Source organism: Leucoraja erinacea, unplaced genomic scaffold, assembly GCF_028641065.1.
Source record: "Leucoraja erinacea ecotype New England unplaced genomic scaffold, Leri_hhj_1 Leri_531S, whole genome shotgun sequence".
NCBI classification, from domain to species: Eukaryota; Metazoa; Chordata; class Chondrichthyes; order Rajiformes; family Rajidae; genus Leucoraja; species Leucoraja erinaceus.
Window position 1 is genome coordinate 32,361 of NW_026576434.1, and position 69,148 is coordinate 101,508.

At 51.1% G+C, this 69,148-nt stretch overlaps 3 protein-coding genes across 3 annotated transcripts; all 3 read right to left on the bottom strand.

Annotated features, from left to right (window-relative positions):
- Positions 1–11,405: 11,405 nt before the first annotated feature.
- Positions 11,406–52,713, bottom strand: LOC129694067 (proline-rich protein 36-like). Its single transcript, XM_055630797.1, has 11 exons — positions 52,499–52,713; positions 51,917–52,367; positions 50,985–51,422; positions 49,954–50,861; positions 46,750–49,867; positions 46,443–46,658; positions 46,287–46,349; positions 44,906–44,989; positions 42,499–42,743; positions 11,861–12,028; positions 11,406–11,511 (listed from the first exon to the last, which is right to left on the bottom strand). The coding sequence occupies exons 1-11, from the start codon at positions 52,711–52,713 to the stop codon at positions 11,406–11,408; spliced, it is 6,012 nt and encodes a 2,003-aa protein (XP_055486772.1).
- A 46-nt stretch (positions 52,714–52,759) lies between these two features.
- Positions 52,760–56,276, bottom strand: LOC129694068 (basic proline-rich protein-like). The gene is made up of 3 exons (XM_055630798.1): positions 55,759–56,276; positions 54,213–55,576; positions 52,760–54,096 (listed from the first exon to the last, which is right to left on the bottom strand). Exons 1-3 carry the CDS (start codon positions 56,274–56,276, stop codon positions 52,760–52,762), a joined length of 3,219 nt encoding a protein of 1,072 aa, XP_055486773.1.
- A 201-nt stretch (positions 56,277–56,477) lies between these two features.
- Positions 56,478–57,761, bottom strand: LOC129694069 (uncharacterized). The gene has a single exon (XM_055630799.1). It carries the CDS (start codon positions 57,759–57,761, stop codon positions 56,478–56,480), a length of 1,284 nt encoding a protein of 427 aa, XP_055486774.1.
- Positions 57,762–69,148: the final 11,387 nt, after the last annotated feature.

Sequence of the window (69,148 nt, forward strand, 5' to 3'; positions counted from 1 at the left end):
CCAAGCTTGAGAATTGCAACACAACACTGGAAAATATTTCATTGCCTTGACCAAGAAATGAAAGGATGAACATTGATGGTGAAAATGTTGATTTACTTAATGAATTGAATTACAATAGATCAGAACAATAGCGATTTGTTGATGAGAATGAGCCTCTTCAATGATTTTCTATGATTTTCATTGACTCACCAGGAGGAACAGGAAAGACATTTATCATAAATTTGATACTCTCCACGGTTAGAGCTGAAGGTCAAATTGCCATTGCTGTAGCATCGTTTGGTATCACAGCTACATTAATGCCTGGTGGAAGAACTGCGCATTCTCGATTCAAGTGATGTATCCATGTGATGGAGGATTCAGCGTGCAACATCAACAGCAACTCTAAAACGGAAAATGTCTTCAGGAGAGTGAAGCTCATTGTTTGGGATGAGTGTCCAATGATTAGGAGGGAGTGCTTTGAAGCGGTGGATAGAACTCTTCAAGATGTATGCCGCAAAAAGGATCATTTTGGCGGAATTCTTACCAGTTGTTGTGGTGATTTTAGACAACTCCTTCCTGTAGTGAAGATGGGAAGTGATATTGATGTTCAAAACGCCTGCATCAAGACATCGTACTTGTGGCGGACTTTCACAAAGTTTGAATTGAAGAGAAATATGCGATTTACCGAAGGAGAGGGTGAATATTCTAAATTTTTGTTGGATGTGTGAGAGGACAAGATTGCAAAGAATGAAGACAATGAAATTAATATTTCAGAAGACATAGATGACTGTGTGGCGGCTCCTAAGGGTCGTCCCATTATACTGCCGAACCCCCCGGCACAGGAGTGGTGCAGTCCGGAGGCGGTCCTTAGCCGGAGGGTATAAAGGGCAGGGTTTGGGTGCCATCTTGACCTGGTTTCGTCTTCCCCTGAACCGGGAGGAAATAAAGTATAGTGCTTCTCAAACTGCGGACTACTTGTCTCATTTGAGACCCACGCACTACATTGGTGACCCCCGACGCTCCATTGGCATCATGATGGAGACCGAACAAAGCCCTACCTCCTCACACGCCAGCCCGACCCTGTCTCTGGACGCGGTCTCCGTGAAACTGCCCAGCTTCTGGACCACACGGCCGCTCATCTGGTTCCAGCAGGCGGAGGCCCAGTTCAACCTGCGGGGCATCACGGTCGATGCCACCCGCTTCTATTACCTGGTGGGGGCCCTCGACCAGGATGCGGTGGAAGAAGTATCGGACTTCCTCGCAGCCCCCCCGGACAATGATAAATATCTCGGCCTGAAACAGCTCCTGCTCCAAATTTACGGACTAAGTAGGATGGAGCGGGCAGGTAGGATCCTGCATATGGGGGGCCTGGGCGACCGGCGGCCATCTACCCTCCTAAAGGAGATGGTGGCGTTATTAGACGGGCACACGCCGTGCCTGTTGTTTGAGTACACTTACCTGCATCTGCTGCCGGCCTACATTCGATTGCAACTCACCGACGCCTCGTTTGCTGATCTTCGGGCCCTCGGGAGGCGCGCCGACGCCATGTGGTTGGCGCGCCCTGATGACGTCAGCGCGCTGGGCGTCAGCAGAGTCGAGGTCGCGCTCAGGTCGACGCGCCCGGATGACGTCAACGCGCTGGACGTCGGCAGGCACGCCGGTGACGTCAACGCGCTGGCCGTCGGCAGGCACCCCGATGACGTCAACCCAGCAGCTCCCGATTTCCTCCGGTGGGGCGGGGGAGCTGTGGAAGGAGTGACAGCTCCAGCCCGACGGCCCGTTCGACTACCCCCAGCGGCAGTGAGGGGTACTGCACCTACAGTCCAGCGCCAGCAAGCTGCAGGCACCACCAGCAGGGGCAGGCAAGCTCCAAATAACACAAACAGAAGGAGCTGGTGCTATTTCCATCAGCGCTGGGGTGCTGCAGCACGACGATGCCGCCAGCCATGCACGTTCCCGGGAAACGCCTGGGCCGGCTGCCAATAGTCCCCGCGGTGGCCGGCCAAATTCACCGCCTTTTCGCTTGGGATCGGCGCTCCGGGACTCGCTTCCTCGTGGATACAGGTGCGGAGCTCAGCGTCCTGCCCCCTTCGCTGGCCGACATTCGTTCCGGTAAACGGGGGCCCGTCCTCACCGCGGCGAACGGCAGCCCCATCCGCACATATGGACTGCGCATGGTTCCCATCGTGCTCGGCTCCTGCCATTTTTCATGGAACTTTACCGTTGCCGACGTCTCCCAACCATTGCTCGGGGCCGATTTTCTCCGGACGCATTCCCTCATGGTGGACGTCGGGCGTCAGCGTTTGGTCAACGCCACTACAATGGAGCCGATCACGTTGCGCTTGGGTCAACCGGTGGGACGGCCACTGGCGTCCGTGGACTCCCGATACGCACAAATCTTGGCCGCGTTCCCGGACATTCTCACTCCGCAGTTTCATTCGGCAACCCCCAGCCACGGAGTTGTACATTATATCCCGACTACCGGCCCACCCCTCCATGCACGAGCACGACGACTGCCACCAGATAAACTGCGTCTGGCACGGCGGGAATTCCGCACGATGGAGGCCTTGGGGATCGTCCGCCCTTCGAGCAGCCCTTGGGCGTCCCCTCTCCACATGGTCCCTAAGTCAAGTGGGGGCTGGCGACCTTGTGGGGATTAGCGACGGCTGAACGCTGCAACAACAGCAGATCGATACCCCGTACCCCACATCCAGGACTTCACGGCCCATTTGGCTGCGGCCACATTTTTTTCGAAAGTGGATCTGGTGCGGGGTTATAACCAGATCCCGGTTCACCCGGATGACGTACCCAAGACGGCTATCATCACGCCATTCGGGCTTTACAAGTTTACTCGGATGCCGTTCGGCCTCAAGAACGCTGCACAGGCCTTTCAGCGCCTCATGGACGGGGTTTGTCGTGACCTCGAATTCGTGTTCGTGTACCTGGACGACATCCTGGTGGCCAGCCGCTCGCAGCAGGAACACTGCGCTCACCTTCGACAGCTCTGTCAGCGGCTCAGCGAGCATGGTTTGGCCATCAACCTGGACAAGTGCCGTTTTGGGGTCAACGAAATTGACTTTCTCGGCCACCGCGTGACTGCGCAGGGCGCGGTTCCCCTACCTGACAGGGTTGACACCGTCCGTCGGTTTCCCCGCCCACGCACGGTGCGTGGCCTGCAGGAATTTGTCGGCATGGTGGCATTCTACCATCGTTTCGTGCCATCCGCGGCCCACATCATGCGGCCCCTGTATCAACTTCTGGCGGGTGGGCAGCAGAAGAGCGTTGAGTGGACCCACGAGGCGGAGGCAGCTTTCGACGGCGCGAAGGAGGCCCTTGCTCGGGCCGTGCTGCTGGTGCACCCGCGGGAAGATGCCCCGACTGCTCTCACTGTGGATGCCTCGGAGTCGGCAGTTGGTGCTGTACTGGAGCAGCTGACGGGCGGAGTTTGGCGGCCTCTGGCCTTCTTCAGTCGGCACCTCAACCGCGCGCAGACCAAGTACAGTGCGTTCGATCGTGAGCTCCTGGCTCTGTACCTGGCTGTGCGCCATTTTCGTTACTTCCTGGAGGGCCGCCCGTTCACCGCCTACACCGACCATAAGCCGCTCACTTTCGCCCTGCAGAAGGTTTCCGACCCCTGGTCCGCACGTCAGCAGCAGCAGTTGGCTTACATCTCCGAGTACACCACAGCCATCCGCTACGTCAAGGGGAAAGAGAACCGGGTGGCCGACGCATTGTCCCGCCCTGTTATAAATGCCGTGTTCGAGGTGGCGCCCGGATTGGACTATTCTGCTCTGGCGGCGGCACAGCTCACGGACGACGAGGTGCCCACCTACCGGACTGCCATCTCCGGACTCCGTCTTGAGGATGTCCCTCTCGGTCCTGGGGGTATGACAATCCTGTGCGATGTGTCGTCCGGTCAGCCGCGCCCCATCGTCCCTGCCACCTGGCGCCGGAGAGTGTTCGAGGTCATCCACGGACTGGCTCACCCATCAATCCGGGCGACAACGGCACTGGTGGCAGCTCGCTTCATGTGGCACGGTCTGCGCAAGCAAGTTGCCCATTGGGCTCGCACCTGCATCCCGTGCCAGACAGCAAAGATCCAGCGCCATGTCCGCGCACCTCTCCAGGAGTTCGGTCTACCTCACCGGCGGTTCGACCATCTCCACGTGGACATTGTGGGGCCCCTTCCACCGTCCCGGGGCATCACCCACCTTTTGACCATGGTGGACCGCTTCACGCGGTGGCCGGAGGCCATTCCGTTGGCTGACACCTCATCGGCTACGTGTGCTCGTGCGTTGTCCGCGCACTGGATTGCTCGCTTCGGGGTGCCGGCGCACATCTCCTCCGACCGGGGGCCACAGTTCACCTCCGAGCTGTGGTCAGCCATGGCTCGCTTGCTGGGGGTGCAGTTGCACCACACCACGGCTTACCACCCGCAGGCTAACGGTCTGGTGGAGAGGTTCCACCGGCAGCTGAAGGCGGCATTGAAGGCACGGCTCACCGGCCCGGACTGGATGGACGAGTTGCCGTGGGTCATGCTGGGCATCCGGACCGCTCCCAAAGAGGACTTGGCCTCATCATCGGCGGAGCTGGTTTACGGGTCGACACTCACAGTGCCCGGGGAGTTCGTGCCGTCGGCGCCGGAGCAGCAGGAAACGCCCTCCTCCACCCTTCAACGCCTTCGCGAGCGAGTTGGCAGGCTCGCACCCGTCCCGACATCCCGCCATGGGTCATTTCGCCCACACGTGCCAATGGCCCTCACGGACTGCCCATACGTCTTCCTGCGCCGTGATGCCCACCGGACGCCACTTCAGAGGCCGTACGAGGGCCCGTTCCGGGTGCTGGAACACGGGCAGTCGACTTTTGTCCTGGACATGGGGGGCCGGCCGGAGGCCGTGTCGATTGCCCGTTTAAAGCCGGCGCACCTGGACATTGACCAGCCGGTGCTGGTTGCTCAACCTCGGCCCCGAGGGCGTCCCCCCTCACGACTCCCTCCACCTGTCACTCCACCTGTCCTCCCGCCGGCCCCCTCGACCTGTCCCTCCACCTACGCCCCCGCAAGCCCCTGGATCTGCTGTCTTCCGCACGCGGGCCGGCCGGGTCGTGCGCCCGCCGGTGCGTTTTGTGCCTCTGGTTCTGGGGGGGGGGTCCTGTGGCGGCTCCTAAGGGTCGTCCCATTATACTGCCGAACCCCTCGGCACAGGAGTGGTGCAGTCCGGAGGCGGTCCTTAGCCGGAGGGTATAAAGGGCAGGGTTTGGGTGCCATCTTGACCTGGTTTCGTCTTCCCCTGAACCGGGAGGAAATAAAGTATAGTGCTTCTCAAACTGCGGACTACTTGTCTCATTTGAGACCCACGCACTACAACTGCATTGATTATATCTATCCAGCATTTGACCATCCTGCAACATTATTATCTAACAATTGTATCTTGGTTCCTCACAATGATACGATGAAAAGAATCAATTCTACATGTGTCAGACGCTTCCCTGGAACAATGAGGGAGTACTATTCTTTCAATTCTATCACTGACGGAACGAATTCAACTCACTTACCAACGGAATTCCTCGATTCAGTCGAGATCTGTGGATTACCACCAGACAAATTGGAGTTGAAGAAAGGATCTCCAATGGGTTTAATCAGAAACTTGCAACCCTCAAAGTGATGCAATGGAACGAGGTTAATTGTAGAATAGCTACACAATCATCTCATCATTGCTAGAATCAACATGGTGGCCTACAAAGAAGAGATTGTTCTCATTCCTAGGATGAAGATAAATTTGTCAGAAGATGAAAACATTCCCATTAGGCGGAGCCAATTCCCTATTCTGTCGAGTTTTGCGATGACAATTCATAAGACACAAGCCATGGAGAAGGTCTTGATATACCTTGAGAAACCAGTATTTCAACATGGCCAACTGTATGTAGCTCTTAGCAGAGGAAAGGTGAAGGAACAAGTAAAAGTGTTCCTGAAGGATGGGACATGAACCAGGAATGTTGTCATTAAACAAATGCTTTGTTGAGCAATGGCTGCTGCAATGTGCTCATTTCTTCGTAAAGTCAATAAAAGAACGCAAAACTGAACGCAATAAGCGATGCAAGAAGGAACCGAATGTCCAGAGTTTCGACACTTTTGATTATTGCTCCTCAGTTCAACAAGGGATGTTTAACACAGGAAACACATTTCTGCACACAAAAGTTTTAAACGCTGCCTCAGAAAAAGCTTCAAGGACACATTAAGTGACGTAAAATCTTGCCAGTTGCATTTGATTTTTGGATAGAAAGTTGCTGGAGCTGTTCTCATGCTTCATGATAAAGCTTGCAGATGGATTATTTGCTGCAAGATATAAAACCACAGGCTTGCACATCTAGGGTATATGTATCATGTACAGTTCAATTGTTGAGTCAATTATTGAGTAAATGATGATTGCCGAGATATTGATGTTTGAGGATTTGGTGTTGGTAATGGCATTGAGTATCAAGGTTATGTGGTTAATTTCTGCCTTGTGGGAAATTATCGTTACTTTTTCTGTTGTTTGACATGAGTGTTACTTTCGACTTTGGTCTATTGTCGAGTTATTTTGTTTGTAAGCATTGACTGCATTTTCTCAGGAGTTGCAGTGGAATTGAAAATTCTGTAACCTTCAGTGAATATCAACTTCGGATCTTAAGATGGATGTAAGGTTATTATTTGAAATTATTTGGGACCCGTGCATTGTTTTTTTTTATCCTTGATACAACTTTACTTTAGTTTTATCAGAATGCCCTAATACCATTCAAATGCTGCCTTTTTGTCTAGAACTGTCATTGTCGCCTCATTTCTGGATCTGAGATATTTAGACTGAACGTCTTTGGGATCTGCAAGAAATAAAAGAAGGACAGTAGGGAACAAACAACACAACAAGAAATTGATGGAAAACAGTTAAATTTGTATATGATAGCAAATCTCTTTTTTATTTGTACGTTGATGGATTGACATAGAAGTTTATAAATATCTACATTGTAATAAATATCTCCTTTTTTTTAAATTCATGCCCTGAAGCAGGAGCGAACAAGTTGCAGGATGGTCAATGGACACTGTAAAGAGATGTTGAGAAGCAGTATGGAGCAGAAGTGAACAAGAGACAGAACAAGAAAGAACTGAACCTCTTGAGGATCTTCAAAAATTAATGGAGGTTTGCATGGAACAAGAGACACAACAATAAGCTTCCAAATTACATACAAAATGGTACATAATTGTGTAATGTTTTTTTTTAATGATAGGTAAATGCATTTATATAGATACTTGTCTTTAGAAGTTTATAAATGTCTACAATAGATGAAATGACCTTTACAAGTTTATTAATGTCTACGTGATAAATATATTTCTCTTTTTTTTGCATCATGCAAAGAAATGGGAGCAATCGAGTTGCTGGATGTTCAAGGAACAACACGAAGCAACGTTGAGAAGCAGTAATGAGCAGAACGGCACAAGAGACGAGAGGAAGTTGCTAAAATACAGCCAGATCGGTACACGATAGCACAATGTCTTTAGAAGTTTATACCTATCTACAAAAGATAAAATTGTCCTTTTTGTTCATATGTTATTGGCTTCATAGAAGGAATGAAGGCGCAACAAGAAATAACGTTAGAAATTTCTCCAAAGAAAGGAATTCAAGACAAAAGTAATGAACAGCCGTGACAAGAGAAACAATGTCTCGAGGATCAACGAGAAAGAACACAAAACCTGGAGCAAGGCACAGCGAAAATGAACATAACTGAACAAATGGTATCTTTACCATTTAAATTGTTGTATTTTAAGTTATATACATTTTAAGATTTAATATATCACTTTTCCACTTGCAGCGCCTGTCAGCCGCTCTCTCTCTCTGCTCTCACTCTCTTTGGTCTTTATCTTTTTCTCTGCACTCTCTCTCTCTCTCTCTCGCTCTCTCTCTCTCTCTCTCTCTCTCTCCCACTCTCTCTCTCTCTCTCTCTCTCTCTCTCTCTCTCTCTCTCTCTCTCTCTCTCTCTCTCTCTCTCTCTCTCTCTCTCTCTCTCTCTCACTCACTCACTCTCTTTTTTCTTTTTCAAAGACTTTATTCAACACATCAAATAATACAACAGATCAAGTCATACACAAAACGAACTTACATTATATCGTGTCATTATAGTACAACATTACAATCATTATTCACAATACTCTCAACCCCACGTGGTGACCAGCGCCCACGGAATACCTCCAAAGTCCCTGTGAACACCGCATGTTCCCTCTCCAGGGACACTCTCTCCCACTCTCTCTCTCTCTCTCTCTCTCTCTCTCTCCCTCCCTCCCCCTCCCTCCCTCCCTCTCTCTCTCTCTCTCTCTCTCTCTCTCTCTCTCTCTCCACTCTGTCTGTGCACCCACTCTCTGCCCCCCCCCCCCCCCCCCCCCCCCCCCCTCTAGACGCACCTGCGAGGTGAGGGCTATTCGTCACTAGATAGGGTAGAGATGGGATAAAATAAGCCAATTCATAAAATCAAGTAATTTCAAGGGGTGTGATGAGTGTGTGTGTTTGTGGGTGCCAGATTCCCACCCCGCGACCGTGCTTTGGAGGAACAAACCCAACAGGGGGTGGTTAGCATGAGTGTGACACAGCAGCCCCCCCCCCCCCCCCCCCCCCCCCCCCTCCGCAAACGCGCTTTGGGGAAACAGACCCAACGGGTCTGCACTTGGTCTAGTGGTTCGATAAATTAATATCACGTCTCTCTACGTCCTTCGTCATTCCAGAGAAGGGGATCCAAGTTTGCCCATGTTCTTGTAAATAATACAGTCTAATCGAGGCAGCACTATAGTAAACCCCATCTGCATCCACTCCAGAGCTAACACGTCAACTGCTGTAAGGAGGCTGCCAGAACGGCACACAACACTCCAAGTGAGCCCAAACCGAAGTATGAGAGAACTGCATCGTGACCTCGCGACCTTTGTAATGAAAGCCCGCAAATGAAGGCAAGCATTCCATACGCTTCCATTCCCAATATTTCGGCTTGTGGTGCCACTTTCAGTGAGCTATGGATCTGGACACTAACAGCGTTCTGCACATTAGTGTTGTTAAGAGTCCTGGTGTACACCTTATGGTTTCGCCTTACATTAGCCTCCTAAAATGGGCAGGTGTCATGACGGGACGGGACACTTCTTCGGCCACAGGAACGTTATGTGCCCAGTTCTGTTCGCCGGAAATCTCGCTTGTCTGTCAAATGGCGTCAGCGAAGTTGCACGAAAACTACAGATAGGAATGTTGGCTGCTTGTACCCGGAAATCTGGATATTGCTCCGCTTTCTTTGCACCTCAGATCGCTACACATTGTGCTGACATTGTCGTCTATTAAAGTGAGGGATTACAAAGTATTGTCGTTAGAACGTAGATAGAGTGGATATGCCATCAGCGGGAAAGTCCACTAGCAGGAGAGCTCTGGAACTCAGAATATCAGGGCGTTCCATTAGGAAGGAGATGAGGAGGAATTTCTTTAATCAGAGGGTGGTGAATTTGTGTAATTCATTGCCAAGAAAGGCTGTGGAGGCTAAGTCAATGGATATTTTTTAGGCAGAGATAGTTAGATTTTTGATTAGTACGGGTGTCAGGGTTTATGGAGAGAAGGCAGGAGAACGCCGTTAGGTGGAAGAGATAGATCAGCCACGATTAAATGGCGGAGTACACTTGATCCTAAATCTGCTCATATTACTTATGAACATAAAGTTATAATGCACGACTATATTCCACTGCCAGTGTCCTGTATTGCATGCGTAAGGATTTTCCATCATCCCAACAGTCTCAGCTGAATGTCGAAATTCGAGAGTAGCATTTTAGAAACTGCTTAATGTTTGGGTTTTTTCCGGGTGTTTCCTTCCCTTCATGACGTTGCAAGTTTTAGTAGTGGTTATAGCTTTTTGTCCATTAATCCTAAAATCGCTCCCTACCGACAGAATGTATGAGCGCACATCAACGATTAACACGTGGAAACTCGACGATTTCTGCAATCTACCATTTACTTTCAAGAGACACTTTCTTCAGATTGTAAAGCACAATATTGCCCTCTGCATTGCACGGTTACATATAATGTTTCCAACTTCGGTATGTCTGTCTACCGTCTGTGGTAATTTGGGCACAGGCACAGCTACTGGAGACTTTGCCTCATATTATCAGACCACAGGTGCAATTCTGATCTCGGATGTTACTTATGTGGAATTTGTCTATTTCTCACTGTGGCATCGTGGAACAGGGGTGGAAATGGAGGGAGATAGGAGAGTCGCGTTCAAGAGGCTTTTAAATATGTACCTAGTTATGCATGGGTACTTCAAAATTACTTGCTGCAGGAAGCGGAAAATACAAATCGATAATGAAATGTATGTACTTAGAATTCTATTTATTTGATAGACAATTACAATATAATATATCTTTATATAGAAATTGACTTTTCTAGTAGTTATTATGCAGTAGCCGTCGATAGCTTTAATTCCAAACATTTTGTTGTTTATCAACCTTGCACGGGTATACCACAACCAGTCTCTCAAAGCATTTAATGATGGTGGATCTCAAGGCCGCCAGACAGCAGTATTTGAAGCATGAGATCTTGCTTTTGTAGCAACGAAATACAGCTGCTCTTCTTGAAGCAGGGGGGTACATCAAAGTGGAGTAGGGAGAGATTAACGATGGCCAAGAACACTCCCGCCAGTTGGTCCACGCAGTTCCCAAGGAGGCGACCATGGATTCCATATGGAACCGTAGCTCTCCATGGGTTCACCCTCAGGAAGGCCGCTTTAACGTTTGCAAGTCACGTTTGGATAGGGGGCCAGATGACATCGTCTCGTTCAAAGCGAGCATTAAATGCACTCGTTTCGTCAGCGAGGGCCGCACTATCACCCACGGTGTTGCCTGACTTCGTCTTGCGTCCAGCTATAATATTCAGGGCTTGCCACAACTCTGCGGGTGTTCGCCTGATAACACTGGGACTCAAGGTTGGCTTGGTGTTATCTCGTGATATTCTTGGTGGCTTTGTCAAGACCACAGCGAGCTTTTTTGTAACCCCTCGGGGTCGTTTATATAGCAGCCTCGGCCTCTACCTGGGACAGTGTCCACTGACCAGCATTCAGAAAAGTTCTGTACCGGCTCTCCCTGCTTCAGTTTTTGATTGCACTGGGAGTAGAAGCACAGCTAGGTGATCAGATTTTCACGAAATGTGGTCGAGGAATGCAAGGGTGAGCTTATTTTGTGGATGCGCAACGGTGGTCGAGGGCTTTCTCGCTCCTAGTGGGACAGGAGACATGCTGGCCACCTCATTGAGTTTGCCTTGATTGAAGTCTCCGGCTACAACGTCCAAATGCTAGGGGGTGATTTCTCTCGTGGATGTTGATGGCGGACCACAGTTCATTCAGAACAATCTTGACATATTCATTGGGAAGGGTGTAACCTGCTACAACAAGATAGTTGAGATTAATTCCCTCGGCAAGTAGTACTCTGGCACTTCGCATTCAGATATTCCAGGTACCGGAAGCACCTGCTCGCCAGAAATGCCATGTCTGACCACAAGATATATCGATTAGGAAGCAGACCTCAACGCTCTGAACCTTGACCGAAATCGTCATCTGGTGACGTGAGTAAACCTCGGGCAGAATGGTATCGTTCGGTATATCAGGGGTGAACCTTAACTGTGTGAAACGGAGCACACGTCACTCTGAGTTCTCTGAGGTAAGTCAGTTTCGATTTAGGTTCATCAAACAAGTTTTCCACAGACTGCATATAATCTAGCAGGATGCCGGGGTGCGGAGGTGTTAAAACCACTTTGTTTCTGCCTCACGGCGCACAGCGATCTTCGCTAATTTCCTCACTAGGTCGCCGCATTTCGGCCCCATGAATCAGTTCGCTAACCTGATGTCTAAGCGGGAGTCCCCGATAGATGAATAGCCGTCCACGATGGGGACTTTGGGCGCTTTTGTGGGCCGGGCATCCGTCCAGACTGGCTCCAAGTCATGATACATCTCTATACCACTTTGGGTAGGCCGTATTTTGAGGATTGTGTGCAATCCTGCTCGCCGCCTTGAGCAATGTCACGGAGGTGGATTCAGAAAATGTTTATCAGAATGGTGCCTGAATTGGAGTATATCAGTTTCAAGGAAAAGCTGGACAAACTTGAGTTGTTTTCACTGGAATGCCGAATGATGAAGGGAGATCTGACATCTACAGTGGCTTGCAGAAGTATTCAATCCCCTTGAACTTTTCCACATTTTGTCACGTTACAACCACAAACGTAAATGTATTTTATTGGGATTTTATGGGATAGACCAACACAAAGTGGTCCATAATTGTGAAGTGGAAGGAAAATAATACATCGTTTTCAATTTTGTTTTACAAATAAAAAACGGAAAAGTGTGGCGTGCAAAAGTATTCAGCCCCCCTGAGTCAATCATTTGTAGAACCACCTTTCGCTGCAATTACAGCTGCAAGTCTTTTGGGGAATGTCTCTACCAGCTTTGCACATCTAGAGACTGACATTTTTCTGCCCATTCTTCTTTGCAAAATAGCTCAAGCTCAGTCAGATTGGATGGAGAGCGTCTGTGAACAGCAATTTTCAAGTCTTGCCAGAGATTCTCAATTGGATTTAGGTCTGGACTTTGACTGGGCCATTCTAACACATGAATATGCTTTGATCTAAACCATTCCATTGTAGCTCTGGCTGTATGTTGAGGGTCGTTGCCCTGCTGGAAGGTGAACCTCCGCCCCAGTCTCAAGTCTTTTGCAGACTCTAACAGGTTTTCTTCCAAGATTACCCTGTATTTGGCTCCATCCATCTTCCCATCAAATTTGACCAACTCCCCTGTCCCTGCTGAAGAAAAGCATCCCCACAGCATGATGCTGCCACCACCATGTTTCACAGTGGGGGTGGTGTGTTCAGGGTGATGCGCAGTGTTAGTTTTCCGCCACACATACCGTTTTGCATTTAGGCCAAAAACTTCAATTTTGGTCTCATCTGACCAGAGCACCTTCCTCCACATGTTTTCTGTGTCCCCCACATGGCTTGTGGCAAACTGCAAACGGGACTTCTTAGGGCTTTTTTTCAAAAATGGCTTTCTTCTTGCCACTCTTCCATAAATGCCCGATTTGTGGAGTGCACGACTAACAGTTTTCCTGTGGACAGATTCTCCCACCTGAGCTGTGGATCTCTGTAGCTCTTCCAGAGTTACCATGGGCCTCTTGGCTGCTTCTCTGATCAATGCTCTCCTTGCCCGGCCTGTCAGTTTAGGTGGACGGCCATGTCTTGTTAGGTTTGCAGTTGTGCCATACTCTTTCCATTTTCGGATGATGGATTGAACAGTGCTCCGTAGATGTTCAAAGCTTGGTTTTTTTTTATAACCTAACCCTGCTTTAAACTTCTCCACAACTGTATCCCTGACCTGTCTGGTGTGTTCCTTGGGCTTCGTGATGCTGTTTGTTTACTAATGTTCTCTAACAAACCTCTGAGGCCTTCACAGTACAGATGTATTTATACTGAGATTAGATTACACACAAGTGGACTCTATTTACTAATTAGGTGACTTCTGAAGGCAATTGGTTGCACTGAGTTTTAGTTAGGGGTATCAGAGTAAAGGGGGCTGAATATGTTTGCACGCCACACTTTTCAGTTTTTTACTTGTAAAAAAAATTTGAAAACCATGTATCATTTTCCTTCCACTTCACAATTATGCGCCACTTTGTGTTGGTCTATCACATAAAATCTCAATAAAATACATTTACGGTTGTGGTTGTAATGTGACAAAATGTAGAAAACTTCAAGGGGTATGAATACATTTGCAAGCCACTGTATATAATTAAAAGCTCCATCTTGACCACTTCCTGTCTGTGCTTTATAATCATATATAACCATATAACAATTACAGCACGGAAACAGGCCATCTCGGCCCTACAAGTCCATGCCGAACAAATTTTTTTCCCCTTAGTCCCACCTGCCTGCACTCGTACCATAACCCTCCATTCCCTTCTCATCCATATGCCTATCCAATTTATTTTTAAATGATACCAATGAACCTGCCTCCACCACTTCCACTGGGAGCTCATTCCACACCACCACCACTCTCTGCGTAAAGAAGTTCCTCCTCATATTACCCCTAAACTTCTGTCCCTTAATTCTGAAGTCATGTCCTCTTGTTTGAATCTTCCCTATTCTCAAAGGGAAAAGCTTGTCCACATCAACTCTGTCTATCCCTCTCATCATTTTAAAGACCTCTATCAGGTCCCCCCTTAACCTTCTGCGCTCCAGAGAATAAAGACCTAACTTATTCAACCTATCTCTGTAACTTAGTTGTTGAAACCCAGGCAACATTCTAGTAAATCTCCTCTGTACTCTCTCTATTTTGTTGACATCCTTCCTATAATTGGGCGATCAAAATTGTACACCATACTCCAGATTTGGTCTCACCAATGCCTTGTACAATTTTAACATTATATCCCAGCTTCTATACTCAATGCTCTGATTTATAAAGTCTAGCATACCAAAAGCTTTCTTTACCACCCTATCTATATGAGATTCCACCTTCAAGGAACTATGCACGGTTATACCCAGATCCCTCTGTTCAACTGTATTCTTCAATTCCCTACCATTTACCATGTACGTCCTATTTTGATTTGCCCTGCCAAGGTGTAGCACCTCACATTTATCAGCATTAAACTCCATCTGCCATCTTTCAGCCCATTTTTTCCAAATGGCCTAAATCACTCTGTAGACTTTGGAAATCCTCTTCATTATCCACAACACCCCCTATCTTGGTATCATCTGCATACTTACTAATCCAATTTACCACACCTTCATCCAGATCATTGATGTACATGACAAACAACAAAGGACGCAACACAGATCCCTGAGGCACCCCACTAGTCACCTGCCTCCAACCCGATAAACAGCCATCCACCATTACCCTCTGGCTTCTCCCATTCAGCCACTGTTGAATCCATCTTGCTATTCCTGCATTTATACCCAACAGTTGAACCTTCTTAACCAACCTTCCATGAGGAACCTTGTCAAAGGCCTTACTAAAGTCCATATAGACAACATCCACTGCTTTACCCTCGTCAATTTCCCTAGTAACCTCTTCAAAAAATTCAAGAAGATTAGTCAAACATGACCTTCCAGGCACAAATCCATGTTGACTGTTCCTAATCAGACCCTGTTTATCTAGATGCTTATATATATTGTCTCTGAGTATCTTTTCCATTAATTTGCCCACCAAATTATATTGATATTAGAAAATATATATATTCTTTATATTGATTTTAGAAAAAAACTATACCCTGTATCGCTGTGATTTTTACTCACAGTCATCTTACTTACAGTCCGCCTCCGTTGAGTAGGCCCCGAGGGCTTTACCCATCGATAAAAAATAAAGTAAGTTCTGAGTGTTTAAAAAAACCTTGAGAGCCTCTCGCCTGTCAATCACCGTGATGGTAACGCCCCTTCTGCGGGGGGGGGGGGGCAGGACTATAAACCCCGGATGCCTGGACGTGGCTCTCTGCAAGAGCGCGAGGGAAAGGCCACGACTTTTATTCTGCTGTGAGTCCACAGAACACTGGGAGTCTATTGAAATGTGAGTCCGTCCTTTATGTGCTTTATGTGGTTTATGTGCTTTATGCGGTTTATGTGCTTTATGCGGTTGTATGCTTTATGTGGTTGACCCCTTATGAGCATGCAACAAATGATTTGTTAGCCAACAATGTGCTAGCAACGAATGATGATTTGTTAACACTCAATATGCTTGCCATAAATGATTTGTTAGCAAGCAATGTGCTTGCAATGAATTATGCCTTGTTAACCTTGTATGTACTTGCAATAAATGATTTGTTAGCCCTTAATGACAATACAATGAGTTGGTTTGCCTGCTGCCCTGCCTGTGCTTGAAACTGCAATGCTTTACTAGGTCCGACTGTGTTTTGAAGGAATAAATGTTTTATCTGGTCCGACTGTGTTTGGTAGGAATAAATGCTTTATTATGTTCGACTGTGTTTGGAAGGAATAAATGCTTTATTAGGTCCGAATGTGTTTATTCCAAAATTCCCGCTCATTTCGTTAGTTCCACTTACTGGATAGGTTGTGCTGATTGCGTAATTTCCGGTGAGTGCAGCGGTCGCGTTGATTGCGTAATTTCCGGTAAGTGCAGAGGTCACGCTGATTACAGAAGTGCCGCTGACTGCGGAAGCCCCACAATGCACAGGCCGCGGTCAGCCGTGTAAGCATTCAAGAACGTTTACTGTCATGTGTGAGTGTGTGTGTGTGTGTGAATGTGTGTGTGAGTGTGGGTATGTGTGAGTTTGTGTGTAAGTGTATATGTGAGTGTGTTTGTGAGTGTCGGTAAGTGCATGTGTGTGTCATTGTCTTTGTGTTTGTGAGAGTGTGTGTGTGTTTGAGTATATGTGTTATGTGCGACTGTATTTGTGTGAGTGTATGTGTGTGTGAGTGTGTGTGCGCGAGAGAGTGTATGTGTGTGTGAGGGTATGTGTGTGTGGGAGTTTATGTATGTTTGTGTACGTGTGTGCGTCTGTGCACCTGTGTGTGAGTGTGTGTGTGAGTGAGTGTATATGTGTGTGAGTGTACGCATGTGTGTGTGTGAGGTGGAGGGTGTGCAAATTTGCTTGCCGGCACTCTGCTTGACGTGCTGTGAGATTGGATTTGCTGCCTGCATTCTACGTGAAGTGCTTTGAAATTGGATTTGCTGCCTGCACTTTGCTTGAAGTGCTGTGAGATTGGATTTTCTGCCTACACTCTGCTTGAAGTGGTGTGAGATTTGGATTTGTTGCCTGCACTCTGCTTAAGTGCGGTGAGATTAGTTTTGCTGCCTGCACACTGCTTGAAGTGCTGTGAGATTGGATTTGCTCCCCTGCACTCTACATGCAGTGCTTTGAGATTGGGTTTGCAGGCCTGCTCTCTGCTTGAAGTGCTTTGAGATTGGATTTGCGGGCATGCATGCTGTTTGAAGTGCTGTGCGATTGGAGTTGCTGCGCTGCCCTCTGTTTGAAGTGCTGAGAGATTGGCTTTGCTGGCCTGCGCTGAATTATGACTTTTGAGGTAAGTACTCAGACTTTCTTTGTTAAAATTTGACTGCTCAATATTAAAATTGTCTCTTTGTTATCAACAGCAAACAGGTGTCAAGAGGCAGTGAGCAACAGGACACAACTAGAGACACTACAAGAAGAAACTGAACTTAATAAATCTCACCTTTAACATTTAATTTGTTGTTATATTTTAAGAGCCAGTCACATTTTAAACTTTAATAAATTATTTTTCCACACCATGCCTGTGTGTTCATCATCACAATGGGAACCTAATAGGCAGGAATGGCTGCGCTGTCGGAGAGCCACTAGTGCACAGGGGGGAGGTGGAGGAGAGATGGAATGAATGATGGCAAGAAGCAGAGTGGGGCGTGAAGTGAGGAGGGGGGCCACCACACCAGCCGTGAGTGACTGGAATGCCAGCCCACCAGCCCACCAGCCATGAGTAAGTGAACTGCCAGTCCATCAGCCATAAGTCACTGGACTGGCAGCCCATCTGGACTGGACTGGCAGCCCATCAGCCATGAGTAAGTGCACTGCCAGCCCACCAGCTGTAAGTGACTGAAGTGCCAGTCCACCAGCCATGACTTACTGAACTGCGAGTCCAAGAATCCATTCTGTCTACAATGTTCATATTAGTCCTCTGGAAACCAGTCCCTTCAGCCCACAACTCCCATACTAGCGTTCCAGAGATCCGCGCAAGGATAGACTTTTATCCTTCATTGCTGTGATCTGTAAAAAAAGCTGACAATGTCCAAAAGTGAGTGATTCTTCACCATCGCCTCCTTCCCTCTCACTGAGTCCGTCAGCTGTTTTAGGCAGACATTCTGACAATTTATTTGACCTGCCAGCCCTGAGATTCAGCTGCCAGCCTGCCAGGCCTGAGTGGCCGAGCCAAGAATCCATTCGGCCCACTATGCCCCCCCCCCCCCCCCCCCCCGGCCAGCAATATTGGAATTGGTGGAGAGGTGGAATATTGCATTGAGGAACCAGCCCTTCCGTGTGAAGCTGGGACCCAACGGTTCCCATTTAGGCTATTAAATATATAAAATTCTGAGAGGAGTCGATGGGATAGAAAGTCAGCTGATGGAAAAGTCTCTCGTGGAAATGACTTTACTTGAGGTGCGTGGCTCAAATTCTAAAGGAGGTACGTGGAGAGGATTTTTGGAGAGAGTGGTGGGTGCCTGTAAGGCAATGCTAGCGATTCTGGTGGACGCAGCTGTAATGTGGCATGCAAGAGGCTTTAGAATAGGCACATTGACATGCATGGACAATTCATCGTTACATTGCTGCATGCAGGAAACAGAGAATGTATGTAGACTAAGAAATTGAAGTTCATATTTATAATTTGTATCTTTTCTTTAATTATAATAATAACGTATCTAGTTTATAGAATATCCGATAGTGCTGGCGCGATCCGATAGTTACGCAATTCGATAATTAGCAGTAGCAAATGTGACCTGGCCAATATTGCTTGTTTAAATGACTGACACTAATCCCAAATGATTTCCCTGGATTAGTCGTCACGTGGTTTCTCTGGAGAATCAACTATTTTATTTGAAAGCAATCGACCTGTCAGACCACTGCCAGGAAAATTCGATTATCTCTGGTCATGGAACTGCCGATTGTCAACCAAGTAGAAAATATTTTCTACCCAATCCTTGTAATTATTGGTGTTCCTGGTAAGCTCCTTATTATTTCCTGTCGATGTTTCGCCGTCTAGACATTACTGTTAAAAATACTTGTGTTTTTACATATTGCGAGATTAACTGATCCAACTATTTACATCGAAGATCGAAACTACTCATTAGAGTCCATTGCCAATATGTCCAATGTCATTTAGACAGATGCGTGGATAGGCAGGGTTGGTGCGAAACTTAACATTCAATTAGTTTTATTTTCTTGGTCACTGAGAGTGTTTTAATGTCTCATTGAAACTGATAATTGATTTCAACGTGCCCTTGTTTTCTATGTGTTTTGATGTGTTCTTTTTTGGAGACAAAATTCGAACCATAGAGACTTTGCCCGTTGCCGGGTGAATGCCCTCGGTTCTAGTTCGGTTTGCTTCGAGTGTTCCAGTTTCCTTCCTAAAAACCAAAGGCATGCGGGGTGGTAAGTTAACTACCCTCTGCAAATAGTTCTTAATGTGTAGGGAGTGGACGAGAAAGTGGGATGACAGAACATGTGGCAACGGGCGACGGGTGGTCGGCATTTACTCATTGGGACGAGGTGACGGTTGCCATGCTATCTCTGTTAAGCAATAGCAATAGTCTACCGAAATAATGGCAACGAAATTTGTACTTGATTCAGACACACTCAAGGCGAATGGACAATAAGAATACACGGCTAACTCTGAGAAAGGATCTAATGAATGGTCTGTGAATAGGCATATCTAATCTTGCTGCTGAATTTGTCTAAGTGCTTCCGGTACTTTCTTTGTCTGTCTGTCTGTCTGTCTGTCTGTCTGTCTGTCTGTCTGTCTGTCTGTCTGTCTGTCTGTCTGTCTGTCTGCCTGCCTGCCTGTCTGTCTGTCTGTCTGTCTGTCTGTCTGTCTGTCTATCTATCTATCTATCTATCTATCTATCTATCTATCTATCTATCTATCTATTATTATATAAAAGTCTGTGGCTGCCGCCTGCCGTCCGGCTGCCTTTCTGCCTTTTGATTCGTTGACGGCTGCTCCTTCCTATCAGCTTCCAACACACTTCAAAACAAAGTTGCAAGACAGGAACACTCTGAACTTTTCACTGCTTCAGCAGGCAGGGTGTGTGCAATTGGAATTATTTTTAATCCACTGCTGAGGGAGGCAGGGGAGTGCTGGAATCTTACATTTGGGAACGGGTTCAGTTCCGTTGGAGGAGACGGGTGCATGGTGGAATATTGGGTTGGGGATCACACCATTGGGGGAGCAGACCCAACGGGTCTGCACTTGGTCTAGTTTATTATATAAAACTCTGTGGCTGCCGCCTGCCGTCCGGATGCCTTTCTGCCTTTTGATTCGTTCCATCGTGTGATGTCACAATGCCCAATACTCGCAGATGTCCAATCGGAATGCCCAATGCTCGCAGATGTCCAATCAGAATGGATCAATTTACATGTACGGCTGCCGGGTGCCTTTCTTCCTTTGATTCCTTGCCACGCCGAATCCAGACGCACAATCGCCGAGATCTTTTCCATTCCGGTAGAGATTTCACTTTTCTTTCTAAGTATCCACTCATTACATTTCATCGTGTTTATGCACACTTTTTTTAAAATCAAATCCTTCTCTCCCCACCCCCCCCCCCCAATATATCTAAAATAAACTGCCTTCTCACCCATGGAAGCAGCCCTGATTTTTTTCCATTTCGGTTGAGATTTCACTTTTCATTCCAAGTATCCACTCCTCATTACATTTCGTCGTGTTTATGTGCACATTTTAAATCAAATCCTTCTCCCCCACCCCCCCCCCCCCCCCCCCCCACTCACCCATTTTGTCGCCTCCTGCTGGCGCCCGCATCTCGCCTCAAAGACGCCATATAAAAACAGCCACACTGCTGATTCCTGAGCCGCTTGAGTTGGAGGGCCACGTCTCCCGTGGGCGCTATGGGTAGGGAACGGCTGCATTGGGGGAGCAGACCCAATGTCTGCACTTGGTCTAGTTATTATATAAAACTCTGTGGCTGCCGCCTGCCGTCCGGATGCCTTTCTGCCTTTTGATTCGTTCCATCGTGTGATGTCACAATTCCCGATACTCGCAGATGTCCAATCGGAATGCCCAATGCTCGCAGATGTCCAATCGGAATGGATCCATTTACATGTACGGCTGCCGGCTGCCTTTCTTCCTTTGATTCCTTGCCACGCCGAATCCAGACGCACAATCGCCGAGATCTTTTCCATTCCGGTAGAGATTTCACTTTTCTTTCTAAGTATCCACTCCTCATTAAATTTCATCGTGTTTATGCACACGTTTTTAATCAAATCCTTCTCCCCCCCACCCCCCCAATATTTCAAAAATATACTGGCTTCTCACCCATAGAAGCAGCACCAGCCCCAGCCCCTGGTGAACGTTCCATCGTGTGATGTCACAATGCCTGATGCTCACAGATGTCCAATCGGAATGGATTCATTTACATATGCCTTTGCAGGAGCCCCAGCCCATGGTGAACGTTCCATTGTGTGATGTCACAATGCCCAATGTTCAAAGACATTCTTGCCATGGAGTACAGAGGTTCACCAGACTTTCCTGGGATGTCAGGACTTTCATATGAATAAAGACTGGATACTCGGCTTGTACTCGCTAGATTTTAGAAGATTGAGGGCGGATCTTATAGAAACTTACAAAATTCTTAAGGGGTTGGACAGGCTAGATGCAGGAAGATTGTTCCAGATGTTGGGGAAGTCCAGAACAAGGGGTCACAGTTTAAGGATAAGGGGTAAATCTTTTAGGACCGAGATGAGAAAACATTTTTCACACAGAGAGTGGTGAATCTCTGGAATTCACTGGCACAGAAGGTTGAAACAAGTTTATTCATGGATAACCCCTTGAGATGGACAGTCATCTCGTTTTTGAGGAGGTCCAACATAGAACATACAGCACAAGACATAACATACATAGAGGCTCTCATTGATCCACCTTCCCACACACCAATCCCAAAACCCCTCCATCCCCACTTGTTATAGTTTATAACAATTGTTAATTGGCTTTACATATCCAATAATAACAATAGTTATGTGTTACAGCATAATGTTAATGCATAATACCATATACCACCTATCATACATCGTACGTTAATACATACTATCAACATTATTACATGATATATTATTTCATGATATTGTGACATAATACAATATAAGACCTTATTGCACTATGCAATACAATAATACATAAGTGTAATGGCCATGCATATACAATAGTTATGCCAAATGATCACACACAGAGCAAGCTAGATAAAGGAGCTCGAAGACTCTAATACTAGAAACAGGTACATGGTTTTATAAGGAAGGGTAAAAGTGTATTTTTAAATAGATGAAATGAGCTAATAGTTCTTATGGTACTAGGCAGAGTGTTTCAGTCAGAAGGAGCTTTGAATTTAAATGCATGTCTCCCAATTTCTTTGTTAGTTCTTGGAATGAAAAAGAATGGTTGCTGAGTATGTCTTAGTGAATATGAGGGTGTGTATGGTAATAGGTCTTGTTTTAAATAAGAAGGGTAATTGAGGTGGATGCATTTAAAGATGAACTGGAACCAGTGGTAGCATCTTCGAGCGTGGGGGGATAACCAGTTTAGAGTTTCGTACATAGAACAGTGGTGAGTTATATATGGAGACACCTTAAAATAAGTCTGCAAAGACTAATATAAACTACATTAAGGGGTTGAAGATGTATATCAAATGTATTCTGATAGACAATATCAGCATAATCCAATGTTGGTAGTAGTAGTTGAGAGACAATTCATTTTTCTCATCTGAAAGGTGAAACAATTTATATGGCGGTAAAGAATAGCTAGATTACAGCTGAGTTTTTTAGTATTCGTCTCACTATGCTGCGTAAATGAAAGCGTTGGGTCGAGCCAAACACCAAGATATTTGAAGTTCAATACGTTCTAATGGTGATCCTTCATTAAATGATATAGTCAGATCTACATAATTACCAAGGCCTTGTCTGGTACCAAATAACATACTGCATGATTTATTTGTATTTAAAATTAATATGTTAGATAATAGCCATTTCTGAACAGAAGTAAGATCTGATTGCAGGGTTCTTTCAATTTCAGGCTTGTTAGTACTAGATGTATATAGCACTGCATCATCGGCATATAGTTGTGTTTGGCAGTCAGAACAGATATTAGGGAGGTCGTTTATGAAAATAGAGAAAAGGAGTGGTCCCAAGGACGAACTTTGCGGGACCCCCTTCTCAACAATTAAAGGTAGTTGAGGCCTGTTCATTGGCTGTATTTAAGAGGGAGTTAGATGTGGCCCCTGTGGTCAAAGGGATCAGGGGGTATGGAGAGAAGGCAAGTCCATGATACTGTTGGATGATCAGCCATGATTATATTGAATGGTGGTGCAGGCTCGAAGGGACAAATGCCCTACTCCTGCACTTAATTTCTATGTTTCTATGTTTCCCCTCTCCGCCCCCCCCCCCCCCCCCCCCCCCCCTTCCCTCTCTCTACCCACCCCATTCCATCTCTACCCCACCCCCTTCCCTCTCTCCACCCGCCCCCTTCCTCCTACCCCTCTGTCCATCTTCCATCACTCCCCTTACCCCTCTCCTCCTCCCTCCCCACTCTTCCACCTCTCCCCCCCTTCCCCCTCCACTCTCCCTCCCCACTATTTCCCCTATCTCTCCCCACCCCTCTCCCCCTCCCTCCTTCCTCCCCTCCCTCCCCATCCCCCCCCCCACATCTCTCTCCCCATCCCCCCCTCTCTCACCCCCTACCCCCGCTCTCCTTCCGTCCCAAATCTGTCCCCGTTTTCCTCCTCCTCCTCCCATCCCTCCCCTCTCCCCCCCCCTCCCCCCACCTGTGTGTTGGGGGTGGCTAATGTGAGTGTGATGCCGCCCCCCCCCCCCCCCCCCCCCCGCAAACACCATGGGGGAAACAGACCCAACGGGTCTGCACTCGGTCTAGTTAATATTTAAAATCCAATTCATTGAAACAATAAATTTACATTATAATTTCAGCAACAGTTTATTCATGCGTGGAAATAGAAGTGAATATTTAAAATATTTTTATTTGAGACGTTTCGAAGATGAATCCAAGATTATCGGGCAATGAGTAATAGAAGATGACATGGGAACGTGTTGGTCTTTCCTTCCCTGGCGTGTAAGGGTGGGTTAAACAGTCCCCAGTGTTGCAATTGTCTACTACATGCACAATAACAGAAACGATTGGAAACAGCTGGCGGGCAGGTCAACGCCTTGTTACGGAAATATTTGCAACCACTTAATTTCCAACATCTCGTTTATTCAATATCTGCCCTCAGTGAGGTTATGGTAAAGTTCAGTTAGGTACATGAGAAACTGCCTGGATATCGCTCCTCATCATTTGTACGTGCGATTGCTCGGGGTAGGGCTGATAATGCATGATCTTAAAGTGAGATATTACAAAATATTGTAGTTAGTACACAGGCCTATTCCATTGTCAATGTCCTGTACTAAATCGGTAAGGATTGTTCACATACCAAGTGCCGAAGGCAAATTCCCATATTTAGGAATGACGTCTTTTTAGAAAATGTTCAATGTTTGCTTTTTCGGACAGTCTAGTTCCTTTACAATGTTGCAAGTTCAAGGACATGCCAAGCATTTCTGTCCATTAATGTTATGATAGCTCTCTGTGAGCAGAATGCATGGATGCAACATCGAAGACTCACAACCTGAACGATGAGCTCCAATTCAGTCTGTCAGCTGTCGTAAGGTGGGATTGTTACTTCGTTGCGCGATCTGGCATCAGTTGTCCGCCATTTAGAATGGCGTGGTTGCGCACCTGCGAGAACCGCTAATAATAATAATAATAATAATAATAATAATAATAATAATAATAATAATTAATAATAATAATAATTTATAATAATAATTATAATAATAATTTATAATAATAATGTTATTATTATTATTATTATTATTATTATAGTAATAAATCATCTCTGGGAAATTCAGATGTCGAGAAGCCCCCAACCAACAAATCCACACATTCAAAACGAAAGCAGACAGAAAATACATAAAATACAATGTTGACAAACCCTGAGAGCAATAAATACCTAAACAGCCCAATAAATAATGCACAATGCACACAACTGAGAAGCATCCTCGCCTCGGTAGTGGTCTATGTAGAGTTGTTACTGTATATTTTCCCTGTGGCCGCGTTGGTGGTCCAAGTGTACAGTCTTCCTACCACATTAAAACATGTGCAAGTATATTCGCCTTTGTAAATTGTAAATATGGTGTGTGCAAGTGAGCGGTTGATTCTGCGAGGCGTTGACGGGAATGTAGGGATAACAAATAATGGGATTAATACAAGATTTGGGAAATTGACGGATAGTCATCAAGGATCCCATGAGTCGAATGCCACGTTCCTGTGCACTATCTCTCCTCGTTGTTGTGACTGGATGATTGTTTCGATATTAGGTCCATTGCATTGTTTTCTTTAACGATGTGTTTCAATGTTGTGACCTCTTCAAATGAGATTATCCTATTTTACATGACATACCTGACCTTGGTGATGGAGTCACAAAATATAGAATGCAAACTGGATGCCTCGAATAAGTACGTTGCAAGACACCGCACGAAAATATCTGCTTGTGCGTGCGCGGCGGGGGGGTAAAGTTACAACCTTTAGTCATAGCGTCGTACAGCGCAGAAGGGAACTTTTCAGCTGCACTCGTTCTATACATTTTTGCTGATCTACTAATTCTGGTTGTCAATTACAAGACTTCAGAAAATGTACAAGATGAATTCTAAAATAAATTAGAAGGGAAAAGAGGGGGCAAAATGTCCCTTTGCGGACCGTATAATACATTAAGAGCAAGAGTGTACACAGGGGGCAATTTCCGGCCCAGGTTATGAGGATGTACTATTAAAGACTGTCGGGAGAAGTATTTGCAGAAACTCGAGAACGTGATCATTTATTTTGCAGGCATGAGACATTGTCACATGTCTAAACATAAATAGATTCCAGTGCCTTTGCGAGGCTGATAGAAACATAGAAACATAGAAATTAGGTGCAGGAGTAGGCCATTCGGCCCTTCGAGCCTGCACCGCCATTCAATATGATCATGGCTGATCATCCAACTCAGTATCCCGTACCTGCCTTCTCTCCATACCCCCTGATCCCCTTAGCCACAAGGGCCACATCTAACTCCCTCTTAAATATAGCCAATGAACTGGCCTCAACTACCCTCTGTGGCAGAGAGTTCCAGAGATTCACCACTCTCTGTGTGAAAAAAGTTCTTCTCATCTCGGTTTTAAAGGATTTCCCCCTTATCCTTAAGCTGTGACCCCTTGTCCTGGACTTCCCTAACATCGGGAACAATCTTCCTGCATCTAGCCTGTCCAACCCCTTAAGAATTTTGTAAGTTTCTATAAGATCCCCTCTCAATCTTCTAAATTCTAGAGAATATAAACCAAGTCTATCCAGTATCACGGGGATCTATATAACCATATAACAATTACAGCACGGGAACAGGCCATCTCGGCCTTTCTAGTCCGTGCCGAACACGTATTCTCCCCTAGTCCCATATACCTGCGCTCAGACCATAACCCTCCATTCCTTTCCCGTTCATATGACTATTCAATTTATTTTTAAATCATAAAAACGAACCTGCCTCCACCACCTTCACTGGAAGCTCTTTCCACACAGCCACCACTCTGAGTAAAGAAGTTCCCCCTCATGTTACCCCTAAACTTCAGTCCCTTAATTCTCAAGTCATGTCCCCTTGTTTGAATCTTCGCTACTCTCAGTGGGAAAAGCTTATCCACATCAACTCTGTCTATCCCTCTCATCATTTTAAAGATCTCTATCAAGTCCCCCCTTAACCTTCTGCGCTCCAAAGAATAAAGCCCTAACTTGTTCAACCTTTCTCTGTAACTTAGTTGCTGAAACCCAGGCAACATTCTAGTAAATCTCCTCTGTATTCTCTCTATTTTGTTGACATCCTTCCTCTAATTAGGCGATCAAAATTGTACACCATACTCCAGAATTGGTCTCACCAATGCCTTGTACAATTTTAACATTACATCCCAACTTCTATACTCAATGTTCTGATTTATAAAGGCCAGCACACCAAAAGCTTGCTTTACCACCCTATCTACATGAGATTCTACTTTCAGGGAACTGTGCACAGTTATTCCCAGATTCATCTGTTCACCAGCATTATTCAATTACCTACCATTTACCATGTACGTCCTATTTTAATTTGTCCTGCCGAGATGTAGCACATCACACTTATCACCATTAAACTCCATCTGCCATCTTTTAGCCCACTCTTCCAACTGGCATAAATCTCTCCGTAGACTTTGAAAATCTACTTCATTATCCACAACCCCTCCTATCTTAGTATCATCTGCATACTTACTAATCCAATTTACCACACCATCATCCAGATCATTGATGTACATGACAAACAACAGTGGACCCAACACAGATCCCTGTGGCACCCCACTAGTCACTGGCCTCCAACCTGACAAACAACCATCCACCATTACTCTCTGGCATCTCCCATTCAGCCACTGTTGAATCCATCTTGCTACTCCACCATTAATACCCAACCATTGAACCTTCTTAACCAACCTTCCATGAGGAACCTTGTCAAATGCCTTACTGAAGTCCCTATATACAACATCCACTGCTTTACCCTCATCAATTTCCCGAGTAACCTCTTCAAAAAATTCAAGATTAGTCAAACATGACCTTCCAGGCACAAATCTATGTTGACTGTTCCTAATCAGACCCTGTTTATCCAGATGCTTATATATATTATCTCTAAGTATCCTTTCCATTAATTTGCCCACCACTGACGTCAAACTAACAGGTCTATAATTGGTAGGTTTACTCTTAGACCCCTTTTTAAACAATGGAACAACATGCGCAGAACGCCAATCCTCCGGTACTATTCCCGTGTCTAATGACATTTGAATATATTTCTGTCATAGCCCCTGCTATTTCTACACTAACTTCCCTCAATGTCCTAGGGAATATCCTGTCCGGACCTGGAGACTTATCCACTTTTATATTTCTCAAAAGTGTCAGTACTTCCTCTTCTTTGAATCTCATAGTTTCCATAGCTACTCTACTTGTTTCCCTTACCTCACATAATTCAATATCCTTCTCCTTGGTGAATACCGAAGAAAATAAATTGTTCAATATCTCCCCCATCTCTTTTGGCTCTGCAGATAGCTGTCCACTCTGACTCTCTAATGGACCACTTTTATCCCTCGTTATCCTTTTGCTTTTAATGTAGCTGTAGAAACCCTTCGGATTTACTTTCACCTAACTTGCCAAAGCAACCTCATATCTTTTTTTAACTTTTCTAATTTATTTCTTAAGATTCTTTTTACATTCTTTAAACTCCTCAGGCACCTCATTTACTCCATGCTGCCTATAATTATTGTAGATCTCTCACTTTTTCCGAACCAAGTATCCATGTCATGACAAGGATTCCTGGTCCAGGAGAGAAGATCGCTGGGAACCTGGAAGAAGTTTCGTTTTTGTTCACTGACAACAAACAATGTTGAAGATGGCTGGAGAACAGCAAATGCAGTATTGTGAAACAAGGGGAAAAACAGGGCTAATTCTACAAAAAAAACCCGAGCAACCAGGATTGAATCCAGGTCGCTGGAGCTGTGAGAAAACAGTGCTACCGCAGTCATTGCATTGGGGAAAGGGGCGATAAATTTGAACGTCTTATAACGCATGTGCGGTATGATATGAAGGTTAACCGAGACGTTAATTGGATGCAATGTTTTAATTGATATGCACTTCGCGAAATCAAGCTGCGACTGATGCTGAGAATGTAAGGCTGGCCACGCCACTGAGATAGAAACATAGAAAATAGGTGTAGGAGTAGGCCATTCAGCCTTTTGAGCCATTGAATGATGAGCCATTCAATATGATCATGGCTGATCATCCAAACTCTGTACCCCGTTCCTGCTTTGAGCCCATATCCATTGATTCCGTTAGCCCTATGAGATATATCTAACTCTCTCTTGAAAACATCGAGTGAATTATATAACCATATAAACATATAACAATTAGTCAAGTGAAGTCCTGTCAAGTTTGCAGATCAGTTCATTCCAAAGAGGAAGAACGATTCCAATGGGAGCAAAGGGCGACCGTGGCTGACAAGGGACATCAGGGACAGTATAAAAATAAAAGAGAAGAAGTACAACGTAGCAAAGATAGACGGGAAGCAAGAGGATTGGGTAATGTTTAAAGAGCAACAGAAGATAACTAAAAAGACAATACGGGGACAAAAGATGAGGTATGAAGGTAAGCTAGCCAAGAATATAAAGCAGGATAGTAAAAGCTTCTATAGGTATGTGAAGAGGAAAAAATTAGTTAAGACCAAAGTTGGACCCTTGAAGACTGAAAAGGGTGAATTTATTTTGGGGAACACGGTAATGGCAGATGGATTGAACAGATAATTTGGATCTGTCTTCACTAAAGAGGACACAAACAATCTTCCTAATGTACTAGTGGCCAAAGAATCGGGGGTGACGGAGGAACTGAAGGAAATCCACATTAGGCAGGAGATGGTGTTGGACAGACTGTTGGGTCTGAAGGCTGATAAATCCCCAGGGCCTGATGGTCTGCATCCCAGGGTATTTAAGGAAGTGGCTCTAGAAATCGTGGATGCATTGGTGATCATTTTCGAATGTTCTATAGATTCAGGATCAGTTCCTCTGGATTGGAGGGCAGCTAATGTTATCCCACTTTTTAAGAAAAGCGGGAGAGAGAAAAAAAGGGAATTCACCCACGGGACTGCAAAATTTAACTGGGGTACAAACTTCACTTCCAGTACATGTTATTGATGCTAGAAACGCATACTTTCAAACCTGTTAAAAACCGCGAAAACGGTTAGTTTTTGAGCTGTAAATAACGGTGCCAGTCGGGGTGACCGTGAGACACAGTTATCTTACTTTAGAGTCCAGAAGATAAAGAAAAACGAAGGTAAAGACAAGAGAGCACTGAAGGGAAAATAACAGCGGAAGTTGTTGGCCGTGCAGATATAAAGATCGAAAATATCGGGAATTATCGCGTTTGCTCACTGCATTTCATCAAAACTAAGGCATTATTGATGTTTTGATGAAATGCATTGAGCAAACGCGATAATTACCGATATTGCACGGCCAACAACTTCCGCTGTTATTTTTCCTTCAGCGCTCTCTTGTCTTTACCTTCGTTTTTCTTTATCTTCTGGACTCTAAAGTAAGATAACTGTGTCTCACGGTCACCCCGACTGGCACCGTTATTTACAGCTCAAAAACTAACCGTTTTCGCGGTTTTTAACAGGTTTGAAAGTACGTGTTTCTAGCATCAATAACATGTACTGGAAGTGACGTTTGTACCCTAGTTAAATTTTGCGGTCATGTGGGCAAGGATCTATGATCCAGTGACCTTTCGTAAAATCACTCTATTGACCAGTTAGCCTGACATTGGTGGTGGGAAAGATGCTGGTCAATTATGAAAGATGGGAATTCCGGTGGCGCCATGCTGGACTAGCAGTCGCAACTTTTTAGCTCCGCTCCTGCAAAATCGCGATTTTTCGCGTTAAAGTCGGGTCTGGAGATCGGGACCGATTCAGAAACTCACCTAAGCGCTGCGATTTAAAAAGGAGGGAAACGGATTTATAATGAAAAAACTGTCTCCAGCTCAGAGCCCTCAGAGAACAATCTCAAAACTGCTGAAAACACGGAAAACTGAAGAACAGACCTCTGAAGTGGATTCTGGAATGGCTACAAGATCCAAGACTGAGATGGCTACTAAGGAGAAAAATGAAATGGAAGAGATAAAGAACTCGGTAAGAGAACTGAGAAATGATATTGAGGTTGGAAACTCAAAAATGATGGAAAATATTAATATTAAATTGATGGAAAATATGTAGAACATCAATGTTGTTAATCAAAAAGTTATTGACTGCATTGGCATTATACAAAAACGAATTGAGGATGTGCATGAAGAGCTAATGGGGAGAATTAATAAAGGGGAAGAATAATCTAAGAAGAAGTTTGAGGCTGTGCATGTAATTGTTTCTTCACATGTAACTGAAATGAAAGACATGGGAACAGTTGTTGATCAAATGGCTGAAGATATGCAGGGAATGAAGCTAGAACTAGGCAGCCTCAAGAGTCAACTGTCGAAAGTCTCAGATAAATGTCTTGATCTCGAAGCTCACACACGACGCCAAAATGTATGAATACTGGGAGTAACAGAAGGGGCAGAGGGGAACAACGCCCGTGAGTTCACTGCCAACTTAATCAAACATGTACTCAATATACCTGTGGAACCGGAAATTGAAGTGGCACATCGAATACCTAGATTTAAGCCAAGATCACAAGCAGATCCAGCCCACCCACGACAGATCATAGTCAAACTTCGGGACATTTCAGCACTTGAAGAGCTGATGAAAAAAATCAAATACGGAGTGAAGATGACCTTTGGAAACGACTCTATCAAACTCCTCCGGGATTATCCCTATGAGATCGTGCAAAAGAGAAGAAAGTTCTCACAGACAAGACAGATTCTCCATGGAGTTAAAGATGTCAGATGTGCTGGTTTTATTTATCCGGCCAGGATGTGCATTACTTTCAAGGGAAAAGAGAAAACTTTCACTAATTCGGACGCATCTTATAAATATGCCCTAGAGATTGTGGCAGAAACAGAAGATTAATCAAGGCAGCGGGACGATATGGACAATTTCCTTTTATTACTTCACAGAGAACACCTGAAGATAAGGGAAGAAACACAATTCTCTAAAAGTTTAAAACGGAAGAGCATTTCCACGTGCGCTGGTCTAGGCACCTTATCTCCTTGGACACTTTGGAATTCAACTCAAGGACATTCTTTGTTCAAAATGAAGGAAAGACTGAAAAGCAACGCAGAGACGAACAGCAGAACCGAATTTGGAAAACATCACAAGGACAAATGGCGGTTTAAGATCTTAAAACAGCTTTACAAAATATAGAGAATTAACAATAATTAACAATACTAATATAGAAATATAAATGGAAACTAACCTGAACTATATAATGGGCAAAATGTAATAATGTGCTAAAAAGACTGACTAGCGCGTATATAGAGATAACAAATTTTAGAATTAAAGTAGATAATACTGAATGTTTAAGTGTTATGTAGTTTGTGTGGGGAAGGGAGAAGACTTGGGCACCTGGCATAATTCCAGGAGTCAGTTTCAGGTTAACCCTTACAGCTAACAGCTTACTATTATCAAAAGTATAACCAATTATAAATAATTAGTAAATGAAAGTGTTAGATAAATACATTTCACAGTAGCTGAACACAGATCTGATAAGTCTGAATGAAATATATATATGTAGATAGAGAGATAGAGAGATATAGATAGTGTAATTGGGTGAAATATACTTGATTTTGAAATGGTACCGCCCTCCTAGGTTTAGAGTAATAAAAGGAGTGGAGCTAATTCTACAACGTCAACTTCGGAAGTCGAATAGATGTCGAACTCCACAGACGCGTGGGACACGCACTACAGTGTCAAATACTTAAGACACTATAATTTTACTTGTTCAATTTTTTTTTAAATCACAATATGTCACTACTGTGTGGTTTTTTTTCAAGGAAAATCGCAAAAGGGATCTACCAAGGAAGTTAGTAATAAAAACGCCCTCCCAAATATCCAGAGTCCTGAGGTATGGATGCACCATAATAAATAAGGGTAATAAATTAAGAGAAAATGCAAGATGATACAGAAAAGAAAATGGGAGCAATCAAATTGTGTAGCTGGAATATAAGGGATATTAATGAAACAATTAAAAGGGGCAACATACTAGCTCAGTTGACATCATATAACACGGACATTACTTTTATACAAGAAACGCACCTTAAACATTAAGATCAGATGAGATTGAGGGCGAATTGGATAGGCCAAACATTTCACTCCTCATATACTTTGAAATCCAGAGGCACCGCAATCATTATTCGCAAAGGAATACCATTCAAATTAAAGAACATTATATCAGATAAGGAAGGGAGATATCTTATAGTTACAGGAGAGATTTATGCTACGCCAATCACCTTGGTAAACATATATGCGTCCAATTTTGATAATCCTCAATTTTTTAATAAAATCCTGAATATAATTGCAGAATTTAACTACCAAAATGTTATAATTGGAGGAGACTTCAACTGTGTTTTAGATCCGTACTTAGATAAATCGATGCAAAAACAAAGAGGTAATATGAAATCTAAAACTAGTGAACTCTTAAATACATATATAAAAAATACAAATATAGCAGACGTCTGGAGGATCGCGAATCCGACTGGAAGGGAATACTCGTTTTATTCAATGGTACACAAAACATACTCACGTATAGACTACTTCCCAGTGGATACAAAACTAATCCCTTATACTATCACACCAATACGATTTCAGATCACTCTCTGCTAACTTTCGTTCTAAAATTAGAAGGAACGTCTACAAACAAATCGTTCTGGAGGTTTAACTCGCAAATTTTGAAAGACCCACAAGGGAGAATATATCTAAAAAAACAGATGGACCTATTTTTTGAGACAAACCATACACCAGATATATCGCCCATTTTATTATGGGAATCCTTCAAAGCATTTATTAGTGGAGTCATTATCTCGTATCAAGCTTTCCAAAACAAAAATAATAAGAATGAACAAAGACAATTAGAAGAACAAATTAGAAAACTAGATATAGATAATGCTAAAGATCCAACTATGGATAAACATAATAACATTTTAATACTGAAATTTAAGCTAAATAAATTATTATCAGAGAAGGTTATAAGATTATTCCAAATTACAAAACAAGAACATTTCGAATTTGGGGATAAACCCCATAAACCTTTGGCACGCCAACTGAAAAAACGGGAAAAATATCATGCAATTTTAAAGATTAAATCAGATAGAGGGGAATTATTAACACTTCCTAATGATATCAATAAAAGATTTGCTCAATTTTACAAGAATTTATACACATCAAAAACGCTAATAGACAATAATAAAGTTTCAGAATTTTTGGACAATTGTAACCTTCCAAAACTAGAACTGAAGGAACAAGAGGAACTGGGAGCACAAATTACATCTAAGGAAATAGAAGACACAATAAACTCACTTAAGAATGGAAAAACACCAGGACCAGACGGATTCAGTAATGAATTTTATAAATGTTTTTACGACATAGTTACACCACGTCTACAGAAAATGTATACATACGCTTTTAAAGAACAAATCTTACCTGAAACACTAGCAGAATCAACGATCACATTAATACTTAAAAAAAGATAAAGATATAGAAGAACCAGGCTCATATAGAGCTATTGCTTTGTTAAATACGGACCAAAACATATTAGCGAAAACACTAGCTAGAAGACTAAGTCAATATGTTAGTAAATTAATAAATGAGGATCAAACAGGATTTATACCTAAGAGACATTCATTTAATAACCTGAGACGTCTGCTTAACATAATGCACTCTCACAAATCTCAAGGACAAGTTATCTATCATTTCATTGGACGCAGAAAAAGCGTTTGATCAAGTAGAATGGGATTATATGATTAAAGTATTGCAAAAATTTCAAATGGGAGAGAACTTCATCGCATGGATAAAATTATTATATAACAAACCCACGGCTAGAATATTAACTAATAATATACTATCTACGAAATTCCAATTATCAAGGGGCAATAGACAAGGATGTTCATTATCACCGCTGTTATTCGCTCTGGTAATTGAACCTTTAGCTGAAAAAAATTAGACAACACCCGGATATTTACGGTTATAATACTAAATATTCAAATAACAAAATATCCTTATATGCAGAGATGTATTACTGTATATCACAAAACCCCAAATCAGTATACCAAACATATTAAATCTAATTGAGGAAGTTGAATCTTTCTCAGGATACAGAATAAACTGGAACAAAAGTGAAATTATGTCGATAAAACCGAAAGACTCAACACATCTCTTGAAATTCCCCTTTAAAATAGCCACAGAAAAATTTAAATATTTAGGAATTGAAATCACTAGAAACTATCACGCTATATTTAACGCCAATTATAGCCACTTACTTAAGAAACTAAATAATCTAATCAAATTCTGGAAAACGCTCCCGATGTCTTTAATAGGTCGAATAAATGCTATCAAAATGATTTTTTTACACACATCTTATATTTATTTCAATCAATTCCAATATATCTCCCAAAAAAGCTTTTCAAAAAACTAGTCTCAGAGATTACAAATTTTATATGGGATTATAAATACCACAGAATACAAAGAGCACATCTTAGTAAATCAAAAGAGATGGGTGGTCTAGCGCTCCCTAATTTTATGTACTATAATTGGGCAGTAAATATTAAAAATATGATTCACCTGCTAGACAATTCTGCCCAGCAGGTGGACTGGATTGTAATGGAGAGAGAGGACTGCTCTCCGTGTAATACAGGAGCGACTCTCCTCTCACCAATGAATCTGAATAACAAAAATTACAATAAAAATCCAATGATACATAGCACAATTAGAACTTGGAAACAAATAAAACAGAATCTAAAATTAAGAAATCTATCTCTTTTAATGCCAATAGTCAATAACCCGTCGTTTAATCCTTCAATTATAGATACATCATTTACACAATGGGAAAGAATGGGAATTAAAACGATCGGAGACTTGTATGAATTAGGAAAATTATTATAATTTCAACAATTACAACTGAAATATAATTTAAAGAATAATCAATATTTTAAATATCTTCAAATCCGTGGCAATCTGAAAGAATACACAAAAGACTATCATAACATGTCCCCAGACATATTGGATGAAGCCATGAAGCCAAAGGCTGAATCAGCAAATCTAATATCATACTTATACAACATTATTTTAAATATAGAAATACCTACAACCGATGGTATTAGAAGAGACTGGGAACAAGAACTAGCTATAAAAATTTCAAAAGAGAGCTGGAATAAACACTTACTATATGTGCATAGATGCTCGATCAATGTACGACATACTCTAATTCAATATACAACATTACATAGACTATATTATTCAAAAATTAAAATAAATAAACTTTTCCCCAATGTCTCACCCATTTGTGATAAATGTCAGTCACAAGAAGCTACCATAGCGCACTCTTGTTTTTTGTATAAAAATCCAAACATTTTGGAACTAAATATTTGAAATCTTCACAAAATTATTTAAAATCAAACTTGTAACAAAAGCAGAATGGATCATTTTTGGAATATCGGAAGATAACCCCGAATTAAACGTGTTTCAAAAGAACTTACTTAATTACGGGCAAATAATGGGAAAAAAGCTTATACTCCAAGTTTGGAAAAATGCTCCAATACCAACAATAAAAATGTGGATTTCAAACATGTTCGAAACACTACACTTGGAAGAGATGAGACTCCTCCTAGCTGGCAAAGCAGACCACTTCCAAAAGACGTGGTCTGCATTTATGGAACAATTACAAGCATAAGGTGCAATAGTAATTTAAAATATAAATGGTACCAGGATCTGGTAACGGGGGTATAAAATATATATATTTTTTAAACACGGTTGGTATATCCTTTTTTGCGAGTTTTGTGTTACAATAGAGCGATTGTTTTTCCTTTTCTTTTCTTTTCTTTTCTTTCTGGCGTCTTATTTCCTTTCTTTACTTCCTTCTCTAACTTCTTCCCTAAAGGGCTTTCTTTTCCCAACACTTTCCTGCACCTTCACGATTCTTGCTCACTTTCCTTACTTCTTTTATTTCTATCTTTTTTAAAGCTCGAAAAATGAAGTGGTACAACAAATGTAATAAGATATATCTGATGTGTATTATAGTAATTTACTGTACTTCTAATTAAAATAAAAAAATAAAAAAGAAGGCGCTGAGATGGTAGTCGGTTCCGTTGTCCGGTGATGGAGGATGCTCGTAGGCGAGCTACTTCCCTCCCCCGGCCACAATGCTGTAGCTCCGTGCCCGGAGCGCCGCGGCAGCAGTGAGTGATTGTTACTGGCATGAACCTGACCCCCTCCTTCTCAACGCTCCTGCCCTCCCCGCAACTTTACCCGTGGCTGGACTCCCCACACGCTGTGAAAGGAACTCTCCCCCGAATTGTCATATTACTCACGACAGGTGACTCATTTATAATTATTTATATTTCTACGGAAATTTTTCCCAATTGGGCCCCGCACCTCCTAAGGCTGGTCCTGCTACGAACCACGTGTTGGGTTATTGCAGGTTGGGGAGATCTCAAAGTGATCCGAAGCAAACAACATGAAGCTAGGCTACGAAGCAATGAAAATCCACTTGGAGCCAGCAACCTGCTGGGCAACGATCTGCTATTGAAAGGCCAGACACGGCGACCCAGCGGACTGTGTGAGTTTGTTTTTCCATGGAGGCCCTGGCAGCAGCAGTGGCGACGAGGTCACCGTCCAATCATCAGCCAGCGTCTTGGCAGGTGGGGCCGCGAGGGTGGCGTTGATGGTGGAGGGTCCCGATCCGAAATGTCACCACCCATCTTCTCCGGAGACGCTGCCCGACCCGCTGAGTTACTCCAGCACTCTGTTTCCTCTTCTGCAAGTGCTTTACCTTGATGTGCACCTTTCATCTCACTGGCCTGACTCTGGGCATCAACACATGAAGGTCTGAAGAAGGGTCTCAACCTGAAACATCACCCATTCCTTCTCTCCAGAGATGCTGCCTGCCCTGCTGAATTACTCCAACATTTGTGTCTATCAACACATGAAGTTGGTTACAGCCCATGTTATGACTTCTGAGTCTGAATTACACTTGGCTCCATCACGTAGAGTGATACAGTGTGTAAATAGGCCCTTCGGCCCAACTTGCCCACACCGTTCAACATGTCCCAGTTACACTACTCCCAACTGCCTCCATTTGGTCTAAAACCCAGCAAACCTGTCCTATCCATGTACCCCTCTAACTGTTTCATAAACGATGAGATAGTCCCAGCCTCAACTACATCCTCTGGCAGCTCGTTCCATATACCCACCACACTTTGTGTGGAAAAAGTTACCCCTCCGATTCCTATTAAATCTTTTCCGTTTCACCTTAAACCTATGTCCTCTGGTCCTCGATTCATCTACTCTGGGCAAGAGACTCTGTGCATCCACCCGATCTATTCCTCACATGATTTTATATACCTCTATAAGATCTCCCCTCATCCTCCTGCGCTCCAAGGAATAGAGTCCCAGCCTGCTCAACCTCTCCCTCTAGTCCTGGCAACTTCCTCATAAATCGTCTACCCTTTCCAATTTGACATTGTTGCTATAACATGGTGCCCAGAACGGAACTGAACACAATACTCTAAATGTTCACAACATTATAAATACTCACAATCTCTTATATTTTCTGTTGCAAAAGGACTCTCTTTTTTCACGTTATTTGTTTAACCTTGGGCCATTCCAAACATTTGCATGGTGGTTCTTTTGAATTAACTTCCATCGGGTTGCAAAAGGATTACAAGAAATCTCGCCGACAGTTTGGTAGTATAGATGCAAGGTGCTGGAGCAACTCGGCGGGACAGGCAGCTTGTCTGGTGACCAAGGGTCTCGACACAAAATGTCCCCCATTCCTTCTCACCAGAGATGCTGCCTGTTCCGCTGAGTTGCTCCAGTATTTTGTGTCTATCTTCGGTTTAAACCAGCATCTGCAGTTCCTTCCTAGACAGTTTGGTAAAGGTTTTTCCAGAGACAAATCATGTGTCTGTCAAAATTCTCCTCACCCGAGTAGCCACCCATCACTTGCCTGGCTTTGTCCTGCCCCCACCTACCTTTTGACTTTCTCTCGAACTCAACTCCACCCATCTCCCCCCCCCCCCCCCCCCACTCCCACTCCCCCCTACAATCACTTTGTCACAATTGTGCACCTATCCCCCCCCCCTGCTCCCTTCTGTTTTTTTGTTTATCTGTTTCTTGTTTTTTGTACTAAATTATATGTATGCACTGAGTACGAGCAGCTTTCAATTTCACTGTACATGTATAGTGACAATAAATGGCACATCTATCTATATCTACTTTGAAGGAGCGTCTTGGTCCAAAACGTCAGGCAACTGAGTCATCCTACCACAACCAGAGAGCAGTGCTGAACTACCTCTTTGGTGAGTCTCGGACTATCCTTGATTTGCTGGCTTTACCTTGCACTAAACGTTATTCCCTCATCATGCATCTACACTGTAAATGGCTCGATTGTAATCATGTATTGTCTTTCCGCTGACCAGTTAGCACGCAACAAAAGAATCTCATTGTATCTCAGTACAGATGACAATAAAGTACTCTCATGGAACCACTGTGGAACACGGGTCGGTGATGTTTCACTTCGGGGCCCATCTTCAGACTGCTCCACTGCAAAATCTCCTCAAGGTATGTGGACTCAAAGAAAGATCCCAGTGAGGGGCGGCATGGTGGCACAGCGCTTGAGTTGCTGCCTTACAGTGCTTTCAGTGCCAGAGACCCGGGTTCGATCCTGTCTACGGGTGCTATCTGTACGGAGTTTTACGTTCTCCCCGTGACCTGTGTGGGTTTTTTCCGAGATCTTCAGTTTCCTCCCACACTTCAAAGACGTACAGGTTTGCAGGTTAATTGGCACTGTGTAAATTGCCCCTTGTGCGTGTAGGATGGTGTTAATGTGCAGGGATCGATGGTTAGCATGGGCTCGGTGGGCCAGAGGGCCTGTTTCCTTGCTGGATCTCCAACATAAAATAACTTTTCTGCAACTGGAGTTATCTGAGACCTTCTCTCGCTGCTCCACCTCTGTGACCCTGGACCTTGAAGAAGAATCGGTTCTGTGCGATGGTCGGCATGGACTCGGTGGGCTGAAGGGCCTGCTTCCATTCTGTATCTCCAAACTAAAATAAACATCAGCGTGGAGAAGGGTCCTGACTCAAAACTACTATCACCTATACATGTACTCCAGAGATGCTGCCTGGCCTGCTGAGTTACCCCAGCACTATGCCTCTCTTTTTTTTTGTAAGTGAGAATGTGGGATTTTCTAGATTTTAGTTTAGTTAAGAGATACAGCGCATAAACAGTCCCTTCGACCCACCGAGTCCGCACCGACCAGTGATCCCCGCATATTAACACTATCCTACACCCACTAGGGACAATTTGCACCTATGCCAAGCCAATTAACCTACAAACCTGCACGTCTTAGGAGTGTGGGAGGAAACCGAAGATCTCGGAGAAAACCTACGCGGTCATGGGGAGAACGTGCAAACTGGTGTCTCGGGTCTCTGGTGATGTACCGAACCCGGGTGTATGGTGATGTAAGCGCCATAAGGCAGCAACTCTACCGCTGCGCCGCCATGCCACCCTAAGAATATCTTGTAGTACTTTGTGCAGTACTGATCGTCTTGCTTTTGGAAGGATGTCATTAAGCTGGGAAGAGGGCAGGAGAGATTGGTCAATACTGTTACTGGCACACCCGCTCATTACAGACCTGCTGTCTAAAACACAACCCTCTATCCCACCGTTTGCCCCTGTCTTCAAGCCAATTTTGTATCCAAATGGCAAGCTCGTCCTGAATTCCATGTGATCTAACCTTCCAGACCAACCGAGCATGCAGTACCCAGAAGATAGCACAGCAACAAGCCCACAATGCTTGTTCTACATGTCTATATTTACATATCTACATACAGTATATTTATTTATAGATACAGCATGGAAACAGGCCCTTTCTGCCCACCGGGTCCACGCCGACCAGCGATCCCCGCACATTAACACTATCCTCCACCCATTAGGGACAATTTTTACATTTACCAAGCCAATTAACCCACATACCTGTACACCTTTGTAGTGTAGGAGGAAACCGAAGCTCTCGGGGAAATCCCGCGCAGGTCACGGGGAGAACGTACAACTCCATACAGGCAGCACCCGTATTCAGGATTGAACCTGGGTCTCCGGCGCTGCATTTGCTGTAAGGCAGCAACTCTACTGCTGCGCCTGTGTGCGCCCTACAATGATGCCTACTTAAACTGATGCCTTCTATCGATGTATCTACACATCTCCTACATTTACTACATTAATACACATTCTCTAAACTTTTCTCCACTCACCTAAAAGCTATACTCTCTGGTTTAGTTTGTGTTCATAAGTTCGAGTGGCAGAGTTAGGCCATTCGGCCCATCAAGTCTACTCCGCCATTCAATCTTGGCTAATCTATCTTTCCCTCTCTACCCCATTCTCCTGTCTTCTTCCCACAACCCCTGACACCCGTACCAATCAAGAACCTGTCAATCCGGCTTTAAAAATATCCATTGACATGGTCTATACATCCTTCTGTGACAAAGAATTCAATTGATTCACCACCCTCTGACTAAAGAAATTCCCCCTCATCCCCTTCCTAAAAGAACGTCCTTTAATTCTGAGGCCTAGTCCTAGACTGTCCCACTATTGGAAACATCCTCTCCACATCCACTCCATCCAAGCATTTCATTATTCAGTGGGCTCCACAGCTGTCTGTGGTAATGAATTCCACAGATTCCACCCTCTGGCTAAAGAAATTCCTTCTCCTTTCTAAAGTAGTGTCCTTTAATTCTGAGGCCTAGTCCTAGACTGTCCCACTAGTGGAAACATCCTCTCCACATCCACTCTACCTAGGCATTTCACTATTTGTTTAATTTAGTTTAGTTTACCTTAGAGATGCAGCATGGAAACAGGCTCTTCAGCCCACCCGGGGAAATAAATTCTGGCTGTCTATCCCATCTATATCTTTTTCATCAATGATTATCACAGAAATCTGGAAGGCCGCAGGGTTTGCAAATGAATTTAGTGCTGGGGTAAGACGTTAACTTGGAGTTTGCAAGATAGTTCAGGTTATCTTGCAGGCTAGGATTTACAAGCATGGTCCCAGGAATGAGTTGGTTAGCCGATAATGAGCGTTTGTCGTCACTGGGCCTGTATTTGCTGGAGTTTAGAAGAATCAGCGGGGGACCTCATTGAAATGTACAGAATAGTGAAAGGCTTGTATAGAGTGGATGTCGAGAGGATGTTTCCACTAGTGGGAGAGTCTAGGACTAGAGGTCATAGCATCAGAATTAAAGTACGTTCTTTTAGGAGGGAGATGAAGAGGAATTTATTTAGTCAGATGGAGGTAAATCTGTGGAATTCATTGCCACAGAAGGCTGTGGAGGCTGTGAGTGGATATTTTTAAGGCCGTGATGGATAGATTTTTGATTAGTACGGCGGGTGTCAGGGGTTATGGGGAAAAGGCAGGAGAATGGGGTTAGGAGGAAGAGAGAGATCAGACATGATTGAATGGTGGAATAGACTTGATGGACCGAATGGCCTACTCTTATGCTGAAGCGAGCAATTTTGAGGTTTGCTCTTAAGGTTTTAGCTTGCGCTCTTCGTCTTTTTACGTTCTTCGTCTTTTTGCATTCTTCATCTTTTTGCGTTCTTCGTCTTTTTGTGTTTGTCTTTTTGCGTTCTTCGTCTTTTTGCGTTTCTTTTTGTTCGTCTTTTTGCGTCCGTCCTCTTTTTGCGTTTGTCGTCTTTTTTCGTTCGTCGTCTTTTTGCGTTCGTCGTCATCTTTTTGCGTTCGTCGTCTTTTTGCGTTCGTCGTCTTTTTGCGTTCGTCGTCTTTTTGCGTTCGTCGTCTTTTTGCGTTCATCGTCTTTTTGCGTTCGTGGTCTTTTTGCGTTCGTCGTTCTTTTTGTGTTCGTCGTCTTTTTGCGTTCGTCGTCTTTTTGCGTTTGTCTTTTTGCGTTCGTCGTCTTTTTGCGCGTTCGTCTTTTTGCGTTCGTCGTCTTTTTTGCATTCATCGTCTTTTTGCGTTCGTCGTCTTTTTGCATTCGTCGTCTTTTTGCGTTCGTCGTCTTTTTGCGTTCGTCGTCTTTTTGCATCCGTCGTCTTTTTGCGCTCGTCGTCTTTTTGCGCTCGTCGTCTTTTTGCGTTCGTCGTCTTTTTGCGTTCGTCGTCTTTTTGCGTTCGTCGTCTTTTTGCGTGTCTTTTTGCGTCTTTTTGCGTTTGTCTTTTTGCGTTCGTCGTCTTTTTGCGTTCGTCGTCTTTTTGCGTTTGTCTTTTTGCATTTGTCTTTTTGCGTTTGTCTTTTTGCGTTCATTGCTTTTCGTCTTCTTTTTGCGTTCGTCGTCTTTTTGTCTTTTTGCGTTCGTCGTCTTTTTGCGTTCGTCGTCTTTTTGCGTCCGTCGTCTTTTTTTGCGTTCGTCGTCTTTTTGCGTTCGTCGTCTTTTTGCGTTCGTCGTTTGCGTTCGTCGTCTTTTTGCGTCGTCGTCTTTTTGCGTTCGTCGTCTTTTTGCGTTCGTCGTCTTTTTGCGTCCGTCGTCTTTTTTGCGTTCGTCGTCTTTTTGCGTTCGTCTCTCTTTTTGCGTTAGTCGTCTTTTTGCGTTCGTCGTCTTTTTGCGTTTGTCGTCTTTTTGCGTTTGTCGTCTTTTTGCGTTTGTCGTCTTTTTGCGTTCGTCGTCTTTTTGCGTTCGTCGTCTTTTTGCGTTCGTCGTCTTTTTGCGTCCGTCGTCGTCTTTTTGCGTTTTCGTCTTTTTGCGTTCGTCGTCTTTTTGCGTTCGTCTTTTTGCGTCCGTCGTCTTTTTGCGTTCGTTGTCTTTTTGCATTCATCGTCTTTTTGCGTTCGTCGTCTTTTTGCGTTCGTCGTCTTTTTGCGTTCGTCGTCTTTTTGCGTTCGTCGTCTTTTTGCGTTCGTCGTCTTTTTGCGTTCGTCGTCGTCTTTTTGCGTTCGTCGTCTTTTTGCGTTCGTCGTCTTTTTGCGTTCGTCGTCTTTTTGCGTTCGTCGTCTTTTTGCGTTCGTCGTCTTTTTGCGTTCGTCGTCTTTTTGCGTTCGTCGTCTTTTTGCGTTCGTCGTCTTTTTGCGTTCGTCGTCTTTTTGCGTTCGTCGTTTTTTTGCGTTCGTCGTCTTTTTGCGTTCGTCGTCTTTTTGCGTTCGTCGTCTTTTTGCGTTCATCGTCGTCTTTTTGCGTTCGTCGTCTTTTTTGCGTTCGTCGTCTTTTTGCGTTCGTCGTCTTTTTGCGTTCGTCGTCTTTTTGCGTTCGTCGTCTTTTTGCGTTCGTCGTCTTTTTGCGTTCGTCGTCTTTTTGCGTTCGTCGTCTTTTTGCGTTCGTCGTCTTTTTGCGTCCGTCGTCTTTTTGCGTTTCGTCTTTTTGCGTTCGTCGTCTTTTTGCGTTCGTAGTCTTTTTTTGCGTTCGCGTTCGTCGTTTTTTTTTTGCGTTCGTCGTCGTCGTCTTTTTGCGTTCGTCGTCTTTTTGCGTCCGTCGTCTTTTTGCGTTCGTCGTCTTTTTGCGTTCGTCGTCTTTTTGCGTTCGTCGTCTTTTTCCGTTCGTCGTCTTTTTGCGTCCGTCGTCTTTTTGCGTTTGTCTTTTTGCGTTCGTCGTCTTTTTGCGTTCGTCGTCTTTTTGCGTTCGTCGTCTTTTTGCGTTCGTCGTCTTTTTGCGTTTCGTCGTCTTTTTGCGTTTGTCGTTTGTTTTTTGCGTTCGTCGTCTTTTTGCGTTCGTCGTCTTTTTGCGTCCGTCGTCTTTTTGCGTTCGTCGTCTTTTTGCGTTCGTCGTCTTTTTGCGTTCGTCGTCTTTTTGCGTTCGTCGTCTTTTTGCGTTCTTCGTCTTTTTGCATTCGTCGTCTTTTTGCGTTCGTCGTCTTTTTGCGTCCGTCGTCTTTTTGCGTTCGTCGTCTTTTTGCGTTCGTCGTTTTCTTTTTGCGTTCGTCGTCTTTTTGCGTTCGTCGTCTTTTTGCGTTCGTCGTCTTTTTGCGTTCGTCGTCTTTTTGCGTTCGTCGTCTTTTTGCGTTCGTCGTCTTTTTGCGTTCGTTGTCTTTTTGCGTTCATCGTCTTTTTGCGTTCGTCGTCTTTTTGCGTTGGTCGTCTTTTTGCGTTCGTCGTCTTTTTGCGTCCGTCGTCTTTTTGCGTTCGTCGTCTTTTTGCGTTCGTCGTCTTTTTGCGTTCGTCGTCTCTTTTGCGTTCGTCGTCTTTTTTGCGTTCGTTGTCTTTTTGCGTTCGTCGTCTTTTTTGCGTTCGTCGTCTTTTTGCGTTTGTTGTCTTTTTGCGTTCGTCGTCTTTTTGCGTTCGTCGTCTTTTTGCGTTCGTCGTCTTTTTGCGTTCGTCGTCTTTTTGCGTTCGTCGTCTTTTTGCGTTCGTCGTCTTTTTGCGTTCGTCGTCTTTTTGCGTTCGTCGTCTTTTTGCGTTTTGTCTTTTTGCGTTCGTCGTCTTTTTGCGTTTGTGTCTTTTTGCGTTATTTGTCTTTTTGCGTTTTTCGTCTTTTTGCGTTCGTCGTCGTTTTGCGTTCGTCGTCTTTTTGCGTTCGTCGTCTTTTTGCGTTCGTCGTCGTTTTTTGCGTTCGTCGTCTTTTTGCGTTCGTCGTCTTTTTGCGTTCGTCGTCTTTTTGCGTTCGTCGTCTTTTTGCGTCTTTTTGCGTTCGTCGTCTTTTTGCGTTCGTCGTCTTTTTGCGTTCGTCGTCTTTTTGCGTTCGTCGTCTTTTTGCGTTCGTCGTCTTTTTGCGTTCGTCGTCTTTTTGCGTTCGTCGTCTTTTTGCGTTCGTCGTCTTTTTGCGTTTCGTCGTCTTTTTGCTTTTTCGTCGTCTTTTTGCGTTCGTCGTCTTTTTTTGTTCGTCGTCTTTTTGCGTTCGTCGTCTTTTTGCGTCCGTCGTCTTTTTGCGTTCGTCGTCTTTTTGCGTTCGTCGTCTTTTTGCGTTCGTCGTCTTTTTGCGTTCGTCGTCTTTTTGCGTTCGTCGTCTTTTTGCGTTCGTCGTCTTTTTGCGTTCGTCGTCTTTTTGCGTTCGTTCGTCTTTTTGCGTTCGTCGTCTTTTTCGTTCGTCTTTTTGCGTTCATCGTCTTTTTGCGTTCGTCGTCTTTTTGCGTTTCGTCGTTTTTTTGCGTTCGTCGTCGTCTTTTTGCGTTCGTCATCTTTTTGCGTTCGTCGTCTTTTTGCGTTCGTCGTCTTTTTGCGTCCGTCGTCTTTTTGCGTTCGTCGTCTTTTTGCGTTCGTCGTCTTTTTGCGTTCGTCGTTTTTTGCGTTCGTCGTCTTTTTGCGTTCGTCGTCTTTTTGCGTTCTTCGTCTTTTTTTGCGTTCGTCGTCTTTTTGCGTTCGTCGTCTTTTTGCGTTTGTCGTCTTTTTGCGTTCGTCGTCTTTTTGCGTCCGTCGTCTTTTTGCGTTCGTCGTCTTTTTGCGTTCGTCGTCTTTTTGCGTTCGTCGTCTTTTTGCGTTCGTCGTCTTTTTGCGTTCGTCGTCTTTTTGCGTTCGTCGTCTTTTTGCGTTCGTCGTCTTTTTGCGTTCGTCGTCTTTTTGCGTTCGTCGTCTTTTTGCGTTCGTCGTCTTTTTGCGTTCGTCGTCTTTTTGCGTTCGTCGTCTTTTTGCGTCCGTCGTCTTTTTGCGTTCATCGTCTTTTTGTCTTTTTGCGTCCGTCGTCTTTTTGCGTCCGTCGTCTTTTTGCGTTCGTCGCTTTTTGCGTTCGTCGTCTTTTTGCGTTCGTCGTCTTTTTGCGTTCGTCGTCTTTTTGCGTTCGTCGTCTTTTTGCGTACGTACGTCGTCTTTTTGCGTTCGTCGTCTTTTTGCGTCCGTCGTCTTTTTGCGTTCGTCGTCTTTTTGCGTTCGTCGTCTTTTTGCGTTCGTCGTCTTTTTGCGTTCGTCTCTTTTTTGCATTCGTCGTCTTTTTGCGTTCGTCGTCTTTTTGCGTTCGTCGTCTTTTTGCGTCGTCGTCTTTTTGCGTTCGTCGTCTTTTTGCGTTCGTCGTCTTTTTGCGTTCCTTCGCTTTTTTTGCGTTCGTCGTCTTTTGCGTTCGTCCGTGCGTCTTTTTGTCGTTTGCGTCTCTTCGCGTGGCCTTTGCGTTTGCGTCGTTTTTTGCAAGTCCATTTTTGCGTGTCGCTCTTTTTGCGTGCCATCGGTCTGTTTTTGCGTTCGTCGGCTGCGGGGGCGTTCGTCTCTTTTGCTTTCCGTCGTCTTTTGCGTGCGTCGATAGTCGGTCGTGGCGCCGCGTCTGTTTGCGTAAAACGTCGTCTTTTTGCGTTCGGCGTCTTTTTGCGTTTTGCGTTGCGTTCGTCGTCTTTTTGCGTTCGTCGTCTTTTTGCGTTCGTCGTCTTTTGGCGTGCGTCGTCTTGGGGCGTTCGCGGCGTCTGCGCGGTTTGGGCGGCGTCGTCTTTTGGGCGGGCGTGCTGTGTGCAGTCGCGTGTTGGGCGGGCGTCGGGGGTCTTTGGGTGGGGCGTCGCGTCTGTTTTGCGTTCGGCGACCGGCGGGCGTCGGCGGCGGGGTTGGGTCGTCGTCTTGGGCGTCCGGCGTCGGGCGTGCGGCAGGGCTGGGGGCGTCCGGCTGCGGGCAGGCGGCGGCGTGTGGGGGGCAGGCGTCTTTGGGGGGGTCGGGCGGCGTGCGTGGGTCGTGCGCGGTCTTTGAGGCGTTCGTCGGTCTTGGTTTGGGGCGCGTCGGTGGGCGGCCGTCCGCTGTGTGTGGGCTTGCGTCGTCGGTTGGGTGCGGCCGCGTTTGGGCGATCGGCGTCCGGCGGGTGGGGGGCGGCGGGCGTCTGGGGCGGGCGGCGTCGCGGGTGCGGGCGGCGTGCTCAGGGGGTGGCCTTCGGGCGGGGTGGCGTCGTCTGGCGGGTGCGTCCGGGGCGGTCTTGGGTCGTCGGCGGGGGCGGGCGGTCGCTTGGGGGCTGCGTCGGCGGGGTTGCGGCGGGCGGCTTTGTGGCGGGCGGCGTCGGTTGGGGGGCGTCGTGTCGGCGTTGCGGGGGGCGGGCGGCGCGTGGCGTTTGCGGGGTCGGCGGGCTGGGGGCGGCGTCGGGGGCGGGCGGCGGCGTTGTTGCGGCCTGCGGCGGCTTTGCAGGCGTCTTGGGCCGGGCCGGCCGTGGGCGGGTCGGCGGCTGGGGGCGGGCGGCGTCGTTGGGCTGGGCCGCGGGGGGCGGGCGTGCGCTGTGGGTCCCGCGCGGGGGGGGCGTCCGTCGTCTTTTGGGGGGGCGTCGTGCGGTGGCGGGCGGGGCTTGGGTGCGGGCGCGTCGTTGTGGGGGGCGGTCGTCGTGGGGCGGGCGCGGCTTGGGGGGCGGGTCGGCGTTTTGGTGGGCGGGCGGGGGGGCGGCGGGGGGGGCGGGCGTCGCGGGGGGGGGCGGCCGTCGGGGACGGGGGCGGGCGGCAGGCGGGGGCGGGCGGAGGGCTTTGGGCGCCGCGGGCGGGCGGCCGGGGGGGGCGGCGGTTGGGGCGGGCGAGCGTGCGGGCGGCGTGCGTCGGCTTTGTGCGGGGGGACTGGGTGGGGGGGGCGGCGTGCGGCGGGGGCGGCGGGGGGGGCGTTGGGCGCGGCGTGCGGCCGGCGGGGTGGCGGGGGCTGCGGCGGGCGGCGGGGGGCGGCGCCGGCGGCGGTTTTGGCGGGCGGGGCGTCCGTGTCGTCGTTGGGCCGTCGGCGGTGGGTGGGGCGGTGTCGCGCTGCGGGCGGCGGGGCGGGGGCGGGCGCGGCGGGGGCGGCCGTCGGCCGGGGGGGCGGCGTCTGGGGGCGTCGGTGCGGCGGCGGGGGGCGGGCGTCAGTTGGTGCGGGCGTCCGGCGGCGGGTGGCGGGCGGCGTGGGCGGGCGGCGGGCGCGGGGAGGGGCGGGCGTCGGCCGGTGGCGGCCGGCGCGCGGGGGGCGGGCGGCGTCGGGGGGCGGGGCGCGGGGGGGGGGGGGCGGCGGGGGGCGGGGGGCGTGGGGCGGGCGTCGGGCGGGGGGGGCGGCCGCGGGGGGGGGCGGCGGCGGCGCGGCGGGGGGCGTGGGGCGGGCGGCGGGGGCGCCGGGCGGCGGGGGGGGGGCGGGGGGGGCGGGGGGGGGGTGGCGGTCGCGGCGGGGCGGCGGCGGGCGCGGGGGGCGGCGGCGGGGGGGGTGGGGGCAGGCCGGGGCGGGCGGCGGCCGCGGCGGGGGCGGCGGCGGCGTGGGGGGGGGGGCGGCGTGTCGGGGGGCCGGGGGGGCGGCCGGGGGGCGGGGTCGTGGGGGGGGGGGGCGGGGGGCGGGGGTCGGCGGGGCGGGCGGCCGGCGGGCGGCGGTGGGGGCGGCCGGCGCGGGGTGGGCGCGGCGTCGCGGTGGGTCTTCGGCGGGCGGGGGGGCGGCGTGGCGGGGGCGGGCGGCGGGCGCTCGGGGCGGGGGGGGGGGCGTCGGGGGGGGTGCGGGGGCGCGTGGGGGCTGGGGAGGCGGGGGGGGCCCCCCGGGGGCGGCGGGCCGGGGGCGGCGCGCGTGCGGCGCCCGGGCGGCGCGGCGGGGGGGGGCCGGCGTCCGCGGGGGGGCGGCGGCGGCGCGGGCGGGCGCTCGTCGGGCGGGGGCGCGGCGTCGGGGGGCGGGGGGCGGGCTCGCGGGGGCGGTGGTCGGGGGGCCGCCGGGTGGGCGGCGGCGGCGCGTGGGGGGGGCGGAGCGGCGTCCGGGAGGGCGGCGTCGGCGGGGGCGGGCGAGCGCGGCGGGCGGGCGGTGGGCGGCGGCGTGGGCGGGCATCCGTGGGGCGGGCGCGGGGCGCGGTAGGCCGGGGTTGGTGCGGGCGGTCGGGGCGGCGGTCGCGGGCGGGCGGCGGGGCGGTGCGCGGGGGCGGGCGGCGCGGGGGGCGGGCGGCGCTGCGGGGCGGGCGGCGCTGGCTGGCGGCGGGGGGCGGGCGGGGGCGGGCCGGGGTGGCTCCGGCGGGCGGGTGCGGGGGGGCGGCGGCCCGGGGGCGTGTGGGCGGGCGAGGGGGGCGGGCGGGCGGGGGGGGCGGTCGCGCGGGCCGGGGGGGGGCGCGGCGTCCAGGGGCGGGGGTGCGGGTGGGGGGAAAAAAAAGCGTCGCAGGCGAGCGCGCCGGTTGCGGGGTCGGCGGGGGGGGCGGGGCCGTCAGGCGGGTCGGTGGGGTACCGGGGGCGGCGTGGTTGCGGGGGCAAGGTTAAGGGTGGGCGGCGGGGGGGGGGGCGGGCGGCGCGGGGGGGCGGCGCGCGGGGGGCGCGGGCCGGCGGCGGGGTGCGGGCCGGCGTCTTGGCGGCGGTCGTGCGCCGCGGGGGCGCTGTGAGGCGGGTGGGCCGTCGTCTCTGGGGCGGGCGGCGTGCGTGGTCCGGGCGGCGGCTCGAAGAAAGGGGCGGGCGGGCGGCGCTCGGGGCGGGCGGGGTCGGGGCGGGCGGGCCGGCGGGGGGCGGCGTCGGCGGGGGGGGGCGGACGGGGCGGGGCGGGCGGCGGTGGGCGGGGCGCGTCGGCGGGGGCGGCGCGGGGGGCCGGGGGGGCGGGGCGGGGCTCCGGGGGCGGGGGGGGGCGGGGGGGGTTGCGCTCGGCACGGGGGGGGGGGGCGGGGGGGGCGGGCGGCGGCGGGGCTGCGGCGCGCGGGGGCGGGGGCGCCGGGCGGCGGGGGCGGCGCGCCGCGGGGGGGTAGCGGCTGGGCGGCGTTGGCGCAGCGGCGGGCCGGCGGGGCGGGCGGCGGGGGGGGCCGTCGCGGCGGCGGCGGCGGGGCCGGGCGGCGGGTGGGCGCGGCCCGGGCCGGGCTTGGGGGCGTGTCGGCGGCGGTCTCAGGGGGCGGAGCGGCGTCGTGGGGGGCGGGCGGGCTGTTGGGGGGCGCTGCGGCGCGTCGCTGGGCGGGGGTCGGCGGCGGGGGGGGCGGCGCGTCGGGGGGGGGGGCGGGCGTCGTCGCGGGGCGGGGCCGCTGGCGGGGGCGGCGGCGGGTCGGGCTGGGGCGTCGCGGCGGGGGCGGGGGCGTCGGGGGTGGGGCGGCGGCGTCGGCGTCGCGCTGGGGTTCGGGGGCGGACGGCGGCCGGGGGCGCGGTCGCGCTGGGGGGGGCGGCGGCGTTCGGGGGCGCGCGGTCGTTTCGGCGTGGAAGCCCGCGCGTCGCGTCGGTGGGGCGGGAGGCCGGGGGGGTCTTGGGCGCGGGCGGCGCGGGGCCTTCTCGGGGGGGGGGTCCGGTCGCGCCCCGGGTGGCCGCGCGGCGGGCGCGGGGCGGGTCGGGCGGCGGGGCGGGGGCGGGGCGGGGCGCGGGCCGTCCGGTCGGGGGGGCGGCGGGCGGTCGGGCGGGCGCCCCCCGCGGGGCGTGTGGGGGCGGGCCGGCGGGCGGTCGGCGTGGGAGGCGGGGCGGCCGCGGGTGGCGGGGGCGGGTCGCGGGGGGGGGGCGCGCCGGGTGGCCCGGGCCTCGCGGGGTGCGCCGGGCGGGGTCGTGGCGGCCGGGGGGCGGGGCGCCAGCGGGGGGGGCGGCGGGCTCGGGCGGGGCGGCGCGGGGGCGCGGCGGGCGGGGGGCGGGGGCTCGGGGGGCGGCAGCGCGGGCCGCGGCGGCGGGGCGGGGGCGGGGGCGCCGGGGGGGCGGCGGGGGGCGGGGCGGGCGGGTCGGGGGCCGGGGGGCGGGGCAGCGGGGCAGGGCTGGCGCGCGGGGGGCGGGGGGCGCCGCGGCGGGCGGGCGGTGCGCCCGGCTGGTCTTTTGGGCGGGGCCCGCCGGCGGGGGGCGGGCTGCGGGGGGGGCGGGCGGCGGTCTTGGGGAGAGGGGGATCGGGGGGCGGCGTGCGGCTGCGGGGCGGGGGCGGGGGGGGCGGTGGGGCGCACGGGTCTCGGGCGGGGGCGGCGGGGGTGGGGCGGGGGGCGGCGGGGGGAGGGGCGGCGGCGGGGGGCGCTTGGGGCCCGGGTCCGGGCGGCGTGGCGGCCGCGGGGCGTGGGGGGGGCGCGGGGCGGGGGGCGGGCCGGCGCGGCGGACGGGAGGGGGCGGCGGCGTGGGGGGCGGGGTCGGCGGGGCGCGGCCGCCGGGTGGGGGGGCGGCGGGTCCGCGGGGGGGGGGCGTCTCGGGGCGGGGGGCGGTGGGGGCGGGGGGGCGCCCTAGCCGGGCGCGGTCGCGTCGCGTGCGCGTGCGGCGGGTGCGGCCGGGCGGGGGCGAGGGGCGGGGTGGGGCCGGCGGCGCGGGGGGCGGCGGGTGGGCGTCGCTGGGTGCGGGGGCGGGCGCGGGGGTCGGGGGGGGGGGGGGGGGGCGCCTGTGTCGATCTCGGCGCGCGGGGGGGGGGCGGCGGGGGGGCGGGGGTAGCGCCGCGGGGGCGTGGCGGCGGCGGCGGGCCGGGGCGGGGCCGCGCGGGGGGGGCGGCGTGCCGGTTGGCGGGGGGGGCGTCGGGGGGGGGGGGGCGGCGGCTGGGGGGGCGCGGGGGGGGCTGGCGGCGGGGCGGGCCGGCGGGGGGTGGGGGCACGGGGGGGGGGGGGGGTCGGCGGGGGGGGGGGGGGGGCGCGGTGGGGGGGCGGCGTCGCTGGGGGCGGGGGGGCGGGCGCGCGGGGGGGCGGGGGAGGGGGGGGGGGGGGCGGCGGCGGGTGGGGGCGGGCGGTACGGCTAGTGCGGAGGCGGTCGGGGGGGGCGGCGGGCGGCGGGCGGCGGGCGGGCGGCGGTGGGCGGGCCCGGCGGGTGGGGCGGCGTCCGGCGGTCGGGCGCCGTTCGGCGGACGGGAGGCGTGGGACGCGGTGGCGTCGGCGGCGGGCAGGCGGGTCGTTGGTCGGGGGGCGGGGCTGTGTCGCTGGGCTAGGTCAGGGGGGGTGGGGGCGGCGTCCGGGTTGGGCGTTCGTCGGGACCTGTTTGTGGGCGTCGGCGTCTGGGTTGGTCGCACGCTTGGGCGCGTCGGTGGCTGTGTGGGCGGCGGCGGACGGGGGCGTGGGGGCGGTGTAAACGGGGTGGGCTGTGGGCGCGTACGGTCGCGGGGTTGGGGGGCGGTGGGCGTCCGAGGGACGAGGGCGGGCGTCGCGCGGGGCGCGTGGGTCGGCGGGGGGGCGTGGGCGGGGGTGACTCTTGGGGGGCGGCGGGCGTTGGGCGGTGGGCGGGGGGGCGTGCCTCGGGTTGGGGGGGGGGGTAGTCGGTCTGTGGGGCCTTCGCCTCGGAGCTAAGTGGGCTCTGTTAGTGGGTTCTCGGATTGGCGGGCGTTCGGCGTTGGGGCATTTCCGTGCGGCGGGGGGCGTTTGGGCGGGGGTTCTTGGGGCGTGCGCGTCGTTGGAGGGCGGGCTCGGCGTTTTGCGGGCGGGCGGGGCTGTTTCGTCGTTTGTTGGCGTCGGGGGCTGGATGTGTGCGGGTTGCGGAGGCGTTCGTCGTTGGGGGGCGGGGGCGGGGCGTCGGTACGTGCGCGCGGTCGTCGGGCATGACGGGCGCTTGTGGCGGGTGCGGCGGGGGGACGGGGGTGCGGGGATTAGGCGGGGGGGCGGGTGCGGGCGGCTGGGAGACGCGGGGTCTGTTTGGGTGGGTGTTTAGGGTGGGGGGCCGGATTCCCTGGGATCATGGTGGCGGTGGGGCGGGCGCTCGGGGGCGGTCCGCGTGGCGGGGCGGTTCGGCCGGTGTGGGGCGGCGCGGGCGGTGGTGGGCGGCGTACGGGTGGCGGGACGGGCGGTGTGGGGCGGGTATCCGCGTCGGTCTGGGCGTAGGCTGGGTCGTCGGAATGGGGCGGGGGGCTGGGGTGGCGGGGGGGCTCGGTGGGCGTGTGGGCCGGAGTGGGGGCGTTGGTCTGTTGGCGAGGCGGGCGGGCCTCGGGGGGCGGCGCCTTGGCCGGGAGGCGTTCTCGGTGCGGGGCGGTTTGCCTCGGGGGTCGTGTTGCGGGCGGGGCTGGGGGGCGTGGCGGCACTCTGTCGCGAGTGCCGACTGGTTGACGTGGTGGGCCTCTTTTGTTGTGCGTCGGCTGGTTTTGGCTACGGCGGCGCGATGCGGTGGCGGCGTGGTTGGCGTGTGGCATTTGGAGCGTGTTCGCGGCTTTCGGGCCTGTCGTTTGTCTCTGGATGGCGTGCTTTGGGGTGCTTCGGGTGGGCGGTGACGGGCGGCGTTTGCGGGTCGTGGTCTTGTTGGCGTCACCTGGGGGGGTTGGCTCTGGGCTGTGCGGGCGGCTGCGATCCCTTCTTGCTTTGTCGGTCGGGGGTGGCAGAAATCTGCGTCGCGCCGCGTTTCGGCTCGCGCGGTAAATGCCGTGCGGCCGTCTTGTCGTGGGGTCTCGGTCCTGCGGTTCTCGTGGTGTGCTGTCGGCTACGGGGGTGTCGTCCTCTCGGTCTAGCGGGTCCGCGGGGGGCTTGTTCGCCCGGGGGCGGTGTGGCTCGGTGGGGGAGCCTCCGCGTGTTGGGCGGTCGGCCAGGCGGGGGGGGCGGGCCGTCTCCTTTGCTTGGGCTGCGTCGGGTTGGGCTAGCCGCGGGGGGGCGGTGGGGCGCCTGGGGGTGGTCGGGCGTGGCGGGGCGGGGGGCGGCTCGGGTGGCGGCGGCGGGGGGCGGTAAAATCCGGCGGCTGTGGCGTCACGTCGGGGCGGGCGTTTCCGCCCAGCTGTGTGGTGCGGCGGCGCGCGCCGGGCGGCTGGCGTCGGGGGCGGTCGCGCTGAGGGGGGGGGCGCGGGATCGGCGCCGCGGGCGCCTCGTCCGGGGCGCGGGGGGCGGCGGCTTGAGGGCGTGGACTTGCCGGGTGGGCGGCGCGACGTCTCCTGGTCGGCTTGCGTGGGCGTCCCGGGGTCGGGCCGGCGGGGGTCTTTTTTGGGGCGGGGGGGGCGGGCCGGCGCTTTTGGCGTTCGCAGTCGGGGGGCGGGTGGCACGTTGGCTGGGTGAAGTGGGCGGGTTGGAGTGCGGTCGGGCGGGCGGGGTGGTCATGTGTCGTGCGGTACGCGCGTGGCCAACAGGGGAACGGGTGTTGCGGTGTCATTGCGTTCGGCTGGAACAGGGGTGGCGTGGCGGGTCGGGTTGCGTCCGTCGGGTGTTGTTGCGTTCGGCGTCGGCTTTTGGCCGTGGTCTCGCGGGTGCGGTCTCCCGGCGTTGTGCTGGTTTCGATGGGCTGTATGGGCGGCGTGGCGTGGGTGTGGGCGGTGGGGCACTGGGGATTGCTGTCATGGTGGGGGGCGTGTGATGCTTGCGCGTCCTTGAGGCGGTGCCGCGTCTTGGGGCGGGGGGACGGGCGGCGATGAAGGCGGTCGGCGGCGCGTTGAGGGCTTCGGCGTCGGTTGGGCAGCTTCGCGTAACGGTCGCGGTGTGGGCTTGAGGGGCGGTCTTGTGTGTGGGCCGCGTCAACTAAGGTCCGTGGGGCTGGTCGTGGGGGCGGCCGGCGGTCGGGCGGGCGGCCTCGGGCGCTGGGGAGGCGGTTGGCGGGGGGCGTGCGCGGGGGTGGGCGGCGGGTCAGGTGCGGCTGGCGGCAGCCGGGGGGGCGGGGGGCGGCGGTGGAGGGGGCGAGTCGGCGGGGGGGGGGCAGGGGGGCGGGCGGCGGGGCTGGGGATGCGCGGGGAGGCGTGCTCGGTCGGTGCGCGTGAGCGTGTCGTGGCGTCGGGGGAGCGGCGTCGGGCGAACGGCGGGCCGGGGCGGACGGGGGGCGGGCGCGTGCGTCGGGCGTGTGGGCGGGGGGGCTGTGCGCGTGGTGGGCGTGGTCGTCTGGTGGGTGGGTGCGGGGCGGCGCGGGGGCAAAAGCAATACACTGCAAATGGGCGGGGGGCGGGGACGGGGGGGAAGCCGGGGCGGGGATGCGGGGCAGGGGGGGCGGCGGGCGGTGGGACGGGGGCGGGCGGCGGCGGGGGGGCAGAGGGGTCAGGGCGCGCGGGCGGGGGCGCCGCGGGGCTCGGGCGGGGGCCGGGAGGGCAGATAGGCGGCGGCGGGGATCGGGCGGGTGCGGGTCGCGGGGGGCGGGTCTTACAGGCGTTCGGCGCAGCGGGGGGTCGGGGGGGCGGGGCGGGCAGGCCTGCGGTCGGGCGGGCGGGCGGGGCGGGCGGGGGCGAGCTGGAAGCGGCGGGCGTGTGGGCCGTGGGCGTGTCTCGGGGGAACGGTGGGGGCACGCGGCACTATTACGTGGGGACACGGGCGGGGGGGGGCGTGGGCCGCGGGTGGCGGACGAGTCGGGGATTGGCGGGACAGGGCGGGGCGGCGGTCGCGTCGCTGGGGTGCGGCGGGCGTCGGGCCCGGGGGTGGGGCGGCTGCGGCGTCGTTCGCGTGCGGGCGTGGCTTTACGCGGTTGGCGGGGGCAGGGGACGGGGGCTCGATGGGGGCGGGGCGGCAGGGATCTGGGGGCGGAAGGGTACGTTTGCGGCGGGGCTCGTTGGGGCGTGCGGGGTCTTAGGGGGGGGCGCTGGATGCGGGCGGGTCGGGGGGGGGGGCCGGTCGTCCGGCCTGCGGGTTCGCGGGGGGGAGGGGGGCGGGGGACGGGCTGGGCGGGGGGGCGGGGACGGTGGGCGGGGGCGCGTACGTCGGCGGGCTCGCGGCGTCGGCGGAGGCGGCGGCGGGGTGGGGGCGGGCGTTCGTCTGGTGGGCGGGCGGCGCGGGGGGCGCGGCGGCGTAGCGTCCGGAGCTGGTCAGGTCGGGCGTATTGCGCGGCAGCGTCGGAGGGCGTTCGTACGTCTGGGTGTCGGAGCGCGCGCGGGGGGACGGCCGGGCGGCGTGTTGGCGGGCATCGTCGGCGTTGGCACGTGCGTCAGCGGGGTGGGCGGGCGGCCGGCGGGTGGGCGGGCGCGTCCTAGGCGTCGGCACGCTGTAGGCATGGGGCGCGCGGCTGCGAGGCGGCCGGGCGCGGCTGTAGATCGTCGAACGCTGGGGGGCTAGTCGTCGGCGGGAAGCGCGTTCGGCGGCGAGATCGGCGGGCCGCCATGCGGATGCTTGGGCGGCGCCGACTGTAGCGGGCCGATCGGTTGAGAGTAGGCGCGGGGGGGGGGGTGGGCGGCTTTTTGGGCGGCGAGCCGCTGGAAATAGGCTAATAATGACAGTCATGGTTGGAACGGGCGGCGGCGGTGGCAGGCGGGGTCTGTGTGGGGCGGAGGCGGCGCGGGGGGCGTGCGGCGGCCGTGTTGGCGACGCGGCGGAGCGTCGGCGGCTTGTAGGCTGCGTGCGGCCGTGGAAGTGCAGGTCGGCGAGCGGGAATGCGGGCGTGTGGGCGGGGGGGGGGGCGGGCGGGCGGGGTGGGGGGCGGTGCTAGCAGCGGGGGGGGAGGAGGTGGCCTTCTTTACAACGTGGGCGGGGGGCTCTGCGTTGCGGACGGGCGGCGGGAGGCGGCGTGCGGGCGGGATGCGGTCGGCGGTCGGGGGCGGTTTTTCGTCCGGGCGTGCGGTCGCATCGCTTTGGAGTCGGGGCCGTGGGGACGTGGGCGTATGGCTTGTGCTGACGTCGCGGTCGGGCGTACTCTGTTTGGCGTCCGGGGTTTGCGGGCGGCGTCGTGTGGCGTTCGTCGGCGGTGGGCGCGTTCGTCTCTTTTAGCTGCTTCGTCGTCGTTTTTGCGATCGCCGGGTTGTTGGGGGGGGGGCAGTCGGTCGTCGTTTTGCCGTTCGCGGCTTTTGGCGTGCGTCGTCTTTTGTGCTTTCGTCCTCGTCCTTTGTTGTCGTACTGCTCTATCGTGGGGGCGGGGGGGCCGGGGGGCGGTTGCTGTGGGGGGGGGTTGGCGGGCAGCGGCTGCTGCTTCAGCGCGGGTGGGGGGGGCGGCGTCGTGTGGTGGGAGCGGGGGCAAAACACCAGTAGACTTTGGGTGCAGTCGTCATCGGGTGGAGGGAGCGTCGTTGGGGCTGGCGGGCATCGTCGTGGGGCGGCCGGCGTGCTGTGTGGGCGGCCGTCCCCCTCTTGTTCTTGCGGAGCCTCTGTGGGACGATCGGGCGGTGCGGGTGGTGTCTGCGGTAGCGTGGAGAGCAGGCGTGGGGGCTGCGGAAACGTCTGGTAGGCGGCGACGGCGCGGGGCGAGACTCGGGAGAAAGCTTTGGGGGGGGCAGTGGGGGCGTGGGCGGCGGCTGGTGTGCGTGCAGCGGACTGCCGGGCATTCAGCGCGGGGTGCGGCGGAGCGGGGTGCAGAGGCCCACGGTTGGGGGGCGTAAGACAGGCAGACGTGGGAATGGGTGCCGGGGCGGGCTGGGGGCGAGCGGCGGGGGGGGGAGCGGGGGCGGGGTGGGGCGGGAGCATCGGTGGGGCAGGTGGGCCTCTCGGAGGCGTGGCTGGGCGGCAGGGGGGGGGGGGCAGGCTTCGGGCGGGGGGCAGCCGCGTTGGGTGTGGGGTGCGGCGGCGGCGGGTGGCCGGCGTCCGGTGGTAGCGGGCATCGCGTGTGGCGGCCTCCGGCCTGTGGCGTCCTGGTGTACTTGCTGAATCTTCGGCGTCCCCCGTCGTCGTCTGCTTCCTGCTGCGCTTGGCGGCCGCGGCTTTTGGCCCCAGTGTCTTTTGAAGCCGTCGCATTGGAGCGGGCGAGCGCGGGGGGGCGGCCGTTTCGGGTGGCTCCATCGTCTTGGTGGCGGCCGCGTCTGTTTTGGCAGTTGGCGTCTGTGGGGCATGCGGCGTCTTTTGTGCGTGGTGGCCTTGTGGTGGGGATTAAAGGCAGCGTTTTGGGCAGTTGTCGGGGTTTGCAGCGCCCCGCTTGTTGCCTCCTAAACATCGGCTTTTGGCGTCCCAGGGAACGTGTGGCGTCCGATCGGCGGTGGCGTCGGCGTCAGTGTGGGCGCCGCTTCGGGAGGCGGGCGTGTGCGGCGGTTGGCGGCGACAGAAAAAAGCAATTCGCAAGCGGTATCGCGGCTTGTGGGGGGAGCGGCCGAAGACCGTCGGTGTGGCTTGGGGTGTGGAGGTCGCGTGGTAGCGTGAGATGAGTCAGCGTGCTGGCGGGGCGGGGGCACCGCGGGCCTCTGAAGCATTCCGTAGACCTTGGTGGGGGGCTCGGCGTTGGGGCATGCCGCTTTTGGCGGCGGCTTCTGGGGTGGAGGGCGTCGGGATAAGTATACAAGGCGGTCGTGTGAGGGCGGGGGGCTTTTTGCGGTCGTACGTGGTGGGGATTAGTCGTCTGTGGGGGCAGGTCGTCTGTGGCGTGCGCAGGCTTTTTGCGTTTAGGGGGCCGGGTTGTGGCGTCGGCTGTGTGGGCGGGCGGTAGGGGTGCGTTCCGCGTCGATTTTGCATGGGTCGGGTCGGCGGAGCTCGCTGTGTGGCAGGGTCAGTCGGCTGTTTGGGGGGCAGGTGCTCGGGCTGGGGTGGGGGCGCCGTAACGGCTGTTGGGGCGGTCGTCGCTGTTTTTTGTTGGGCGATGCAAAAAATAAACGGTTTGTTGGCGGGGGTCGGCGTTAGAAGGGGCAGGCTGGCGGCCGGGGCGGGCGGCTTGGGTAGGGGGGCGGTGAGGCGTCTTTGGTGGGCGGGTGTCGTTTAAGGCGGTTGCTATGATGGGGGGCAGGTATCCAGACGGCTGGGGGGCGGGCAGGTCTGTGGCGACAGCGGGGGGTGGGGGGGGGGGATGGGGGGGGGGGGGGGCGGCGCGAGTCTGCGGGCTCGATCGGGCTGGCGGGCGTCGCTTGCTCGAATATCGTCGTCGGTGGGCGGTGGGCGCGTTAGATTTGGCTGTTGGCAGTTGGTCTTGTTCGGGGGCGTGGGGAGCGGGGGTTCAAAACAGAAGTCGCGGGAGAGCGCTTTGTCGCAGTGAGGCGTCGGCGAGGCCAAAGCGGCCGCTGGGGACGGTGCAGGAGGCGTCGGGGGTGCGGCCGGCTCGCGGGGGGGGGGCCGCCGTCTTGTGAAGCGTCGCGCGTCTGTGTGGGGCCGCGGCGGTGAGTCCAGCCGGCTGAGGGCGGCCGTGAGGCGGCGGGAGGCGCGTCGGAGGCAGCGGCATCTGTGGTGGCGGGGCAGCGGCAGGTGGCATTCGTCTCGGGGCCTCCGGCGGCTGGGGGGCGGCGGGATTGGGTGGGGCGTCCTCGGCGTTGGGCGTGGGCGCGGGGGCGGGGGGCTCGGGGGGGCGGGGGGCGGCAGCGCGATGTGAGTGGGGCTTGGGTGGCGTGCGGGCTTTCATAGAGGTGCGCGGTTGCCTCTTTGCGTGGTGCGTCAGCATCTCGGGGCGGATGGGGCGGCGGGGTAAGGGGGAGCGGTCGGGGGGCGGCCCGCGGGCAGGGGGTGGCGGCCGGCAGGCTGGGGGCGGTCTCGGGTCGGGGGGGGACGCGTCCGGCGTCTTTTTGCGGGTCGCGTCGGGTGTGGGGCGTGCGGGCGGCTTGGGTGCGGTCGTCGTCTTTGTGGCCGTTTCAGTCTTTCTTGTTTGCGTTCGTCGTCTTTTTGCAGTCGGCGTATTTTTGCGTCCTTTAGCCGTCTTTTGCGTGCGTTTTCAATGTTGCGTTTATCTCGGCGCTATTGCGTATATGTCCGTCCGTTTTGCGTTGGCTTCTACTTTTTGCGCGTCCGTCGTCTTTTTGCGTCCGTCGTCTCTTTTTGCTATCGGTCGTCTTTTTGCTTTCTGTCGTCTTTTTGCGTGCGGTGTCAGTTTTTGCGTTCGTCGTCTTTTCGTTCGTCGTCTTTTATGTTGTGTTGTTTTTTGGTCGTTCCGTAATCTTTTTGATGTTCGTGGAAGAAATGGGGCCATTCGTCGTTTTTTTGCCCTCGTCTGTCTTTTTGCGTTCGTCGTCTTTGTTTCGGGGTTCGTCCGTGCTTTTGGTTTTGTCCGTCTTGGGTTGCGTCAAATTTTTGCGTTTTTCTGTTTGTCGTTTTCGAGTCCTTTTGCGGTTTGTCATCTTTTGCGTCCTCGTCTTTTTGCGTTCGTTGTCTTTTTGCGTTCTTTCGTTTTTTTGCGTTCTTCGTTTTTTTGCGTTCTTCGTCTTTTTGCGTCGTCTTTTCGTCTTTTTGCGTTCGTCGTCTTTTTGCGTTCGTCGTCTTTTTGCGTTCTTCGTCTTTTTGCGTTCTTCGTCTTTTTGCGTTCTTCGTCTTTTTGCGTTTGTCGTCTTTTGCGGCCGTCCGTCTTTTTCGAATCGTTTCGGTGTATTTTGGTTCGGCCTTCAGTTTGTCATTCGTTTTCGTTTTGCGTTTGTGGTTGTTTTGGCGTACGGTCATCTTTTTGCTTTTAGTGGTGCTTTTTCGTTCGTCGTCTTGTTTCGTTTGGATTTTTGGCGTTGTGCTTTTGCGTCGTGTCTTTTTGCGTTTTCGTCGTTTTTCGTCGTTCGCGGCTTTTTTTTGCCTTTCAGGCTTTTGGCGAATTTTTGGCTTTTGCTTTTTGCCTTTTGCGTGTTGTCTTTTGGCGTTCGAAGTCCTTTGTGTTCGTCCCTTACGTCGGCGTTTTTTAAGCATCCGTTCTGCGTTTTTGCTGACCCGTCGTCTATTTATGATGTCGTCGTCTTTTGCGTGTTGTCTGTTTTTCGGAGTTGCGTGCTTTGCGGTGTCGTTTTCGGTTGGGGTCTCCGGTTTGCCGCGTCTTTCGTCTTTGAGAAAATACGTACCGTCTTTTTGCAAAAAAGCCCGCGTCTTTTTGCGTTCGTCGTCTTTTTGGCGTTCGTCGAATTTGTCAAAAGTTGCGGTCGTCTTTTTTGCGGAAATCGTCGTCTTGATGCATCGGAGACCGTGCGAGGGGTCTTGAAGGTCCGTCATCCATTTTGCGTTCGTCTGTCGTTTTTGCGTTCGTCGTCTCTTTTTGCGTCTATCGTTCTTTTTGCGGTTGTCCCTTTTTGAGTTCATCGGTTTTTTTTTGTGTTGTCTTTTTGCGTGAGTCGTCTTTTTGCGTTTGGACGTCGTTTCGCGTTCGTAAAAATTTTTGTTCGCAGAAAAAATTGCGCAACAACGCAAAAAACCCGGGCGGCAAAAGTTTTCGAAGGGAAAAACGTGAAAGATCGTATTTTAACGTCCGTAACGTCTTTTTGCCGTTTCGTCGCGGTTTTCTTTTTCGACCGCAAATTCCGACGAAACGTTTTTGGGACGTTTTTCGTCTTTTTTGCGGGCTTTGTCTTTTGCGTTTCTCTTTTTGCGTTCGTCGTCATTTTTGCGTCCCCGGACTTTTTGCGTACGTCGTTTTGTTTGGCGTTTTTCTTTTTGCCGTTTGGGGTTCTTTTTGCCCATTGTCTTTTTGCGGCATCCGTCGTCTTTGCGCAATGTCGTCGTCTTTTTTGTGTTCGGGTAATTGTTTTTTCGCGTTCGTTCGTCTTTTGTGCGGTCCGGTCGGCTTTTTGCGTCCGTCGTCTTTTTGCGATCGTCGACTTTTTGCGTTCGTCATCTTTTTGTGTCCGTCGTCTTTTTGCGTTTCGTCTTTTTACTTTTTGCATTTGTCGTCTTTTTGCTTTCATATACTATCTGCATTTGTCGTCTTTTTGCGTACGTCGTTTTTTGCGAACGTCGTGTTTTGCGTCCGTCGTACTTTTTGCTTTCGTGCGATTTTTGCGCTTCGTCGTCTTTTTGTCGTTCGATGTCTTTGGGCGTTTGTCGTTCTGGGGGGTCGCCGTGTCTTTTTTTTGCGTTCCGGGTCGTCTTTTTCGTAGGCCGTCGTCTTTTTGCATTCAGCGTCATCTTTTGGCGTCGTTTTCTTTTGCGTTCAGTCGTCTTTTTGGTTTGCGTCTTCCGGTTGCGTACGTAGTCTTTTTGCGTCGTCTTTTTGCGTTTGTACCGAGTGTATTTTGCGTTTGCATCCAGTCTTACTTTTGCGTTCGTCGTCTTTTTGCAGAAGTACGATGGTAAGCACGACGTCGCAAAATTTACCTTGCGTTGCGTTCATCGTCGTCTTTTTTTGCGTTCGTCGTCTTTTGGGGCGTTCGTAGTCTTTTTGCGTTCGTCGTCTTTTTGCGTTCGTTGTCTTTTTGCGTTCGTCGTCTTTTTGCGTTCGTCGTCCTTTTGGCGTTCGTCGTCTGTTTGCGTTTGTCTTCTTTTTTTTGTCAATCCGGCGTTCGCGCTTTTTGCGCGAACGTTTTTTGTGAGTGTTTTTTTGCGTTCGTCGTCTTTTTCATTTCGTCGTTTTTTCGCCGTCTTTTTGCGTCGTCTTTATTTTTGCGTTTTCGTCTTTTTGCGTTCGTCGTCTTTTTGCGTTCGTCGTCTTTTTGCGTTCGCCGTCTTTTTGCGTTCGTCGGCTTTTTGCGTTCGCCGATTGTCGGCTTTGTGTGATCACCGTCTTTTTGCGATCGTCGTCTTTTTGCGTTCGTCTTTTTCCGTTCGTCGTCTTTTTGCATTCGTTTTTCGTTCGTCGTCTTTTTCGGTTCGTCGTCTTTTCGCGTTTGCCGTCTTTTTTCGTCGTTTTTCGTCTTTTTTGCGTTCGTCTTTTTGCGTCCGTCGGCATTTTGCGTCCGTCGTCATTTTGCGTTCTTCGTCTTTTTGCTTCGTCGTCCTTTTGCGTTCTTTGCCTTTTTGCGTCCGGCGCCTTTTTGCGTTCGTCGTCTTTTTGCGTTCGTTGTTTTTGCGTTTGCGTCGTTTTTTGCGTTCGCCTCGTTTTGTCGTCTTTTTTTTGAAAAAGCAGTTACTTTGTGCGTCGTCGTTTTTGGCGTTGTTGCCGTCGTCTTTTTTGCGTTCGTGTCTTTTTGCGTTCCGTCCGTCTGTTTTTGCGTTTAGTAGGTCTTTTTGCGTATACTGCGTCTTTTTGCGGTCAGTCGTCTTTTTTTACGTTCAAATCGGTCGGCTTTTGTGCATTTTGCGTTAGTTCGGTCCTTTTTCGCCTTTAGCCGTTCGTCATATTTTTTTGCGTTGCCGTCTTTCTCGGTCCATCCGTACGCTTTGCGTGCGTTCGTCGTCTTTTTGCGTTTGTCGTTTTTTTCCCGTTCGTCGTCTTTTGCGTTTGTCGCTTCTTTTTGCATTTGTTTTTTCTTTTTGTTTAAATCGTGCTTTTTGCGTCCGTCGTTCATTTTGCGACGCCCGAATACGTCTTTTGCACGTCGGGATGGTCAGATTTTACCGAATCAGTCTGTTGCGTACGTCGTCTTGAGTGCGTTTTGCGGCGTTAATTGCTTGTTGAGCTTTGGTCGTCTTTTTGCGTCGTCGCTTTTTGCGTTCGTCGTCTTTTCATGCGTTACGTCGCTTTTTTGGCATACGTCGTCTTTTTGCATTACGTCGTCTTTTATGCGTCGTCGTCTTTTTTGCAAACGTCGTCTTTTTGCATTCGTCGTCTTTTTGCGTTCGTCGTCTTTTTGCGTTCGTCGTCTTTTTGCGTTCGTCGTCTTTTTGCGTTCCTCGTCTTTTTGCGTTCTTCGTCTTTTTGCGTTCTTTCGTCTTTTTGCGTTCGTTCTCTTTTTGCGTTCTTTTTGCGTTGTTTGGCGACGTCGTCACTTTTGTTTTGAGGTTCGTCGTCCTTTTTGCGTATCGTCATCTGTTTGCGTGCGACGTTTCTTTTTGAGTTTCGTCGTTCTTTTGCGTTCTCGTCGTCTTTTTGCGTTTCGTCCTTTTTGGCGTTTGTCTTTTTGCGTTCGTCGTCTTTTTACGTTTGTCTTTTTGCGTTCTTCAGCTTTTTGCGTTCGTCGTCTTTTTTCGGTCATCGTCTTTTTGCGTTCGTCGGTCGTCTTTTTGCGTTCGTCGTCTTTTTGCGTTCAACGTCCGTAAGACGGGCGTTCGTCGTCTTTTTTGCGTACGTCGTCTTTTTGCGAAAATCGCGTAACAACCGTCTTCTTTTTGCGTCCGTCGTTCTTTTTGCGTTGCCGTTTTGCGTTTTCTTTTTGCGTCGTGACTTTTTTGTGTTCGTCGGATTTTTGTTTTGCGTCTGTTTTTGCGCATTGTTCTTTTTGCGTTTGAAGGTCGTCTTTTTGAGTTCTTCGTCTTTTTGCGTTCTTCGTCTTTTTGCGTTCTTCGTCTTTTTGCGTTCTTCGTCTTTTTGCGTTCGTCGTCTTTTTGCCATTTGTCGTGCTTTTCTGCGTTCTTCGTCTTTTTTGCGTCCGTCCGTCTTTTTGCGTTTGTCCGTCTTTTTGAATACGTCGTCTTTTTGGTTAGTTTCGTTGTCATTTTCGTGCGTTCGTTCCGTCATTTTGCGTTCGTCGTCTTATTGCATCACTGTCTTTTGCGTTTCGTCGTCTTTTTACATCCCCTCGTCTTTCTTTTTTGCGTTCGTCGTTCTTTTTTGCGTTCGTCGTTTTTGCGTCCGTCGTCCCTTTTTGCGTCGCGGTGTCTTTGCTCTCATCGTACGTGGTTTGACGTCATCTGTCAACTGACGTCCGCGCGTTAATTGACAAAACGTCGTTCTTTTTGCGACCGCAACGTTCGGTCTTTTGCGTTTGGTCTTCTTTTTCGTACGTGTCTTTTTGCGTTCGGCGTCTTTTTGCGCGTACGCCGTCTTTTTGCATTTGTTGTCTTTTTGCGGTCATCGTCTTTTTGCGTACGCCGTCTTATTGCGTACATTTGTCTTATTGCGTTAGCCGTCTTATTGCGTACGTCGTCTTTTTTCGTACGTCGTCTTTTTTCTTTACGGCGTCTTTTTGCGTTCGTCGTCTTTTTTTGTATTTTTCGTCGTTTTTTGCGTTCGTCGTACGTGCTTTGCGTTCGTCGTCTTTTTTGCGTTCGTGTCTTTTTTGCGATGACGTCGTCTTTTTGCGTCCGTCCGTCTGTTTTTGCGTACGTCGTCTTTTCCCTTTTCGTCGTCTTTTTGCGTACGTCGTTCTTTTTGCGTTCGTCGTCCTCTTTTTGCGTTTGTCGGTCTTTTTGCGGTTGGTGTCTTTGTTGCGTTCGTCGTCTTTTGCGTTCATTCCCCGTGGTGCGTTTCTCGTTGTTTTTTTGTGCGTTTGATTTGCGGTTCGTCGCGTTATGTCGTCTTTTTTGCGTTCGTGTCGTCGTTTTTGCGTTCCCGTTTATCGTTTTTGCGTTTTTTTGTCCTTTTTGCGTCCTTTGTCGTCTTTTTGCGTTCCGTCGTCTTTTTGCTTTTCGTCTTTTTTTGCGTTCGTCGTCTTTTTGCGTTGTTCGTCTTTTTGCTTTCGTCGTCTTTTTTTTGCGTTCTTCGTCTTTTTGCGTTCGTCGTCTTTTTGCGTTCGTCGTCTTTTTGCGTACGTCGTCTTTTTGCGTACGTCGTCTTTTTGCGTACGTCGTCTTTTTGCGTTCTTCGTCTTTTTGCGTTCGTCGTCTTTTTGCGTTCGTCGTCTTTTTGCGTTCGCCGTCTTTTTGCGTTCGTCGTCTTTTTGCGTTCGTCGTCTTTTTGCGTTTCGTCTTTTTGCGTTCGTCGTCTTTTTGCGTTCGTTCGTCTTTTTGCGTTCGTCGTCTTTTTGCGTTTGTCGTTTTTTTGCGTTTGTCGTCTTTTTGCGTCTTTTTCGTCGTCTTTTTGCGTTTGTCTTTTTTTTGCGTTCGTTCGTCGTCTTTTTGCGTTCGTCGTCTTTTTGCGTTCGTCGTCTTTTTGCGTTTGTCGTCTTTTGCGTTTGTCGTCCTTTTGCTTTTGTCTTTTTTTTTTCGTTGTTTTTTTGCGTTCGTTGTTTTTTTGCGTTCGTTTTTCTTTTTGCGTTCGTCGTCTTTATTGTCGTCTTTTTGCGTTCGTCGTCTTTTTGCGTTCGTCGTCTTTTTGCGTTCGTCGTCTTTTTGCGTTCGTCGTCTTTTTGCGTTCGTCGTCTTTTTGCGCGTTCGTCGTCTTTTTGTGTTCGTCGTCTTTATGCGTTCGTTCTCTTTTTGCGTTCGTTGTGTGTTTGCGTTCGTCTGTTTTTTGTGGTTCGTCGTCTTTTGAGTTTTCGTCGTCTTTTTGCAGTGCGTCGCGTCAAAAAGGCGTTTGTCGTCATTTTGCGTTCGTCGTCTTTTTCCTTTTTTTCGTCTTTTTGCGTTCGTCGTCTTTTTGCGTTCGTCGTTTTTTGCGTTTTTGTCTTTTTGCGTTCGTCGTCTTTTTGCGTTTGTTGTCTTTTTGCGTTCGTCTTTTTGCGTTCGTGTCTTTTTGTGTTCGTCGTCTTTTTGCGTTCGTCGTCTTTTTGCGTTCGTCGTCTTTTTGTGTTTGTCGTCTTTTTGCGTTCGTCGTCTTTTTGCTTTTGTCTTTTTGCGTTCGTTGTCTTTTTGCTTTCGTCGTCTTTTTATGTTCGTCGTCTTTTTGCGTTTCGTCGTCTTTTTGCGTTCGTCGTCTTCGTCGTCTTTTTGCGTTCGTCGTCTTTTTGCGTTCGTTGTCTTTTTGCGTTTGCCGTCTTTTTGCGTTCGTCGTGCTTTGCGGTCGTCCGTTTTTTTGCGTTCGTCTTTTTTGCTCGTTCGTCGTTTTTTGCGTTCGTCGTCTTTTGACTACGTTTGTTTTTTTGTTTGCATTTTGAACGTTCTTTTTTCGTTTTTGTCTTTTTGCGTCTTTCTTGTCTGCTTTGCGTTGTCGTTTTTTGCGTTCGTCCTTCTTTATGCATTTGTTGTCGTTTTTTTCGTCGTCTTTTTTTGCGTTCGTCGTTTTTTTGCGTTGTCGTCTTTTTTGCGTTCTCTTGTCTTTTTTGCGTCCTCCCCTCTTTGCGTCGTCGTCTTTTTTGCGTTCGTCGTCCCTTTTTGCAAATTCGTCGTCTTTTTGTGTTTGTCTCGTCGGCGGTTTTGAAGTGTTGTGCGTTTGGTTTTTTGCATTTGTCTTTTTGCGATCCCTGTCCGGTGTAACGTCGCTTTTTCGTACGTCGTCTTTCGACGCCGAAGTCAAAAGTACTTGGGGTTCTCCGTCTTTTTTTCATGTCTTTCAGACCTTTTGCGTCCCGCGTCTTCTTTTTCGTCGTTCCTTTTTTCTTTTTGCGTCACTGCGTCTTTTTGACGTTCGTGTTATTTTTGCGTTCGTCATCTTTTTGTGTGCGTCGTCTTTATGCATACGTCGTCTTTATGCATACGTCGTCTTTTTGCGTTCCTCTTCTTTTTGCGTTCGTCTTCTTTTTGCGTTCGTCGTCTTTTTGCCTTCGTCGTCTTTTTTGCGTTCGTCGTTCTTTTTGCGTCCAAACCGCGTCGTCGACTTTTTGCGTTTCTGTGCTTTTTTGCGTTTTGTGTCTTTTGTATCTTTGCAGGTGACGTCGTCTTGTGCGCTTTTCTCCTCTTTTTGCGACAATCGCCTCTCTGCGTTCGTGTTAACGTTTTAACTTTTGCGTTTTGTACGTCATTTTTGCAGTACGGCTGTCTTTTTGGCGTTCGGCTGGTCTTTTTTGCGGTTGTCGGCTTTTTGAGTTCTTCGTCTTTTTTTTTTTTATTTGGCGTTCGGTGCCTCTTTGCGTAAGTCGTCTTTTTGCGTGTTCGTGGTCGCCATTTTTTGCGTTTTTCTTTTTCGGTTCGTCGTCTGTTTGCGTTTGTCGTTTTTTGCGTTCGTCGTCTTTTGCGCCGGAGAACCAACTCACTTTTTGCGCCCCTTCGTCCTTTTTGAACGTTTCGTCGTCTTTTTGCTTAAAAGCGTACTGGTCTTTTTGCAGTGGTAGGACGTTTTTTGCGTATCTTCCAAATCTTGATTTGCGTCGTCTGTAGCGTTCTTTTGTGTTCGTAGGTCTTTTATGCGTTCGTAATGCGTTTTTTTGCGTTATGCCGTCAGAAACGTCTGTTAAGACGTTCGTCGTCTTTTTGCGTATGTCCCCCATTTTTGCGTCGTCAACAATTTTGCGTTTTTTCGTCACTGTTGTTCTTCGTCGGTACCTTTTTGCCGGTTCAGTACGTCTAATGAATTGTATGGTGCTTTTTGCGTGCGTCTGTTTTTTGCGTTCGTCGCCGTCTTCTTTTGCGTTATTTTTGGTGCGTTTTGTTCTTTTTTTGCGTTCCATTTTATGCTGCGTTTGCGTTCTTCGCCGTCTTTTTGCGTTGTCGGCGTCAATTTTTTCTGCGTTCCGGCCGTCTTTTTGCGTTCCGTCGTCGTTTTTTGTGTTGGTTGTCCTCCTTCTTTTTTGCGTCGTCTTTTCGCGGTTCGGTTGTTTTGTTTTGGTGTTCGGTCGTCTTTTTGCTGTTGCGGCGACTGAACGTGGCGTTTCGGTCGTCGTCTTTTTGTGCGTTTTGATCCGTCCTTTTTGCGTCCGTACGTCCTTTTTGACGTCCGTCTTCTTTTTATGTTTCGGCATGCGTCTTTTTGCGTTGGTCGTGCTTTTTTTGCGTTTGTCGTCGTCTTTTGTGCGTTCCCGTCCCGTCTTTTTTTGTCCGGTTTTTGTCTTTTTGTCCCCCGTCGTCGTCTTTTTGGCGTTTCGTCTTTTTCCCTTCTTGTGGTGCTTTCAAGCGTCAAGCGTCGCATTCTGGTGTTCATCGCCTTAGGTTTTTTCGTTCGTCATTTGTGCTTTCCCTCGTCTTTTTGTGTCGTCGTCTTTTTTGCGTTGAACCCCAAAGGCTTTATGCATTCAAAGCTTTCTTGCGTTTGCGCAGTCTATTTTGGTTCGTGCCGTGTTTTTTTTGCGTTCGTCGTCTTTTTGTGTTCGTCGTACCTTTTTTGCGTCTCGTACGTTGACTTTAGCGTTGTTCTTTGTTTGCTTACATCCGCGTTCCTTTTGCATTTTGCGTCGTTTTTTCTTTATTTCTCTTTTTTGCGTCGTCGTCTTTTTGGGCGTTGTCGTCGTCTTTTTGTTGTTGGATTCGTCTTTTTTGCGTTTTGTCGTCTTCAAGTTGTATGTGTTGATTGGTGTCTTTGTTTTGCGTTTGTCGTTTTTGCTTCCGTCGTCTTTTTGCGTTGTCGTCTTTTAGTGTCCTTCGTCTTTTTCGTCCGTTGTCTTTTTTTAGTCGGCGTCGTTTTGCTTTGGTCATCTTTTTGCGTTCATCGTCATTTTGCATTCGTCATCTTTTTGCCTCCGTCGTCTTTTTGCGGTCGTCTTTCCATCGTCTTTTTGCGTTCGTCGTCTTTTTGCATTCGTCGTCTTCTTGCGTTTGTCTTTTTGCATTCGCCGTCTTTTTTCTGTCGTCGTCTTTTTTCTTTCCTCGTCCTTTTGCGTTTGTCTTTTTGCGTTTGTTTTTTGGATTCGTCTTCTTTTTTGCGTTCGTCTTCTTCGTTTGCGTCTTCCCTTGCTTCGTTGTCTTTTGCGTTCGTCAGATTGCCGTCTTTTTTGGCGTCCGTCGTC

Excerpts from the sequence above, each read along its gene's own strand:
- LOC129694067 (XM_055630797.1), bottom strand. The coding sequence starts at position 52,713 with ATGCCCGACGACCGCGCGCACGTACCGACGCCCCGCCCCCGCCCCCCA. Across the intron at positions 46,659-46,749 it reads CACGCCAAAAGACGACGAAC|ACGCGGCGCCACGACCGACT; the intron begins GCAAAAAGACGA and ends TTACGCAAACAG. Across the intron at positions 44,990-46,286 it reads CGCAAAAAGACGACGAACGC|GAACGCAAAAAGACGACGAA; the intron begins AAAAAGACGACG and ends CAAAAAGACGAC.
- LOC129694068 (XM_055630798.1), bottom strand. The coding sequence starts at position 56,276 with ATGACTGTCATTATTAGCCTATTTCCAGCGGCTCGCCGCCCAAAAAGC. Across the intron at positions 55,577-55,758 it reads GACGCCGCGAGCCCGCCGAC|ATCCCTGCCGCCCCGCCCCC; the intron begins GTACGCGCCCCC and ends TTCCGCCCCCAG. Across the intron at positions 54,097-54,212 it reads ACCGCAACACCCGTTCCCCT|CGCCGGCCCGCCCCCCCCGC; the intron begins GTTGGCCACGCG and ends GAACGCCAAAAG.
- LOC129694069 (XM_055630799.1), bottom strand. The coding sequence starts at position 57,761 with ATGGAGCCACCCGAAACGGCCGCCCCCCCGCGCTCGCCCGCTCCAATG.